This window comes from Macadamia integrifolia, chromosome 10 (genome assembly GCF_013358625.1).
Source record: "Macadamia integrifolia cultivar HAES 741 chromosome 10, SCU_Mint_v3, whole genome shotgun sequence".
NCBI lineage: Eukaryota > Viridiplantae > Streptophyta > Magnoliopsida > Proteales > Proteaceae > Macadamia > Macadamia integrifolia.
This window is the reverse complement of record NC_056566.1, coordinates 1745669-1802900: the sequence shown is the minus strand read 5'-3', so window position 1 is coordinate 1802900 and position 57232 is coordinate 1745669. Positions and strand designations below refer to the sequence as shown.

General features: G+C 40.8%; 2 protein-coding genes across 3 annotated transcripts; both read right to left on the bottom strand.

The window, feature by feature from the left end:
- Positions 1–1598: 1598 nt before the first annotated feature.
- On the bottom strand, positions 1599–37055 carry LOC122091465 (2-isopropylmalate synthase A-like). Of its 2 annotated transcripts, XM_042661435.1 has the most exons (12): positions 36320–37052; positions 33107–33320; positions 32946–33026; positions 18625–18717; positions 18434–18520; positions 9201–9301; positions 8009–8042; positions 7856–7930; positions 6445–6528; positions 6213–6347; positions 2099–2244; positions 1599–2022 (listed from the first exon to the last, which is right to left on the bottom strand). In XM_042661435.1, the coding sequence occupies exons 1-12, from the start codon at positions 36967–36969 to the stop codon at positions 1884–1886; spliced, it is 1839 nt and encodes a 612-aa protein (XP_042517369.1). In that variant the 5' UTR covers positions 36970–37052; the 3' UTR covers positions 1599–1883. The 2 variants fall into 2 exon arrangements, with proteins under 2 accessions (XP_042517369.1, XP_042517370.1); XM_042661436.1 differs by lacking the exon at positions 6445–6528 and having other exon boundaries at positions 36320–37055.
- A 3649-nt stretch (positions 37056–40704) lies between these two features.
- Positions 40705–41355, bottom strand: LOC122091552. The gene is made up of 2 exons (XM_042661564.1): positions 41348–41355; positions 40705–41278 (listed from the first exon to the last, which is right to left on the bottom strand). The coding sequence occupies exons 1-2, from the start codon at positions 41353–41355 to the stop codon at positions 40705–40707; spliced, it is 582 nt and encodes a 193-aa protein (XP_042517498.1).
- Between the last annotated feature and the right edge of the window lie 15877 nt (positions 41356–57232).

The following is a 57232-nucleotide window of genomic DNA, read 5'->3' as shown; positions in this document are numbered from 1 at the left end:
AAAAAAAAAAAAACCCCCACCCCCAATAGAGGCCAAAAAGGGTTTGAAAAGGAGAAAAGCACATATAGAGAAAGGGATGATAGGTTCCAAATGGGTAGGGAAACATATGCTCTTCCATTCAAGAGAGAAAGGCACCATTGCTGAAATATGATTTTATTTCTAATCCTAAGACTAATGTGCTGTGGGCCTGTGGCCACATTATTCCCTTTCCCATTCAAAGGTATGGCAAGTAGGTCCTTCATATTCTAAAGAGGGGTTTCACACTCAAGCTTTTCAGTACTCTTAGTTCAAACTACATGTAACCTTCACTAGTGGATATGTAGAATCCCAATCTCAAAACATGGTATGTAGCAAAAGCATACTATATTATTTTCTAGGAAAATTTGGTGATTTTACTTCAATTCTACCTACTTTTAATTCAAGGAAAAAAGTACTATGTTCAGTAGTGTGACGCTTCCGCCCAAACACAAGATAAGCGAAATAACATCAGTGGTGATTTGGGTACCAAATTGACAGGGAATCGATACCAACTGGGGGTAGTTTCCCCATTCAATACCGAATAATGTCACCCCGTTCGTCCATTTGGTACCAAACATTTGGCATGACAACATTGGTGATTTCGACCCCAAGAGCTTGTTGACGCAAGTGTTCCAACTCATTTAGTCAACCCATCAGCCCGGAATTCTCAGCTTTTTTATCCAATTCTTATAAATAAATGTCATTCGAAAGCTGATTCCAAGTACTATCCAATGGTGTAAAACTTGGACGATGTTTTAACCAAAACCAATTTTCAAATCTCTCCAAAAGTGAAATATTCACTTGGGCGCTTTCTTATATAAAATGGTGATAAAATTCTGGTGCTAGTTTTTTCTGTCAAAACACTTTTGATTTTGGAAAATCATTTGACTAGTCATAATTTAAAGGATAGTTTTCCTTCACTGGTGGCCGAATGATAGATGGTCTATATGTAACCCCATCACTCCCCACCTTTTTCCCCTGCCCTTATGTGATCATGGTGGGCCACGGTGATAGGATTCCTATTAGCCGTGGCTTTAGGAAAACTCGTCCTATCTTAAAGAGGACAACTAGATTTTTTTTCTTGAAAATGTCTTTTTTGAAAAAGATATCAAAAGAGGTTTCAAAATATCATCTCATCCTTGTCGAGGAGATTCCCAGGTGACAAAATTTAGTGTCTATGGAGGAGCGTAGGTGAGGGCTGGAGGAGGGCTTGGGAAGATCTACAAAGTCTTCCTATTTGATAGCGAATTTAGAGCCCGATCCACTACCAATCCAAAAAAGTGGCCGATCCAAGGCGATTCCAATCCAATCTGGATCCAGATTCCATTATTTTAAACCCTTCTTCCAGGCCTTTGATCAAATTAGGGCCCTCCCACATGCTGTTGAGAACACTCTGTTCGTCTGAATCTAGAGGAATTCAAAGCACATTTAGCCTAAATCTTATATATAAACTGTAATATATTCTCTTAGCTTATCTGTGCAAGACTTCAAGTTGGATCCAAAGGCTAAATTAAAGTTGGCTCCCCAGACCATCAAAGATACAGCATATACAAAAAGAGAGGAATATGAGAATGTACACATAAGAAAAAGGGGAGGACACTTACATTTCCTTTCATATTTAATACTTAAATCAAAAATCAACATAATCATCCTCTGTACCACTACTGTTGTTGGATCAAACAACAATGCTGGCAGGAAAAAAAAAAAAAAAAAAAAGGGACTTCCAAAATATTAACCCCAAATTTTTTCCTAACATTTTCATAATTCATAAAATTCTATCTCAATAGGCCTAGAAAGAAACTTTAGAAGATGTTGTGACCCACTTTGAGAGTATCAAGAAGCAACAGAAGATGAACCACTAAACCTCAAAACGACACTTGAGAACTCTCACTAGGAACTCTTGATGCAGAACTGTCACTAGTCATGAAACCCAGCATCTTATTTAGTGCACTAACATAGGCTCGGACACTGGAGACAACGATGTCCATTTCTGCCCCAGTTCCACTGGCAGAAGACAAAAAAACATGTCGGTGTAGATAAGAAAGCAATGGTCTTCAAGGGAGTCATAAGCATGCCATACCTGAAAGTACGTTGAACAGTGTCTCCACTAAAAGCATGAGTAGATGTATGGCCATCCTGTGGTTGTATTAGAACTCTTGTGTAGGCTATTGCATCAATGCCTTCTGTGACTGCGTTAATGTAGTACTCACGAAGTACTACTGGTATCTGTAAACCAGTTGGGAAAAAAATTCAAATTCACCCAAGAAATAAAATTAAAGATGTATGAGTTCTCCGACTCAAAATACCCCAAGTATGGTATCAGAAGTTATTTAATAGAAAGATTCTTCAACACACAAAACAAACCAAAATAAAAGCAAAACAAAAATGAAAATTAAATAACTAGTAAAAATTAGCCACTGATCACTCATTACTCATTAGGCATGGCTGGAGAGAAAGACCGCATGAAGAAAATAATTATAGAGCCTAGATATTCAACACTGTAACACTAAACAAAAGAACCAATTACTTGCAGTCAGCCACATGATCCTGGTCTCCATCCCACCTTATCCAAGCAAGGTTAGAAACCCAGAATGGGCCACGTGATTGGCCTCCATCGATTCCGATCCAAATCAGTTGGAATCGGCTCAGAATTGGCTTGAACCCTAGAAATTGTAATCGGAAAGAAGAAGCAAAGATTTTCCCAACTCTTTGTTTTTTTTTTTTTTAGAAAATTTGTTGATCTTGCTAAAAGATGTAATTTTCTATATTTTCTGTTATTTTATTGATAATGGGCCAAACGACCAAAATTGGGGATCCAAATGCATTTGTAAGCAATTCAAAAGAGGGCTGCGAGAATCAGCCAGATTCGGGATCAGGACCGGCTGATTCACCCTATTTGATTTCAAGCTTTAAAACCATGTACCCAAAGGCATATCTGATGTCCACTCAAGAAAGTGTTTCCTCACTACTTCAACCCTAGTTAATTTTTTTTTACTTCCCCTTGTTTTTCCTAGTTCTCAAATTTAAATCACACCAGTGACTGGTGCATTTATTGGTCATCATTGCTCATCGCCACATCATCTCAAGTTCAACTTTCCCTCATCTAGTCAAGCATAAGCATATGGTTTTAAGAGTTCAAATCAGATCAGTCAGGAATGACCTATACTCCAACCGATCATTAATTCCTAAACTATTCGTGCTACACCTAAGTTCCCCAATTTATCCATTTCCAATTCTACCCTCCTAGCCATGTTGCTTCATCTCAAAATTCGCATTCCAGCTACAAACACTTATGTCTATGTACTTTTATTGCCTAAGGCATTCAAGCAGAGCCCTGTGTACTCACCTTACCAAACCATCATTTGGGGGATAAGAACAGAGGTGTTTTCCGTTCAGCTAAACAGGTAGAGTACGGTCCTACTGGTTTAGCAGCCTGACCCATTAGTCAACCAGGCCCAGATGATCCATTCCCTAAAATCTACCCCCCCAAAAGGCCCAAATCCAAAAGGAATAAATTCTAACCCAGATCAAAGTACCAAATCCTAAATCCCATAACTGTGCTATGTGAGGAATGAAAGATTGGAGAAGGGAAGTGTAAAGAAGAGAAAGGGAAGCATGAAGAACAGTTAAACGATCCTCTTTGGATAATTCATTCAACTCATGCTGCTAGGAGAAGTGGTGTACTGCACCGTATAGATGGTGAGAGTCCAGTAACCAAAAGCATCACTTGGTTACACTCTGACTTGACTAGCATGGGGCACGCGGAATCCCTTGCACATCTACAACCTAAGATTTTTTTAGCAGAACCAAAGGGGATCCCTTGATATTTTCTCAGTCTTTACTAACTTCATTTCTCTTTCCTTTCTAGTACCTCTTTCTGATGCAGATGCCTAGGCTTGGCTGGACCGGACTGACCCATTATGGAGGCCTAAGCCAAGACAAAACCAACCCAAACCGAAATTCTGGTCTGGCCAGGGTTGGTAGTTGATATTTAGGAAAGCAAATTAGGATATTTGATTTTTCTCTATATTAGAAGCAAATACATAGGATTTCCTTTGCAATTAGTTAGTTTCTATTTTAGAGTATTTCTATCTTCAATGGCTTTCCAATTTAATGTAAGGATTTGTTCTTTATATTGCTGTAAACAATAATGGAGTTTTCAGTTTTTGGAATGAAATAATTTGAACTGGTTTAATGGCTGATGACTGTGATTGTGTGTGACCCCCCTACTTTTCTTCTACTTCTTCTTCTTCTTCTTCTTCTTCTTCTTCTTCTTCTTCTTCTTCTTTCTCTTTTCTGGTTGTATTCCCTTTCTCTGTTACTGGGCGGTAGTTGCAGTCCCAAACAAGGGGATCGATCTCCCTCGTCCTTAAACTGTTTGGACTGAGATTTAGTAGAGGGTTTTCCTTCCCTAGGCGACTCTAGTCCTAGAATCTCATCTCCACAGGGTCATTCTATCAAGAGGTTTGAGACCTGGTTCAACTCTAGTTCTGTGCCTTGCGTTGGAATCAGTTGCAGGTGAAGTTAGTTGCTGCTGGCAGAGTTCATCCCTACCACTGACTTGTGCATCTGATAGGGTGGGAAGCTTCGACATTATTCTTGAATTCGCAGGACCAGTAGAAGAGCCCTCGAAGGGGTTAGTGGGCTCGAACCAGAATTGCCTCCCGCCTCCATTATTGAGCGCAAGGTTGAAGACAACCTAAAACTAGGACTTCTGGTTGTGGGTTGGTATTCACAATTCTTTTCCAAAGTTGCCCTTACCTTTGTTTACTGCAACCACATTATCCTTTACTTCTGTTGCTGCCTAGTTTATCCCCACTAAATATTTATTAATTCCCTTTAAGTCCCATCTCCTAAATAGCTCACAAATGATCTGTTTATTTACAACTCTGCCATTCACCTTTATAACTTCTGTTTATTTACAATATTGCCACTGCATTTTGGGTTATTGAGTACTCCTATTTGGGGGGTGGGCCATTAAGCAAACCGAACAGGGTTTTCTCAAGCCCCGGTACTGCATTACTTTCTCCCTCCTTTATTCTCTTCTTTCTTCCTTTCCCCGACTTTCAAACTCTTACATCAGATCTGGTTTTCCATATTCCCTGGTCCTATTACTGTTCCTGGTCCCTCCATGTATTCAGTTATTCAAAAAAAGAAGTTGAATGTTTTTGGATCAGTAAGGGCTCATGGCCAAGATGATAGGATTGAGCAACTGCTGCTATCCAAAGTCAAGGATAGAGAAACTCCAGTCCTCTTCTCTCCTCTTCATAGGAAAACCTAGCCATTTGATTGTCTTTGCCTTACCTGTTTACCTGCCAGGTAATGGATTCTTTACCCGTATACGGCCATACCCACATTAAGGGTGAATAAATGACCCCCCAAGGTAAGTGTGAGGAGTCCTTACTCAAAGGATAAGGCCATCACCCGATCCTACCCTACCCTACCCTAACCTACCCGTTGACAGCCCTATTATTGCTCAACATTCAGCCAATGTTTGAGATTTGACCTGGTGAGGTGATTTCAATGCCTACAGAAAAAGAAATATTTTGTCGATACCAAGGTTTGAGGAATCGGAAGCAGATCAGGTGAATCTCCCGATTCAAATCGGAAACAGCAGCCTCGTGACCTTGATTCCAGCCAATTTTTAGCCCTTTTTGAATCGGTGGTGAATTATTTTTTATCTTCATTACTGTTTCCCTCTTAGTAAGTAAAATAGCTGAAAATCAATGAAACTTACCTCTTGTAGCAAGACCCCCCCCCCCCACAAAAAAAAAAGTTTATTGAAAAACTCCAAAAAACTCACAGATTTTGTAACATGTTTGCTTCTTTCGGATTCTATTAATAGGATTTTCGACCAATTCCAATTCAGCTGGATCAGAATCGGTGGGAACCAATTTCATCCCCATCCCATACTCTGAACCTTGGTCAATATGATTTCGATCAAAAGTTCGGAAATTTCGCCAATTGAACCAGATTTCGACCCCCTGGGAACATAAATATTTTCACCATTTTTGACAGATTTTGCTAGAAATTTCAAACAGTGGATTCGGTTCTACAGTTCTATAAAAATCATACTTCAAAAGTAACTGCAAGAAACTGCATCAACCTTGCTGACCTATATCAATTAGCATGGTATTTCATCAAAACAATCAAAACATATTGGAGGTGTTTGGAGATAAGAGCTATTCTCAAACCTTGACAATGAGATCAATTGCCTTATAAGCCGCATCGACTGGACCAGTCCCAATAGAACATTCAACATATTCTTCTCCATCAGCATCAATGAGTTTAACAGTTGTTGTCGAAAGACCAAGAGTACCACAAGTAACCTGTTTCATCACGATCCATTAGAATTGAATCAATTATGCTGCATAGAGCTAATAACCAGCTTTGAGAAGTATTAGCATGAAATTAATGATTATATACCTGCACATCACCAACTGACCAAATGACTTTTGGCTGGAAAACTTCATCTGATATCAAAGCTTCTATGTCACCATCAGAAAGATGCTGCAACACCAATAATTGTCGTAAGCTTTTATGTCCTTCTCAGTCCCAGGACCATCTATTCCTCGGGTTTGGATAGGATGGCCCCTGTTTCATCTATCCTCTACCCAGATGTCTGGGCCTCCTCCCCCCCTCCCAACCTCCTTGAGCATCATTTGGGCACCCCTCCCCCCCCCCTTCCCCGGAACCATTTGGACCTGGAAGACTCTATCACTTGGAACCCTTCCCCCTCCAAAAACGTTCAGCTTCTCCTCCGCTTGGAACCTCGTTAGGATTAAGGGCCAGCCGGCCCTTTGGCGTAAAATCCTTTGGTTCAAAGGCTATATCCCTCGTCACAGTTTCACTGCCTGGCAGGCACTCACTGACTGTCTTCCCACCCAGTCTTTCCTCCGCTGCCACATCAAGGTCCCTCCTGCCTGCTACCTCTGCTGGAGAGGCGATGAATCTGTGGACCACCTCTTCTTCTCTTTCCCCTTTTCCTCCTCTGTTTGGTAGAATGTCCTTTCTCGCTGCTGGCCCGTTCATAGGAGAATCCTCCCTTTCAATAGGGAATGGATTTGAATCGATATGTCCTTTCAGGGCCCCACCATCTGTAATACTATTGGTAAACTTGCTTTTTGTGCCGCCATAAACCACATTTGGATGGAGAGAAATCTTCATAGATGGACTACCAACTCCCGTTCCTTTGATGGGATTTGGAAGGCCATTTCCTTCGATGTCTCCACCAAAGTTGCCTCCATCCCGCCCTGCTCGGTTCTCGACTCCCCCCGGAACACACACATCATCCACTCATGGAGCCTTCAGATATCCTTTCTCCCCCCCTCCCCTTGAGGGAGTGTATCCCCTAGTTTTTTTCTTCTTGGGCTTGCCCCTTTGTTAGGCCTTGTGCCTCCCCCCCCTTCTTCCGCTTTGTATAGTTCTCTCTTCTTGGGTTAATATATATTTTATTCATCCAAAAAAAAAAAAAAAAATCCACATCGATATAGAAGAAAGTCTCTCATGTGTGGATTTTTTGGCTTATGCATGTGTTCGTGCATATGGGTGGGTGGGTTCGTCTCTCTGTTCCTAAAGCAAATGAAATATTATTTATTTATATTGTTTTCCAACCGTAGAAAACAAAGACTACAAACTTCGTCACAATTTTCAAAATTTCCCATGAACTTTTCCATTTTCAAAGGCCCAAAGTTAGATCTCCATTTGATAGTAAGAAATCTTGCGAAGATGTCTCTTCACACTCAAGGTTGAAGTATACTTTTCCAAACCATAAAAAGAACAGAATTTTTTTAATTAATGAGCATTACTACACAATCTGATTTCATAATAGTCTCACCTTCTTTTTCTCAGCCACTGATTTGAAGCGCCAAAACACGTCATCAAGTTGCTTATCATCTAATGAATAACCAAGCTGAAAAGCAGAAAAGGAAAATTTATATGCAACATCTGAAACAAACAAATTGAACTTATCAGCATTCAAGATAGATACCTCCCGAAGTCGAGATTTGAATGCGTGGCGTCCACTGTATTGACCAAAAATAAGTAGTGTTACTTCACATATTTACCAAAAACCATTGCTTTTTTATTATTATTATTTTTTTCCTGTTCTAGAACCAGTCCTGGAACAGTTTAACCAAATGCTAATCTAGAGCCAAAGAACATAGTTCCAGAAAAAAAAAAAAAAAGGAAAAAGATGGTTCTGCCAAGAGAATAGAGTTCCAGAACAAAAATGTTATCAAACACAGCCTAATCATTCCCAATTTGTACCTTCTAGCTCCTGGTTATAGATGCAGGAGCCAGTGATCATATATAGATAAGCGTGAGGAATTTTCTTTATTAGTTCCTATTCTAGTGGGGTTAAACTTGCTGATGGGTCCATTTCTCAGGTGGTGTACCGGGAAGGGTACCTATCATTTATCCTCTGCATTAAGAAGTCAAATTTTCAGCAAGAAACAAAAGGTTGTAGCGTTTTCTGTTTCTGACTTTAGACTACACAGCAATATTATTCGAATGCAGATTACAAGGCTGATAGGGCATTTAAGAGAAGAAATGCCCATTGCCTTAAGAAACTCATCAATTGTGGGGCCTAAACCTAGGCCATAATGTTATGAGAAACATATTTGTTACAACGACTTACCCCAATAGCTCGAGCTGTTAAGGGTGGGCTACAACAATGGTTAGCAACACATAATAGCAATGTTGATTTACTAGAAAGGGGTTTAATGATGTAATTTAATCTCGAATAAGGACAGTCCACCATTGAATACCTGATATATATAATGTATCTTTACCTGTTTACCAACGGGACAGCAAAAGAGGGATTTTGAATAGAAATAAAGTCTGAAAAAAACTTACTGCTTCATCAATTCCCCACTTTGGGGCATCGATGAGATTGGACAATCCCTTCCAACTGGATCACCTTTAGAAGAAAACTAATTCAACACAACTTAAAAGATAGCCACGTACAAATATGACAACTTTTTCTTCAACAGGAGCACCCAGGAATTAAAAAAACATAAAACTGCATCAAAAAAGAACTAAGACAATTCTAACGAGTAGAAAGTCAATATTAGAGAAAAAAGGAAATCCTAAGGCACAAACCAAAGCCAACCTAAATCCATCATAGAAGCATAAAAGAGAGGTTCTTTACAATATATACTAGTTCATGAAGTATCTCATACCTAAGTTTTCCAAGGACAATGCCAGCTTCATTAGATCGATACAACCCAATATCTTCAGGAGAAATGATCTCGTAGGTACTTCTATGTTTAAGCATTCCATCCTACAAAACAAAAATACAATAAAATAATATTTTGCGAGAAATTTTATCTTTCTTATCAAAAAAAAGATAATAAATAACAGATGCATGGGTCTACCAGTAATAACTGCAGTTACTAATGGGATAGGTGATAAAGCGACTTGCAGCCCACTGCTAAAAAACACCATACCCACCCCCAAGTCGAACAGGTGCTTTTTGTTGCACCAGATGATTAAACATGGGTATTTTGTTTAATAGCAGATTTGATTGATAAGATAAACCGCATTGGAGAAACAAGTTCGAAGAAAGACTGCAAGGATATAACTAATTCAAAAAAACACAGAATTAATTACTGTCAATGTTTTTTTTTATATGCTGCAGGGGCTTGGTTGTAATTGTATTTACAAATTATGGGCATATAGGTTATTAATATAACTTATTATTATAAGTTGTTGGGATTTGTTGTAATTACACTAGAATTTGTGTAATAGGATTTTTTTTTTTTTTTTGGTAGGAGAGTTTGTTTTATAGATTACCTTGCCATCAATAGGAATGGTATTCCCTATTCGTTTAACTCTTTTCTCCTCTCTTTTTCTTCACTCTTCTTTCTTCTTGGATCCTTCTGCTTATTCTGGTTATTGATCTCCATTGATCTGATATTGTAACATGGTATCAGAGAATTTTTGATCTACAACCTTAGGTTATCTTCTTCTCTAGCTTTAGGAGTCTTTCAAGGTTTCATGGTAATATTTGTATATATTACAGCTGCTACTGATTTTTTTGCTTGACGGGTTCCCTTGGTTAATCTAATATAAAACAAGGGATTTCTTTACCTGTTAAAGACTACGTTGCTGTCATGCTGCTATTATTTATCGTTCTTACAATGCTATTCCGAACTGACATTAGACTAATTTTTGGGTATAATCTGCTGGATGGTTTGGAAGTTTTAGACTTTCCTTTTCAATCTTGGTCCATATATCTGAATCTGGCAGCTGGAATTCTATCAAACTTGGAAGTGTTGCTTTGCTAAACAGTACACTCAATCAGCCTTTCATAGTGATCTGAAGTTCTAATCTGGAGAGCTGAATTTTCTCCATCTCCACCTATCATATGCCATACAATATCTGAGGTTCTTGCAGATTTTGATTATTTGTTGATGTTTTCACTATTTTAGTTGCTCTTTTATTAGTTTCCTTTCATATATATGTTCTCTATAATCTATAGCATCCACCAGATCAGTTTTCTATTCTCTCTATGAATTACTTTTCTAAAATATTGGTTGTTCTTCACCCAGCGGTGGTATTTTTTCTTGATTCTACTAATTGCTTCTGCTACTGTGGCTGATTGTGTTGTGTATAATATCTTCTCCAGTTCAATGGGTGACTCTTAACTGGTGACTCTTAACTTCATGTGGACTATTAAGCTGAGTGTAGCCTCTAATTACCTACTGTGGAGACAAGCAGTAAGGTTTACATCAATCCAAAGGGTAAACTGGACTATCTGATTTCCTCCTGAGCATCTGCAGACAATATAGGATATAAAGAATGAATGCGTGAGAATGATACTTTACTTGCATGGTTTATGGGACCATTTGTGCTAATGTTATGTTTCACACTACTGCTAAGGGTGTTTGGATGATTAAAAAGAGAGTTTCCCTCAAGACAAGAACATGTCCTGAGTGTATGATCTTTATGAAAAGATCTTTTCCTTTAAACAGAATGGTAAACCGTTAGGTAAAATATTATGGTGCCCTCAAGGGCATGTGGGAAGAACTGAACGTCTATCAACCCCTTTATACTAACAAGTATTGAAATCTCAATGTGAAGAATTTCAAATGGCCAAATATCTCTCTTTAGCAGCCCATTAAAAGCCTCCTTGCTAGTGAAAAAGTTTCTTTTGTGAATGAGGCATTCAGCGCATTGCCTCTCCCACTGGCCAAAGCCAAATCATCTTCCTTGTCCAAGGATAGTTCTGCATTTGTTACTCGCTGCAGTGCTCGTGGATGTGTTCGTGGTTTAGTGGGAGGTAGAGGACGAGGTGCTGGTGGTTGTTGAGGACAGTAGAGCAACCAAACTCTACAACAGTGTACACACAGTGGAAAATCCAATCATACTGTTGACAAATGATCAGTCAAGTAAGGTAGACCAGAATGAGCACAACAGATGGCAAACTCAGCAGAGATTGAAGACAATTCTAACGTGGTGTCCACTAATGACACTATTCTTGCCTCTTCATTTGGAGTTGGTCAAGCGCAGAAAGCTAGCTTGCCCACCAGGTCACAAATAGTCTTCCCATGGAATGTCATATTCATCCATATCCACTCTCTATGGAAAGGAAGGATAGATCTTCTCGACGGCCAGCATTTGGAGAGGACAAGATTCCAGATGGAGGAGGAAACAGGGCAAGCAAAGAAGAGATGCTCAATGTCTTCCGGCTTGGACCCACATAGATAGCAAACTGGGGACATAGGAATCCTTTTCTAGATAAGGAACGCTTGCGTAGGGAGGCAGTTGGTGAAGACTCTCTAAGCCGTGAAGCTTTGCCTGGGGATGTGGTGCTTGAACCAAAAATGAGCCTATGCCAGAGGGTTGAGGGCCCATGAGATCTGACTAGGTCCCAAGCAGACTTGGCACTGAAAATCCCATTTGAAGTGTGGATCCAAATAGTAGTATCATTCCTTGATTGACCAAATACAAGGGGACGAGGAAGGTTGTTCCAAATTTCGGCCAGTTGGGGAGAGGAAGAGTTCAGGACTGTCCAAGATTCTGAGGAAAGGATGTTTGCAACCATAGCTTGCCTAGGTAGCCCAAAATTGTAAATGCTACGAGCACTGAGGCCAATTGAGAGGACTCCCATAGGATGCCAGGGATCATGCCAAAGAGAGGTAGAGGAGCCATCCCCAACATGAGAGGAAATAGATCTAGCAACAACGGTTCGAAGGGAAAGGATCTTACGCCATACCCAAGAGTCAGATGGCATGTGCATAGACCAAAAGGATCCCCGCTTTAACAGATAAGAGTAGACCCAATCAACCCAAATGCTCTTCTTCTTAGAGGCCACTTTCCAAATGAGTTTTAGAATTCCCGTGAAGTTGACACCCTTGATACACCTAAGACCCAACCCCCCTTCTTTTTTGGGGAGGCAAACCGCAGCCACTTATAGGACGGAGGAATCTTGATGATTCACATCCTTTCCAGAGGAAGGCATCAAAGATGGATTCCAGCTTTGATATTATGGTTTTGGGCAACCCGTAGATTCCGGACCAATATATGTAGAATGCTTGAAGAACAGCTCTTACAAGCACTAATCGCCCCGCGAATGAAAGAAGTTTCCCTTCCTATAGTTGAAGCCGCTTCCTGATAAGATCCAACATCAGAGTACAATGATGGGCAGAGAACCGCGCAGGAATAAGAGGCAGTCCCAGATACTTGACCGGAAGGGCCCCCAGCACAAAACCAGTCTTCTAAAGAATATAGGACTTCACCACATCCGATATCCCAGACAGGAAGATATGAGATTTCCTCGGATTGATGCGCAAACCAGACATCCTAGCAAAGGAATCCAGGATATGCATAATAGCATCTAAGAAGGAGTCTACTTTGGAGAAAATCATCAGGTCATCAGCAAAACCAAGGTGGGTTAGCCTAATGGCCTTGCACTTGGGGATGGCAGATATGAGGCCCTGGTCAGAGGCAGATTGTAAGCTTCTAGAGAGAACTTCCATGGCAAGGCAAAAAATATACGGGGATAGGGGGCATCCCTGACGAAAACCCGTAGAAGAGGAGAAGTAACCCGTCGGACTTCCATTAACCAAGACAGAGAACCGGGGGTGAGCAATGTAGTGAGAGATCTAGTTGATGAAGGAACCCGGGAAACCCATCTGACTAAGGATCGAAATAATGAAGTCCTATCACAAAGAATCAAAGGCCTTGTGAATGTCAATCTCATAAGAGCAGCCGGAGAGTGACCCTTTCTGTCAAAGCCCTTAACAATCTTGTGGCAAAGAAGAATGTTGTCAGGAATGCTTCTTCCAAGGATGAAGGCAGATTGATTCTCGCTCATAAGGGAGCCAACAACAGACTTTATTCGGATGGCAAGGATCTTTGCAATGAACTTGTACAATAGATTGCAAAGAGATATCAGTCTGAAGTCATTCATAGAGTCAGCACCCTCTTTCTTAGGAATGAGGCACAGAAAAGTATGATTGATGCTCTTAACCTGATTCGGGTTGAAGGAGCTCTTGACCGCTATAATCAAGTACTATCTAATGATGTCCCAAGCATAGATGAAGAAACCCATACTAAACCCATCAGGACCCGGTGCTTTGTAAGCTTTGTGGGATAGGATAGTCTTTGTGATTTCCTCATCAGAGGGAATGGCCCAAAGCAAATGAGCCTCATTATCAAGGATGAGCTTGTTGATAGGGCCATCCGGAATGGGGGCAGCCGGAGGCAAGTCCGGGTTGAACAGTTATGAAAGGTGGTTTACAGCCACCTCTTTTATCTCATCCACCTTAGAGATTTGAATGCCATCAGAGTTGGTAAGCTTAAGGATGGAATTGTAGTTGTTCCTGGCTTTCAAAGAGCGACGGAAATAGGAAGAATTAGAGTCCCCTAATTCCAGCCAATTAATTTTGGACTTCTGCCTTAGGAAACTCTCTTCACTAGCCAATAGGGAAGCAAGCTTAGCAGATTCAAATTTCTCCTCTTCCGCCAGAGAGGTGTTCAAGTGGTTAGCCTGAATCTAAATTTGGATGGAGGTAAGCCTATTCCTACAATCAGCAACAAGGGAAGAAATGTTTCCAAAGGTATTAGTGTTCCACAGCTTAAGAGCTTCTTTGACATTTTTAAGCTTCTTGGCTAGAGCAATAAGAGGGGTTGAGTGGGCTTGGACAGGCTTGAGCCAAGCACTTTGAACGAGAGGGGAAATCTGGATGAGAGGTCCACATGTCAAAGAATTTAAATGGTTTAGGGCCAAGGAGGTAAAAGGGTGGATGAGAAGGAAAATGGGGCTATGGTCAGAAATGGCTGGAGGCTCAAAAGTAGCATGAGAATTAGAAAAAGAGGAGAGCCAGGATTCACTGACCAACATCTGGTCAAGCTTGCAAGCAATGCGGCCAAAGCCAGATCTTTTATTATTCCAATTGTAATTGATACCAGACCAACAAAGGCCATCAACAGCCAAGTCCTCAATGCAATCATTAAAGGCATCAATGTTCCCCAAATTCAAGTGCCCCCCTCCTTGCTTTTCATAAGTGAAACGGACCCGCATCGAAGTCCCCACATATACCCCAAGGTCTAGGCCCAACCTGGGTGGCAATAGAGCGAAGGTCATTCCAAAGAATTGTCCTATCCTACAATCGGTTGGAGGCATAAATGGCAGAGAAGAGGAAGGAGAAGCTTCCAGCAATGTCAGATATGGCTAAGTGGAGGATCTAAGAGGTAGAAGAAATGAGGGAAAAAGAGAGCTTGGATACATCACAGAAGAAGCAAATCTGGCCATTTGGGTGATGGGTCCATGGGAGTGGTTGGTAAGGAAGGACCATCCACGGGCAATGGAAGAAGCAACCCAAGGAAAAGCAGATTCTTTGACGTGAATTTCCAAAAGGCAACAGAAAACTGGACGAAGATCTTTGAAGAGTAAGCGGACAGCCACTTGTTTTGGAGGGGAATTGAGTCCCCTAAGGTTCCAGACCAGGCCTTGAGACATCAGGCAAAGGGAGAGGTAGGCTTCTCAAGCTCCCGGGAGGGGGGGCAGGCGCAAATAGATTTAGGCTGGGAGGACCTACGTCTCCGATAGGGCAAGGGGGAATTGGAGACGGAAGAGGCTAGGGCTAGCTTGGAAGAGAGGCGGGTGTTCACAGAAGAACCAGCAAGCTTCGGCAGAGGGACAGAGTTGTCGGGCAAAGACGAAGGCCCAAACACAGGTTTATGGATCGGGTCAGAGGAGATGGGCGTGGAGGAGCTAGAAGTTATTTGGTTGAGGTTAGTGGGTAGAGAGATGGGCAGAAGTAGGGTGGTGTGGGCTGAGCCAAAGATGTTCAAAGGAGTTGGGTCTGACGATAAGGGCAGCCCAGTTAAATGATTAACAGTAGATGGGCTGCAGCAAGATGGGCCAACATCCAAATCCAGTCTTAATGGGCCAGATAGAATTGCAAAGCTCTTCAATTCAATAGGAGAGTCAGTGGTGGGTCCCATTTCCAAGTCAACGTCAACAATAGGGGGGCTGGCGAGAGGGGCATCCATGGATAAAAGGTTTTCACCAAAAGGATTCCTATATCTTCCCCAGGATCGATAGCATGGAAGGTCTCCCCAGAGGACTCGGACTTCGAAGTTTCATCTTCAAAGGAGGATTCAGAGTCGTTTCCAGAGTCTGAGTCAGAGAAGGAAGCCGAGGACGAGGGATCCTCATCCGAGGAGTCGTCGCTTTCCATGATCGAAGGACTGTCGACAGTAGAAGGAACTTCAAAAGGCGCAAGAGAGGGGGCTTCGACAACGACAGGACGAGACAAGGAGTCAGGGTTATCTAGGTCAGACTACAGCATCGAGAAGCGGTTCTGACTATCAACAAGAAGCACGGCAGGGGCTGCCTGAGGCAGAGAAGTGTCGGCAGCGGAGGGGCAAAGAGATTTATGCCGCCTGGTACCCTCTGGCCTCTATCAGGAGGGGAGAGAAAAGGTTGTCGATCGAAAGCCAACATAACAAAGGGGTCTCGCCTCAAGGAAGGATCGCCATGAGGAATCTCAACATCTAGAGCGCAAGACGAGGGCCTCGGGAGGCAAGAGGCGGTGGCGTGCCCAAAAATGATTATGATGTTCCAGATCCTTCTAAAATTTTTATCCATTAGTCTTCTAAGTTCTATCCTATGCAATCAAAATGCGAAGTTGGGAGTTAAAATTCAATTTGGCTCCTTGTCACATGATCTCAGCTTCAAGATGGGAATCCACTCAATATTCTTGACAGCAACCTCTACGAACTGAGCTACCAAATAATTAGACATGCTGGCAAAATTAAACTCCAACTTGCAAGCTTGTTCTTTGCTTGGAAGGACTCAAATTGCTTCATGATGCCCATCCCATGGGAATCCCTGTAAGGAAGATTTTTCCATTCACCATAACAACCAATTTTAGATCTACAGAGTCTGTTTCACAATGCAACAGACATGACTTTGTTCATTGGCTGATTTTTCTAAGCCCTAGAGCATCCTAATCTCTTACCTCATCCTACAACAACATCCAAATCCTTCTCCCAACTTAATGGGGTCGGCTACATGGAGATTCCACACAAGGATGAACGCAAGGATCCATGCAAAAAGATTGACGGGTTATGGCTAATTATAGTAAGTGCCGGCTGTCAACCTGACGCACCACTACAAGTCAGCCATAGGCTTACCTCATCCTACGAAGTAATATTTAAATTCATCCTCCTGAGTGACAACCTTCCCTAAGAGTTTTCACAGGATGTATTCCTTCATAATAGCCATTGATATTGGGAGAATAAAGTGAGATATGAAGTCCCAATGATGCTTGTGAGGCTGCTTTGATTAGCATGAGTTTATTCCCAGTCAAGAGATGACCTGCCTTCTGACCATTGAGCTTCCTTTTTTTTTTCAATCACTGATACTCCACAGTTCATTTAAGAAGATACTCCCAAACAGAAGACCTAGGCATACATGCATGAAGTACCTAATTAACAATGTGAATCACAAGATAATTCTTAAAAGTTCAAAACACCATAAACTCAATTAATAGCACTTTTGGAGAAGTTAACTGAAAGAACCAAGACTGCCTCAGAACATCGGAAATGAATCTTTAAGATAGTTGTACAAAAAATTAAGTTTATAATCCACAAATTGATCAAACACAACTACCAAATAGGGTCTCAAAGACTATTTTTTTTGGTAGAAGGGTCTCAAAGACTCACATTCACAAACACCTACTTGGCTACTTCACTGTATTGATGATCATAACTCCTAATGCTTACATGACCAAAATGAAAAGAACAGACAAGAAAGTGTCCATCAGGCATCCCACAAGACCTGAGAATGCATACTCTGTAAAGATTTCACTGATGAAGGATCCGAGTTCCCTGGTAAACAACCACAATAACTGAACTTGATGAAGCCTTCCGGAGAAAGGCTCCAAACATAGAACAATGAAGAGTCAAATATGAGACCCCAAGAACTCAGGAACTCAAGTCAAACTAATCAAAACACCAAAAAAGCTTCTAGACAAAAGATCAAACTCATCCTACTACCAAACAATGACCAGATGACTCAACAGTCAAAGCTACAAAAATACTCGTTTCCAAAATTGAATATTTCAGATTAACCACTTTTTTTTTTGGGGGGGGGGGGTGTGGAGCAACCTACACTACTCAGCCAAACAAACTTATGCTGCCCATGTACTTTTTAGGCCTCTTTTGTCTCAAGTGGGTCCCATAACCTAGGGACATCACATGTGGAGCCCATCCAAATCATTACAATGCAATATCAGGATCTGGGCTTCAAAAGTCTGCAGTTATGTCTTCTCTTGTAGAATTCCAGCTGTGCTTGATCCTCATCATAGATCTCTCCCTCCCTCCCCTCACTCCTCACTCAGTAGCAGTTTTCTTTTTTTTCATTAAGCAGCTGCAGCATGCAACAGTACCTGTGTCTTGGAAGGAAAACATTTAAAAATGTATTATTATTATTTCCTTCTTGTAATGTTTTGGCATCCACAGTGTAAAGACCCAATATGTATGTCGAATGTGGTGAAATTCATAATTCTAACCCCTTCACCCTCCACAAGGTTAAAGAAGACTTTTTGATGGATTTCGCAGCCAGTTCTGCCACCAACTGGGCCGCAGTGGAGGACTTTGGCAAAGGCAGCATCCATTAAATAAGATGGAATAAATCCATTCCATGTGATCAACTGACAAAACAACCATAATACCCTATTTTGCGTATTTTCAAAATAAGATGAAAATAAGAAACACAAATTATTCAAGAATATTTTATCAGAATATAAATTCAGATGACATATAAACCAAGGACAAGGTGCAGATAATTAGTAAATAAGGTACAAGAAATACTGGTCAGTAAACAAAATCATCAAAACCAGAGAATGAACAGTGGTATAAACAAATACAGTGATACAATACACTACAACAGACCAACCTGATGGATGCCACTTTCATGGGCAAATGCATTAGCACCAACAATGGCCTTGTGTGGCTGAACAGGAAGCCCAGTATACTCCATGACCTGCATGACAGAATTATAAACTAAGAAACTCGCAAAGAGAATGCATTCAACAACGAGGCAACACAAACTAATATAAGTTACAAAAGAGATCCAAAAGTAAATACCATTTTGCTTGCCATAAAAATGTGTTTGGTGTTAATCCCAGTGTAAAGCCCTCCCAGTAGCTCCTTTCCACGGCATTTTATGGTCATTACAACCTAGGAATGAAAAAGAAGTCAAGAAACCTCCAACCAACATAAGCAAGAAGGATTTCTGGAATGGCATCCTCAACTCAAAATTAAGACGTGGTAAGATCAAGAAGGTTCAGTTTTGTCTTGCCCCATCACCAAACAGTCAAAAAGATTGGCATATGCGATTTATGTAAATTAGCAGTTTTTTTTTTTCCTAGTCCAGTAATTAATGCCCAAGTTTCGTTGAGTCCCAATTCCAATAGGCCCTCCATGCCTCATTAGCCCATACTGCTCCTGAAAGAATACCAATGGTTAAAACAATAATAAACTCCAATAATCAATGCAATCAATAACTGTGAAATCTAGAAAAAAAAAAAAAAAAAAAAAAAGTATTTCATAAAATATTGTTTCTTTCATTCATGCATTGGATCTCACCAAAGGAAAACTATTATATTGAAACCATAAACATGATAACTGAACTGTTAAAAGGGGGCAAAATTAAAGAATACAAATCCAATCTCAGTGTATAACAGTGGGAAGACAAAAATGAAATCACTTTTAAAAATACGAAGATCCTTGAGTGATGGGAAAATGCACAGCACAGGTTCACAAATTTCAGTACGTGAGCAGGTTTCAAGACCAACCAATAGAGATAAATATATTTTAAAAAAAAAAAACCCTTAAAAAGAGAGAAGGCACAGGTACATGTTAAGGAGTTGGATCCACCCATGGTTTTGGCCGACATTGATACTGTAGAAAACCAAAGATCTGCAACCCATAACTTGAGAGGAGAGAGATGGCAAGGGAAAGGAGCAGCCGATTTGTATCCTGGCAGTCTTTCTCCATCATATATTTATAATAAGTAGATCCAAGTGCAATCATAGGTGGAATAAGGAAAGCCAATCCTAGTCTAACTCTAATTTAGGAAACTAGAGATCTAGTCTAACTACGAAATTAAACAACCTAATCTAACTTGGAAAGCAACTAAGACAACCATGTCAAGATGGGGACACTCCCCCCTATTGTAGACACATATTCCAACACTCCCCCTGAAGTTGGAGTATACAAGTATCAAAAGAAGCTCCAGCTTGGACTAACAAGAATGGAAATCAAATGTAACACCAGTCTTGAATAGTAGTTGTTGACTCCATTGAAAAACCAGCAGCAATATCAACTCAAGCACATCAACATCAGCAGCATCAGTATATAAAAAATGTTGGGTCAAACCATCAGCAACAAACAAAATGAACAGTAGATAATCATCAACATATGCAGTACTTGATCTTCAAGTGGAGGAGACTCGATCTTCTAATGCGGATCATGGTTCCAAAAGCTGGAATCGAATCGCTTACAGTCCCACAATTAACAACTAAACCAGCTTTCACAGAAGTAGGGGCATTCTTGTAAATTCATGAGCAACTAAAGCACTTAATAGAGAGGGAAATAGATAATAGGGTCAAACTGAAATAGAAAATTAGAAGAGGAGGGGTTTTCTAGGATTACAAAGAGAAGAGGAATAATATGCCAATATGCCATAACTATAAAAAATAGGGGCTTAGTTGTAATAACAGGGATTAATTCTTTAAAGCAATAGAAGAAACTGCCTTCTTCTTCCCGTTAGAAACCATAGCCCAGCAGGTAGACCAGCAAGCTTCGACAGAGAGAACTTCACCAAATCTTGTCGGCTGATCGTGAAACTTCAGGCGAAAGCTGAGCACCCAGTGCTCTCTTGAATCCAGCAGGTAAGCACCTCAAACAGGAAGCAAGAGGAGCTGTGTTGTTCCTGCAACTCAGGTCTGGCGGTAACAGGGGAACCAGATTTGAACCTCTGGTTAGAACTTCTACTAGATGTCATGTATAGTGTCAAAATTGTCCAAGGTGAGTCGTTTCTATGAGGAGACTGAACCCTTAAAGCCTCAAACTGAATCGATGAGTATCAAAAGAGATGAATCATCAATCTCAAGAACTAGGGCGAGAAGTGTCGCCCAGAGCAGAGTTTTCTCATATCAGGAAAATAAACATCCAGGATCCACGACGCAGTACTTTAAGTTCATAAAGCAATGAAATGATTCTATGATCACATAGATAATAATAATCAAAATACACACAACTGGTGAAGTCTAATGATATTTACCATATTTACCAAAAAGAATGCTTTCACAACAGAATCAGAATTATAGTTATGCCACTAGGGCTACATCTGATAAGTACAAAAAGGAATCAAAATAGAAGATGATACTCTCATCCTCAGCATGCTCCGAATGCACAGTCATCACATACACAACCGTCCTCGTGCGTAGCTAGCTCCTCATCATTAAGGTCACCTCCGTAGAGAGCCGGCTCCTCAGCCACAAACTCCGGATGGTTCCCTGAATCAACATCTAAAAAAGGGGCAACAACGGGGGTTCTACGACTCTATCGGAGTGAGAATTTTTTTCAGCCGGTAATTATTTATTTTAATTTTCAAAAAATTAGAAAAATAGATTAATAATTGAAAATTAATTCAAAAATAGGGAAAATATTCTATTTTGATTTAAAAAATAAAATAAAAATAAGAGATTAATATCAAAGTGTTTTGAAGCATATATGATGCTTGTTATGTTATACCATATTTGATTTTATTGTATTATGTCATTAAAATATTTTTTTAAATTGATTAAAAATAATTTTATGTAAGAAAAAAATTAAAACAATGTCATGTTCTAATATTTCTGCAAATTTATGTTCTAAACATGTTTATTAACCTTAAAACAAGCTATCCACCAAGTTTCAGGTCAAAATATAACCGTTTGACCACCGAAACAGTCAACCGAATCCAAAAAAAATACACCAACTCAGCGATTCTGAACCCACAGAAACATCGAAACGAAACGAGATTTCGAACCCTAATAGCACCATCCATCGACATTCAAATGTTGTTGCAACCAATTATAGGTGTTGGCTCTCACATTTGGGAGAGATTTTGAAGCCTCTCTCAAGAGTTTGATTCACCCAAGGATAGGAAACTTTAGACCAAAACCTTAGCCCAAACAAAATACATATGAAGGTTGTCTTCAACCTCCATTTACATCAGAGTAAAATAACCAGCGGTAGGGAGAAAGCTTGTGGGTGATTGATCTCTCTCGAGGGGACTTCAATTGACTTGAAACTATATGGGGAGGTCAATAGGGAGGCGGCCTACTGATTGCACAATAATCATTCAAAGATGATGCCAAGAAGATCAAAATATTCTTAGCAACACTACCAGGTGGTAGTTTCAGGTCCAGTTGTGATTGGAAGCTTGGTCTTCTCAATAGGAAGGATTTCAGCAACCATTGCTGAGGATTTTTAATTGCCTAAGAGAGTATATGTTCGATCAAGCAATAAAAAAAGAGTTCTCAAAGATAAGGGCTCCACTGACGATTGCCTTTTAGTTTTTTCCACAAAGTACCACTTCCAACTCATAGACCCCTACTATTATACGAGTCATGAGAGTCCAAAAGCCATTGGAGAGAGCAACAACTCCTATAATCGTGGAATCACCCGCCCCTATTTTTTCTCTCCATCCCGTTATAATATCTTTGACTAACTCTTTGGGATAGGGATGAAGCAACGTGGCCACATCACTAACATCTCCCACTTGGCCATGTTAACCGAATTCACATTTTTTGCTCCCATTTCCAGGAACACCCATCATGACTTTTCCTCTTCCATTCCCATTTCCAAGAACAATCACAAAAATTTCATTGTCACGACAACGAACATTCAGTTCCTCTTCCAGACTTAGACAGCTCTAAGTCCTATATGTATTCTAAAGATTTATTTCAAATTCCAGACTCAGATTGTTCCAAGTCCCATAAAATTTACATGCTTAATGTAACCTTCTGCATGAACTCCCTTTATGAGGGGATCGGCTACCATATCTCTTATAGGTATATAGGTTACTTTAATTTCATCTTTTTCTACTATATCTCGAATATAGTGGTACTGTTTTCTCTATGTTTTCCCTTCAAGCTATTTACACCACTGTGTATCTAGCTTGTTATGGCCTGATTATCATAGAATATTTCCACTGGTCCATTTACAAGATCTAGCCCAAAGTCCATTAAGAACCGTCTTATCCAGACTACATGAGTACTTGCCATACTACAAGCAATTTACTCATTTTTTTGTGTAAGCCTACCAACACACCCTTGTTTCTTGCTATCCCAAGAAACTGTCGCACCTCCATATATAAACACATGACCAGAGGTGGATTTACAATCATTTCTATCACCACCAAAATCAGCATCGTAGTATCCAATAACCTCAAGCTTTTCTGTTTGGAGACACAATTTCAAGTGTTTAGTTCCTATGACGTACTTCATAATCACTTTCATTGCTTCTCAATGGGCAGGGCCAGGATTACTTGGTATCTACTTACCAAACTGACTGGATAGGCCAAATCCGGTCGAGTGCACAACATGGCATACATCAAACTACTGCAACCTAAGCATAAGGTACATTCAATTTTTCCTGCCCTTCATAAGTACATTGACTTTTCAATAAAGTCTTTCCTAATACAATTGGAGTTGATGAATTGCAATTCTGCATCCTGAATCTCTTCAACACAGTGTTCAAGTATTTTCTTGATTCAAAAACAACGTACGTTTTGTTCTATCTCTAAGGATTTGAATTCCTAGGATATAGGATGCTTCCCTCATATCCTTCATTTCAAACCTATTACTAAGTTCATACTTGGTTCTGTTTAACATATCCAAGTCATTTCTAGCTAACAATGCATCATCAACATACAATGAGAGTATAGTAAAACTCCTCCCACTCTTCAAAATATATACACAATTGCCTAATTTAGTTGCCACGAATCATAACTTAAGAATTATTTTGTGGAATACTAGATACTACTGATGTGAGGACTATTTTAATGCGTACAAAGACTTTTTAAGTCTACATACTTTTATCTTCCTGTCCCATTACCTGAAAACCTTCAAATTGCCGCATGTATATGGTTTCCACCAATTTTCCATTGAGAAAGACGGTTTTTACGTCCATCTGGAACAATTCTAAGTCCAAATGTGTAACAAGTGCCAAGATCAATCTAATAGAGGCAAATTTTGCTACCGACGAATAATTTTCCTGGTTATCTATTCCTCCCTTTTGTGTATGTCCTTCTGCAACTAACCAGGCCTTGAATTTATCAACAGGCCCATCTATTCCATACTTTTTCTGAAGTCCCCATTTGCAACCTATGGCATTTCTACCTTAGGGTAGGTCACAAAGTTTCCATACTTGATTCTTTATGATAGAATCAATTTCCTTCGCATGGCATTCAACCATTCATCTGATTCTCGTGATTTTATCGCTTCGATATAGGTACAAGATCGACTACTTCCACATCCATGTCAACTATATAACAAGATGGCTTACTTAGATAAAGGTAGTACTTAGCTAAATAAGTTGGTGATGCTCTTGTTCTTTGACTCCCCTTACCCTAGGTTCTTAGTCTTGTTCCTGATGATCAACTTGATCTTCAAGAACTTGGATTCCTTGATAAAAAATTCTTGGTTCCATTCGAGGGTCAACATCATAGTCATCATCAATGGCATGCAAGGATTTTGTATCTTTCTAATGTGGTTCCTTTTTTAGTTTCTCTAGAAATTACGAGTCACAACTCTCAATTACCCCTTTCAAGGGTGATAGAACCTATATCTTTTTTATCCTTTGGGATATCCTATAAACTTGCATATAATCGTGTTCTAGAATCCAACTTTTTTCTATATGGCTCAGGTATTAGTACATGTGCTATTGATCCCCATTTCCTTAGATTTTCTAACTTTGGTTTCCTACATATCCACAGTTCATAAGGAGTAGTCTCAACAAATTTAGTGAGAAACTGTTCAAGATATAATTTTTTGTGAGAATGGCTTCTCCCCCAGAACTCCTTGGAGAGAAAGGAATGTGATAATATGCAACGTACTAGATTAAGTAGCGTTCTATTATGTCTTTTAGTCACACCATTCTGTTGTGGTGTGAAAGACAGTCTTTTGTTTAATAATTCCATGTTCCTCATAAAAATTTTCAAACTGAGCAGAGTTGTACTCTACCTCGATCAATTGTTAGAACCTTAATATTCTTTTCCAACTGATTTTTTACTTCAGTTCTATAGTGTCTGAAACATTCAAAGGCCTCAGATTTCCTCATAGTAAATAAATATACCCATATTTGGATAAATCATCAGTAAATATGATAAAATAGTCTTACCACTATGGGTACTCACATTGAATGGCCCACAAATTTCAAAGTGTACTACTCGGATAAATTCCTTTGCTCTCCCTCCCACTGGAAAAGGTTTCCCAGTCATCTTACTAGAGAGATAATATTCGCATCCATCATATTTTACTTTAGACAATGTAGGAATTAACCCCAATTTAATTATTTGTTGCATTTTCTTAATTCCAAGGTGTCCTAGTCTCATGTGCCATATTTATGAATCAACAAGTTTTGCACAATCAATATAATTCAATGAACTAGACGCATTTTCATTAATATCAATGGTTACATTGAGAATATTTTCAATAGTAGAAAGTAAAAAACAAAACCTACTCAGGGACAAACCGTCCTGAAGCAAAAGAATAACTATGTCGTTCAATGGTGAACTCAGTGCCTGTGAGGTGCAAATCAAGACCCTTTTTGACAAGGGCCGGTACAAAAACCAAATTCTGATGCATGTCGGAAACATAAATTACATCCTTCTGATGGAAATAAGCCTTCCCAAGATACAGCACATAGTCTGTAACACCTCAAACTTCACTTTACAAGTTGTTGCCCATAAAGATCTTGTGTCACCAGGTGCAAGAGGTTTCATCTCTTGTTGAACTCGCTTAGTCCTTGCAATATGACATGTCGCACCTGGATCGATCCACCACCCCTCATACTGTCCCCCAAATAAATTGCACTCAGATGTGCCAATATACTTTTTTCGCTAAGTGTTTAATGGTAGTGCAGGTGTAGGATTTCCTTTGTTCTTTTTCTAAGGGCAGGTAGCCCTAAAATGGCCGAAATTCCCACAGTCATAAGATGCTCCAGGTGGAACCTTTTGAAAATTCCTAAACTTTATTTTACCCTTCCCCTTGAATTTATTAGGCAAGTGTTAGGGCGGAGCTGATTGGTACCCGGGACGGAACCAGTGCTAATGTGCTAGTGATTCCACTTGTTCAAGCTCTAGTTGAGTTGGGTTGGACTAGGTTATATGCAATTCACCCATAGATTTGTTTTCATCGTGTACTCTTGATAATATTGCAACTATTGGGGAAGCTTGTCAAAAGTGAGATTGTTCCTCAAGAATCTCAATGCAGTTTGTGTCATTGCCCAAGAAGGGGGCAAACTATTAATGATTGTGGATATTTGGTAGTTATCTGACACTTATCCAACATCGGCCAAAAGCTGAGGGCGGGTTTCAGTCTTCATATCATACTTGGCCTTTATAGCATCCACTAATGATTTCCTCATTTTGTGGTTGTTAAAAACCTTCATAAGATGGTTTTCTATCTTCAAGATGATCATGCTTCGGGCTCTTTTGTCATCTTTGGCCATTTTTCCGCCGCTTTAATTTCTGCAAGGATGGCTTTTATCCCCAACCACTAATTTCATTTTCAGAACATAATTAATCCTCTCATATATCAATATATGCATGATTTTTATGCTTCATAGTTCAACCCTTTCAGTCTCTCAAGGTTGTTGATTTCATGAGACAAAATATTTTTTGGCCATGATGATGTTCTGAAAAAATAAATAAATAAATTTCTTTTTATTTTTTTATGTTAATCACACGCGCGCGCGCACACACACACACAGACACACACACACACACACACACACACACACACATATATATTAAATGAATCCAACACTTCTTTCCGCATCAAAAACCGATTCCATATGGCTTCAAATGAGCCACAATGGTTTTAATTTTATATATTAAAATATGTCAATAAGTCCGATCCAAAGCAAGTAATGTAGCATATATACCAAAAATATGTACTGGCTCAATGCAAAGGAAAAATAAATTACAACTCATAAGAAACGTTATTTATCAAATGATTCAATAGAAGCAAGTAAAAAAAAAGGAGGTGCGAGTAAGCTGGCCCGGATACCTTGGTTAACAAAAAAAAAAAAAAAAAGAATAATCAGTAATCTATGTACTTCAGTTCAGTTTCAGCATGCAATATATAATTAATAAACAATAAGGTTACTCATGATTATCAACCCAAAATTAAACTAAGATATTACTGTTGTAAAGTCAAATAAAAAAATATAAAAAAAAAAATTACAGGCAACAATACCAGAATATGTATTAAACAATGGATGATGTATAACTTTTATGTATTGAGGCAATCCTAACTGATAAAAAAAACCAGCATTAGGTGGGTTTAACCATAGTGTCATCTATTATGAACTGATGTGACACTGGATATGTGCACTTCACGTGATGGTGTATGTGAAGTAATAAACAAGTTATGCTAAGAAAATAATATATATAATCAAATCATTCTATGTCCTTAGAGAGTTCTAGATATGTAAGTTTATAATCCAAAAAAAATATGCAGTCCTGAAATCTTCTAGTAATTGTTAAAAGAATAAAACAAAAGCTTTGAGTATTAGACACTTACTGTCACTCACAAACTCACAGTCGTGGGACAGCAATCAATGATAAAACAAAAATTTCATGGAGCCCTTTGCACTATTGTGGAAGATTATTGAAAACAATGCCCACAATATATCCAATATGTGACAATGCTGAAGTTGTAACACTACAGCACCAAAGAAGCATGGGAAAAAAAAAAAAACCTAGAGTCAACAAGAACACTGGAACTCAAATCTGTTCACCGACTCTTTTGAAATTGATGAACCAAGATTACTACGAGTGGATTTTCCAAAGGTATCCTAATCGGAAAGATATGATGAAGTTGCAGTAGCAGCTGATCAAACTGGGAACTGTGAAGAAACTCGAAGCTCCAACTGCTACATTGTTTGATTTTGGCAAATAAAAAAAATATGAAGTTGTAGCGGTGGTTCATAAAAGAAACAAATGTTGTAGCAGCTCAGTGATTCCGACGGGGGGGAGAGAAAGATGTGAAATCCCAATAAAAGTTTTTGGTCTCACGATCGAGTTTGACGTAGATCGTGACTTTCCAAAAACAAGATGATGTTTCTTCTCACTTCTCACTGTCACTCTTTTCCACTGAAGTACGGAGAGGATAGGATTAACCTGCTTTGATAACACTGTTTGATCTAGCAAAAAAAAGAAAAAAAAAAAAAGTTCCACTAACGATTGCTTTTAAAATTTTTCCATGAAGTACCACTTCCAACTCATAGACCTCTATTATTATAGGAGTCAAGAGAGACCAAGAGCCGTTGGAGAGAGCAATGACTCCTTCTGCAATCATGGAATCACCCACCCTTATTTTTTTCTCTCCATCCAGTTATAATATCTTTGACTAATTCTTCAGGACAAGGATGAGGCAACATGGCCACATCACTAAGAGTATACCCTTCACCTAAAGTTTCAGACCCATTGGGTTGATCTAGAAGGAGATAAATCAAATTGAGTGGAGCTGTAAAGTTGGCCACAATTGAGCATCAATAGAAATTAAATATTCACCATAGTTCTTCGTCCAGCGACATCAGCAAGCAGCGAAGGTTTTACTCTCTTTTTGCATGTTTTGTATTTTAGGCCTTAAGCATTATCGGGGCGTCATACCTCTCCAACAACAACTACCTAGTGTAGTTGGTGAGCTATGGTGTGCAAAATTCTCTTGCTCACTAGGAGGTCTCAAGTTCAAATCTCATGGTTGTCTTTTTTTTGGAGAATTTTGTTGAAGATTTCCTGCTTTTCACTCACTTAAAGCACTGAGGACATGGAGGGGATTTCCAAATCAAATTAGAAGATTGTCCAAAAGCAAGAAAAATCATGGGAGGGGTTTCTTGCGCAAGAAGAGAAAAAAAAAAAAAAGGGAGAAATAAATCTTGTACAAATCTTCTCTCTCCTCCACATCATCACCAGAAGATTGTCCAAATCACACAAAGCAAGAAGGAGAATCCTCCAAGGGAAAGAAAAAAAAAATGGGCCAACAAGGGTTGTGTGCAAGATTTGAAGAGAGGGAGAAAAAGAAGAGAAAAATAAATAAAAAAAAAAGGAAAAAAATTATAGGAAATTTCTCCAAGTTTATTTCTCTCTTCTCTCTCCTCCACCTTAGCACATTTGGTCTCAAAATATCTCACCTACCAATTGTGGGTTTTCCCCTTTAGGAAAGAGAAATTTGTTACCCTACCTCTCTATTCCGTATAAATACAACTCATGTAAGAGGAGGGCAAACACTTCATTCTTCTTTTAGGGTTTTTTTTAGTTGCTCTCTCTCTCTCTCTCTCTCTCTCTCTCTCTCTCTCTCTCTCTAGTTTTAGTTCTTCTTTTTTTTGCTTTAATCACTTTTGTAATAGCTTTTTATTTCAATTAATGCAAGCACTCTTTTATTTTTATTCAACTTTTTATGTTTATGATTTATGCAATTGAGTTGTAATTTTTAAGTTATAGTTCTAGGCTTAGATCTAGATGACAAGATCACAAGCCGTGGAGCATCTCTTTTTCAAGTTCAGTTTTTTTTTTCAAGATTTGTTTTCTCCAGGCCTAGAAATTTTAGATTTGGATCATTCCAGATCTGATTTTTAGGGTTGGCAATATCTCAAATCACCCAAGCTTTCAAGTTCAAGCATTGATTCAAGTAGGTAGTTCTTCAATAGTCTTCTCTTCCCCCTCTCATTCCCTATTCTGACTACCCTTTCTTTCTTAATTTAGGATTTTAATTTCAGTCGTTACATTATTGCTTTCCCTTTCCCCCAAGGTTCATGGCTAGTGTATGTGTTGGCTTTCCCCTCCTAGCCATAGAACCATCATTTTATTGTTTTTATTTTAATTGCCTCCCGTTCCCTAAAGCCAAGTAGAGTAACCCTTATAAGAGTGACTCTCTAGTCAAGTAGGGAAGCTCATATGATGATGCATCCCTCGGGCTAAGTAGAGAAACCTACTTGTGAGCCTCTCTCTAGCTTATCCCCTTTCTTTTCTTTATTTTTATTTCAGCATTTTTTTTCCTTTATTGCTTTTTAATTGCGTGGGTTGTTTATTTCAATTATATATTTATTTAATTTTAATTGCGTGGCTTGCTTATTTAAATTCTTAGATGACGAGTGGTTAGGACGTTATTTTAGATACATATGTTTAGGACGGTAGTTAGAATTGGATCACAACCATTAATCGGTTCACTTTCGCATTATTAAAAGAAGCCAAAAATAAAGTGGCTGCTCTCCTTGTGTTCGACCCGTAGTTACACTGATCCGTATGCTTGTGGTTACATTTTAAATCCTAACAAAAACCTCAGTTGTTCTTTTTTGAACTAGGGTTTCCTTCTTCAAACTAAAAACCTAAAACGGCTCTCAAAATGGCAAATCAATGAGAGAATCAGCAACTACTGGCAAACGGTTCTGATAGCATGTAAAAAAAACCAAAGATCTGTAACCAGTAACTTGAGAGAAAAGAGATGAGGAAGAAGAAGAGAGACAGCAAGGGAGAGGAGCAGCCGATGAGTATCCTGGAAGTCTCCCTCCTTCATATATTTATAATAATCAGATCCAAGTACAATCATAGGTGGAATAGGAAAGACAATCCTAGTCTAACTTTAATTTAGGAAACTAGAGATCTAGTCTAACAAGGAAATTAATCAACTTAATCTAACTTAGAAAGTAACTAAAATAACCATGTCACGATGGGCACTCTCCCCTATCGTGGACACATATTCCAACAAATACTGATACCAGAACGGTGCACAGCACGGACACAGAGGTATAATTGTAAAAAATACCTCATAGTGTATCAGTATCTTTGACAGAAAATCTGTCTGATACAGACCGATACCATCCCCGTATCCAATTCCGATATCAATCTACCAATACTACCTAAAACCATGGATATAACTGGCATCGAAAATCAAGGCATGAGACATGTTCAAAAAATGAGTATGAGAACAGTAAGCTGTGTACTATGTCAAGGGGTGAGTATGTGTCAGGAGGGGGTAATCTTCTTCACAGCTATGTCCAGGTGCCAACTTTTGAGTCTTTACAGCAATGTCCAAGTACCAACTTTTGAGTGCATGACATACATATTACATACACATACATGTTCTCCATATTAACATGGGTGCTCCAGGGATAAATGAAGTGTCCAGGTAACAGGCAGGAATCACACAAAAAGTGATCAAGTTCAAGGTGGACCCCATATTTGCTCCAGTAGGACTTCATCAAGGTAGCCACTAGAAGAGCATATATGCTGGGTGGCTGCTGAAGTACATATCTCTCATGGCCTGAGAGAGCTACAAAATATCCTATCATAGGTGCAGCAGGGGTACTTTGGGAATTCTGAGTCCAATTCTGCCAGCCATGACAATTTCAATATTGAGTAATGTTCTGACTTTTGGAGGTTCCAATTCTCAAGTTCAGTCTTGATAGAGATTTGCACATCTTATTCGCTCCATTATTTAGGCCAGATTACACGTTTCAACGGTGTCTAAGGACTGTCAATGAGTTGGCCAAGCAGGAATCATGTGATGTACAATCATTCACTGGTCTACAGAATCGCTCAAGGAAGAACCAGAACCAGCACTAATCTGGTTCAAATTTGGTCCAGCCAGCTCAAGCCAATCAAGCCAACCTGGATAGCTTCTAGAAGAACAAAACTTCTTCCTATCGATTTCTGTTTTGACCTCTATTTTGTCTCTTTCTAAGACTTAGCCAGCAAGCAAGGAGTGTGGATCGACTACAGTATTCTAAAAGATTGTTTTGTTTCCTGTTTATGTGTTCTTCTTAGTGACCAAGTATTTATTTTCAGTTTAGGAAGATATTTGTCTAGAAGTTTTCCTTTTTGTGTTTCTTCGTGGCCAAGGAAGACATAGTTTCCTTTTTCCTGTAATTACTTTTTGTGTAGCTTTCCTATTTGGAGACATAGGCCACAACTATAAATTGGCCATCGATTGTAAGCTTCCAAATAATTGATTGATGAATCTGAGAGCTCTTGCTTGCAAGTTTGTGTCTTAGAAAAACTGGTTCAACAGTCGAGATAGCTGCGGGTGAGAGCCTAAGGCTGAGACAGCCTATCGGCCCTATCCTACCCACACCTATCCCATCGATCTCCCTTTGTTCTCTCTTCTCTCTTTTCTGTTTTCCTTTATTTTCTGAGTATTAAAGCTGCTTTCTGAGATCTATTGGAGCTGTGTTCTATAAGCTATCACTTCTAGTTTCTGTTTGAAGACCTGAAGACACAAGAACAGATGTACTGATCTTTGTTTTGGAGGGTTTTCTGGGCAGGGATCGAGCAACCAGATCTTCCCAACCCTTGATCAGTTTAAGTAAGATTTTGGTGTTTTGTTAGGCCACCCAAAAGGGTCACTCGACCAGGATTTCAGGACCAATCAAGGTCTGTACTGGGAGTTATTCAATTTCTCCTGTTTCAGCCCTAATTGTGTCCTAAATTCAAGAAGTGTCCTATCTCAGGGATCCACTATCAGTTCCAGCAGATCCTTTGGGGTTTTATTGGACGTCTTAGGACTTACCTTCGTTCCTAATTACAGCCCCATCTAGCCAGTTGTTGTGAGTCACAAATTGTCTTCTATTGACCTAATTTTTTTGGAGTTATTCTAAGTTACATTTTCTTGTTGGATCTGAATCTATTTCTTAGCTATTGTTTGGAGTATATTTTTGTTCTCTACTGGGGTTGATTACACATCTGTAATCAGCTTGACATTATCATGTAGAGTCCGTTGTGTTATGTGGTTCCATTACTTTGTAAAAAAGTTTAATGCTTTGCCTCTTTTGGAGGCTTGTCAAACCTCCTTATTTTGATTTTTTTATAATTTTTCTTTAATTTTTAGTAGCCAAAAGAAAAATTCATAGTCCCCCCTCCCAATTACACATGGCATACCATGCCTTGGAATGTAATACATAGTTCGAGGGGATAACAGATTAACAGGTAAGACAAAAAAGATTCTGTCTCCATTTTTTTTCCAGTTGGTAGCAAAAGAAAATCAGACCAAGAATTATAAGAAAAAAGACATTACTTGATTTGTAAAAAAAAAATGCACAATTTGGAACAGATGAAATGGGAGAAAGGCCAGTAATTATGGGACTGGGGCACTAAATCAGAGCAACAATTGTATGAAAAGATACACTGGTACCTCTTCCAACGAAGCATTTCCTGCTCTTTCTCCAATGCCATTGACAGTTACTTCCAATTGCCTTGCACCTGCATATGCTCCCTGGATTTAGATTTGTAAGAAATTAGTACACCTTAGTATCAGCATGGCATGCCATAACTACAGAAAAAGTGACATCATACAGCTACAGTGTTGGAACTGGCTTGGCCAAGATCATTTTGGCAGTGAGTGGAAATGACCACATTTTCTATTCCAGGGGTGTTGGATTTGATATCAGCAATCAATTGCCCAAATTCAACTGGCAAAAGGATTCCTACTGTATCAGGGATGTTGAGGGTTGTTGCCCCAGCCTTAATGACTTCCCCCAGAATCTGATAAAGGAACTCCTTTTGAGACCTGCCAAACATGGAGCACTAATTTACAAATCAAGAGGAGAGGTAGTAAATGGTGGTCAAAATTCCTAGTTAGCAGTTTCTTTTTTTATCAATAACCAAATGAATTTATTCATGTACAAAACCAGTGCAGAAGGTGGTGACAGACAACAACAACAACTCAGCCTTATCCCAACCAAATGGAGTCGGCTACATGGATCCGTGCAAAGATAAAATAAGAATAGTAATAGTAAAAGGAAAGGAACACACAACAACGAAATGTACAAAATGTAAAACACTTAGCAAAGTGCTATGAAGTTGTCATTGTTGTCAACACCGTCTTTTGGGTCAACACTGGAAGAGCAAGAATGGCCAGTTGTGAAGAAGATCCGAAGTTTCAGAAAAATGGAGAAGTGCAGCCTAGGTTTCGAGTTGGCTCAAAAAAAAAAAAAGGTCAAAAAATACCAGGTTTCACCCTGGTTTAGGTCGAAGCCTGTGAAATCTCAGTTTCGGCCAGAGTTGCAAACAGCCTCAAAGCCAAGATTTAGAACCTTGCTCATGGACCACCCAAATGCATATTAGCTAAAGCAGAAAGAAAATGACAATTTTGGTAAATAGAACAAAGGTTGCAAGGGGGACTGGCAAACTTTTAATAAACCAGAAATTTTGAAGTGCTGCTTGGTAGACAAGGATATGAGGGGGATTAGTATTTATAGAGTGAGGGAAGACTTCGAAGTAACTCATAACAAAGGACAAAGAAGATCTCAAAATAGTCACAATACTGCAAATCATACCATTTCTAACCTCCAAGGATTGACCAACAAGTGGCCTTCTGGTCCAAAGTATTTAAAGGATTACAATTCTTTACTTCAAAATCTGAAGAAAAATAAAAACCTACACACATGCTTGTCCCCTTGGGAAACATACTATTCAATACATGACCTACCTCAATGGCATCTTACACTACCTATTCAACGGAAAAAAAAGCAAGTTCATGGGGGTGAAAAGCCCTCACTTCATCAGCAGGAACCATTGATGTCTTACACGGTCATTTTATATGTTAATATTTTCCAGTACTAAAGCTTGAACATCAACCATCGGCACCAGAGCACTATGGTCAGATTCATTAGGTCCAAACAAAATGAGAGGCTTGTCCACAGCATTTTGAACCCTTCAGAATCGGAAAGTTGAAAGCCTTGTACAGCTGGAACCAACCCTGATGGAGATGACACTGCAAGGCACTAGGTCTCCTCTTCCATCTGATGGATCGAGGTCTTCATTATCTTCATTGCGAAACAACTAGCAAACCTAAAGCATGCCTCATATTTTCAAAAGCCAATTCAATCAGCAGGCATGCTGTTGAACCGAAGGATGAGAACTGTCATTCTCAAAATCCCCAAGATAAAGGGCGTACCTAACGCACGAGACTCCGCCACTGCAGGGTCTAGGCAGGGTCTAGGCAGGGTCATAATATAAGCAGCCTTACCCCTGCTTTGTAGAGAGGCTGTTTCCTGACTCAAACTGACAACCACTTAGTCACGATGGAGCAACCTTACTGTTGCACCTCTACCCCCTGAGATCACCTTCAATATCGGAGAAGCCCCCTAGGAGTTGGAAGATGGGGAGAGCACATCCACCCACCCCACCCCACCCCACCCAACCTTAAGGCTGAAGGGGCAGGCCCAAATGCCCTCAACAACCCCCAGGTTTACTATATTTGGGGATATACAGATTTCCAAATTTCAAATATTGCACACACTCACATATATGAACATTTAAATTCTAATTCTATCTTTAGTAAATAAAGCCTAACAGCGCCTGTTAAAATTTTTTAAGGATTTCTGAAAGCATGGGCAGCAGTGTCAGGAACCAATACTTCAGCAACGACACCCAGTTCAAATTTCAGACCGCTCCGGTCAATATTCTTTTAATTGTAAGATTTCTCCTTTATCTGTTTTCTGGGAGTTTCTGCGATTTCTAATACGTTTTTGTTATGGAATTCCCTTACTCAAATTCTATTCGGACTTTCCTTCTGCTATTGTACTACCGGTGTGGTTGAGTTTGGACTTTCCTAGTTCGAGTAGGAACCTATCTTCTTAGTTCTATTTGGATTAGGAATTCTGGTTTCTATATTATCGAAACGTTTTTAGTGGCCTGCAGAACCATCTTGATTTGAGTAGAATGATGTAACATGTATCAAATCAACTCATGATTTGATTTGTCAGAACCATGGAGGGGACTAATTTCCTTTGACAAGATTTTACCATGAGGAATGATTATTATAGTTTTCAGCCCAATCAACACCAGGGATGCCTGTTGGATCTTCCAATGATGGATAATATTTGAATACAGTGATTAATTAACTTCCATTAGCTGTCCTTACTGTTAGTGTCTGATGGGGCTCAACTAGTGTATGGGCATTAGATTTGGCGAGCCTGTACAAGATTGCTTAAATTGCTTGATTTAACACATTCCATCAGCTCTGGATCAAGTACCTAACATTTGGTATCATAGCCAGCCCATAGTTGTCAACGCAACACCTGGGCATCTAGACCTCCTCCAACGCCTTGGGTCGCCTAGACACCATGAAAACTATAAGCTTACCACCACATCATGGGTTTGAAACACGGAAAGGGCTACCTAGGAGAGAGCTACCTAGAGTAGAGTGAAAACCATCAAAAAATGGTTACCTAGAGCTAAGTGGAGCTGCTAGGAGAAGGCTACTTATCGCCAGAGTGACAATTACCTAGATGGGAGCCGCCAAGGACTATGGTTACGGAAACATAGTGGTCTGTTATGTGCTTGATCAAGTTCAATCTAGGGTATGGGTGCTATAATGAGTCAGCCTAGTATAATGAAGGTTAAAAAAAGCTTGATTTAACAAGTTCCATGCTCTGGATCTTTTAGCATATCGGTCAAGACCCAACAGAATTAACTAGAGCAACATAGTGATACACCAGAATATATAAAAGATTCCTCATTTAGCTAAAACAATAACAATCAACCAAGAAAAATAAAATTTACCTTCCAGCATCTTCTGGACTGAACTCAACATCCTCACATCCCAAACTCCTGGCATAACTAACCATCTCCTTGGCTATCTGAATCACCTCCTCCTTAGATTTCCTCAACTTATGCTCCAAGTGAATATCACTAGTCGCAATAAACGTATGAATCCTGGGCCCCTTTGCATACTTAACAGCTTCCCAAGCCGCATTAATGTCGTCGCGATTACACCTCGCAAGGCCACAGATAACAGGAACATGACCATCATCATCAATGGTGTTCCCAACTTCTTTAGCGATCATCTTGACAGCTTCAAGGTCCTCTTTGGAGGAAGCAGGGAAACCTGCTTCAATTATGTCGACACCAAGCTTAGCGAGCTGGCGAGCAATGTCGAGCTTCTCTTCCCTGGTTAGAGTGGCGCCCGGGGATTGCTCTCCATCGCGAAGAGTAGTGTCGAAAATACGAACGTAATGAGGGTCTGAGATTCGATTGGGGATGTATTCGGGACGGCGTGAGAGAGAACATTTGAGGGTGGTCGGGAAAGGTGTGGACTGCAGAGGAGGATGGGCTGAGGTTTTGGAGAAGAACAGAGAACGATTAGGGTTTATAGGGTTGAAGCTTTTGGTGGTGATTGTGGAGATTCCAGGTTTTACACACAGAGACGCCATCACTGGTAACCAGAGGAGAGAATGGGGGCGAGCGAGATCAGTTTTGAAAAGAAAACGGAACGGTCTCGGTAATTCAATACGGTTTTGGAATGGTATGGCAGGCCAGAAATGAAAACTGTTTGTTTCGGTTTCTATTTGATATTTTTGCTATTTTTTACCTTTTACGGGATATATCATATGTGTAATCGGTAATTCGATATTCAATAAGGGTGTCAACCAATATAGTTTTGATATTTGATATCGTTTATCAATGGGGTTCGTAGCCTAGTGGTGAAAATACCCTCAACCCATCTGCTTGTCATACAGGGGTTTGTCCTGGGGGTTATGATCACTACCACGGAGCACCCTTTTTCATTACCAAAAAATACATTTTGTCATACCATAATTATACTAAATCTCTTTCGTTTTGATTTGGTACGATAGTTCGATATAATTTTGATACGAGTATTCCATATATGTATCAAATTGACAACCTCACCTAAACTTTAAATAGGGTGGATCTCCTTTTAACCTTTTTTTTTAATAGGAAATAGACTTATTTATTCAAGCGTGTCAAGCACAAGGTAACCAAATTACGACCTTCAGATAACCAAGGAGTAGAGTCCAACTAAGTTGTCTCACATGCACAAGACAATGTCTTCTGAGCCAAGGAGTCAACCACGCTGTTAATCTCCTTGGAGATATGGTGGAATGAACAATTCCTAAAGAAAGAGACTAAGTGCTTAATGTCATGAACAATATTCAACACATCAAAAGGTGGGGGAGAAGCACTAGTGGTAAGGGGAGTAACTAACCCTTTATGGTCCGATTCCACCTCCAAGTCATCGATACCTTCTGCAATGCAATAAAGAAGACCAGATCTAAGGGCCAAGGCTTCTCCTTGAAGCACAGAGGAGAAGGAAGTTGGAATGGACACCGCTACCATGGGATTTCCTTCACAGTTACGAATCACACAACCGAGGCCACCTTTCGTACTAGTCAAAGATGCATCTGAGTTCAGCTTAACATAGCAATGCTTTGGAGGGAACCAACATTCTTCGATTCTGACATTGTGATGAGGAGTTTTAGAATCGTTTTGTTGAGTAGATCTAAGGGCCTCATTAAACTCATGAAAGTGGAAATCGGCCAGTTGAATAACTTCCAACGGAGTGCTATCCTTACCATTAAATAACATATCATTTCAAGCCATCCAAAGAGACCAACATATGAAGGATGCAAGGCCAGAAGTATCCTTACGCTGTTGCTTAGAAGAGGCATTCATATCTCCCCATGAATCTATGAGCTGATGAAGTGTAGGATTCTGAGAAGGGGGAGAATAAGAGAGTCAACTCCCGAACTAAACTACTCTTGCAAAAGGGCAATCCAAGAGAACATGATCAACCATTTCAGATTGCTCACCACACCTCTGACAAGCTGGATCAATAGGAGCTCTCCGCTTTCTTAACCCTTCTCTAGTTGCAAGTCCCCCAGCACATGCACACCATAGGTAGTTACGTATCTTAGGGAGAGAATGGCATGACCATATATGGGACCAAACAGATTTTGGGATATCTCTAGAAGAGATGGTCGAAGACGATGCCGATGCTTCCCTTTCTTTGTCCTCCAGCTAGTTACATAATAGATGGTAACCCAATTTTGCTGAGTAGATCCCACTTTTAGCTCCACCCCAAACTCTTCTATCCAGCTGAGGGAAAATGCTCAAATTGATCTTCAAGATTTCAATTCTATCATCTGGATGAAACAAATTCTCCAAAGCTCTCATATTCCAAGTTCTATTGGGATGGTCAATTAACTATGAAACCAACATATCCGAATTTGTTAGAGGGTAGCAATGTTTTAACTTGAAATTCGGAGTAGATGGGATCCATTTTTCATCAAACACTCTAATGCTCCTTCCATCCCCCACAATCCATAACAGTCCGTCTAATAACACATTTCGTCCTTCTATGATTCCACGCCATGCCCACAATGGATTGGAACCCAACTGAGCATTAAAGAAGTCGGTGTTGCGCTAGTAGATTTGCCTCATCATGGTAGCCTAGTAGGAATTAGGATATTGCCATAATCTTCAAGCAAGTTTCCCTAACAGAACATTATTCTGAATGGCGGGATCTGTGAAGCCTAAACCCCCATGAGCCTTCAATCTGCAAAGCCGTTTCCATGAAATCCAACATATTTTGTTCTTCTCCTCTGATTGGCCCCAAAAGAAATGAGTGGCAGCACTACGAAGTTTGGAATGAAGTGAAGCTAGCAACTTGAAATAAGATGCTACAAAAGTGCTCATTGATAGTGCCACAGATTTGAGCATAACTTCACAGCCAGGGTGAGAGAGCATCTTCTGCTTCCAACCTTGCATTCTCCCCAAGGTTTTGTCATTAATCTCTAGGAAAAGTGTTGCCTTAGAGGCTCCAAATTCTTTAGGGAGGCCTAGATAATTCCTTGGTCCATCAGTGTAAGGCATCTTAAGAATGCGTGAAAACCAACGTTTGAAGCGAGGGTGGGTGTTAGGACTGAACATGAGAGTGGATTTATGACTATAATCTGTTGACCGCTAGCCTTGCAATATATGTGAAGGCAATCTGTTAAATTCTAAATTTCCTGGAAATTAACTTTGAAGAAAAGCAAGCTATCATCAGCAAAAGAGAAGGTGAGTAATAGGGATAGAGCGGTTGCTCACCTTTATGCCATAAATGAGACCCTGAGATTCAGCCCTGCATAGATATGAGCTTAAGGCTTGAGAGCAAAGCACAAATATAGCTGGAGAAAGGGGATCTCCCTGTCTGATTCCCTTGGTAGGTGTAATCGTCCCACGAACTGGCCCATTAATGAGTAGGCCATATGAAACCGAAGTTATATATACCATAACCAATGACACCCACCTAGTGCTGAACCCCAAACTAAGAAGCACACTCTCCACAAATGGCCATTCCAAGCGATCATAGGCTTTCATCATATCAAGCTTGAGAGCCATGATGCTTTTCTTTCCCTTCTTCTTCTTTCAGATATAATGGAATGCCTCATAAGCTAAAAGTATGTTATCATACGACCAGGGGTAAATGCAGATTGGGTGGGTGAAATGAGATCATGCAGAATGCTCTTCAGCCGATTCGCAAAGATCTTTGTAATGATTTTAATCACCACATTACAAAGGCTGATAGGATGGTATTGATCACCTTTTCTAGTTGGTCCACCTTAGGGATTAGGCAAATGTTGGTAATATTGGATAGAGGTGGGAGGCTGCCAGTGAGAAAGAAATCCACAACAAAATTATAAATATCAACTTGAACTATATCCCAAAATTTTTGGAAGAAAGATGGTGGTAACCCATCAGGACCCGGCAATTTGAGTGGAGACATTGCCATAAGAGCTATCCTTACCTCTTTCAAATCAGGCATTTTACAAAGGATTTCATTCATGTGGTCATCCATAACAGGGAAAATAGATTGACAAACTTCATGGAGAGCATCCTCATCCACCCCTTCAAAGCTAAAAATTGTTTGATATCAATTAATCACCTCCTTAAATATTTCACCTTCAGATTGTGACCATCCTGTTCTGATTTCGCCTTAGAAGTGTGGTAGTATGGAAGAAACGGGTATTTTAGTCACCACTTTTAAGCCACAAGACTCTCGATTTTTGTTGCCATATTTGCTCTTCCCGTTGAAATTCAACCTCTAGCAGCCTCTCCAACTCCGTTTCTCTATTCTAGGAATCTATTGAAGGAAAAGCTTGCAATTATTCCAATTCAAGAAGGTATTTCCTAATTTTCAGTTGAACATTCCCAAATATCTCTTTGTTCCATTTGGAGAATACCACACTATAATTCTTGGTCTTGAGAAGAAGATCTGCTCCTGTAGTTCCAGTAGAAGGAATTGACCATGCTTTGGCTACAATATTCTTGCAGTCGAGATGAGAAAACCATATCCTTTCGAAATTCCTTGAAAATTTGCTTCCCTCTGTATCCACCACAAGGGGAAGGTGATCCAAGCCGATTATAAACCAAACAGTAACTACAGCATCTTCAAATATATTGCGCCAAGCTTCATTTGATGAACCTCTATCCAGCTTGACCCGAATATTGGCATCACCCTTACAACGATTATTCCATGTGAAAGCAGGTCCATGTGCCCCTATATCCAGTAGTTGGCACGCATTCAAAAAGCCCCTGAAATGAGCAATATCTCGGGCCCTTGTAAAATTTCCACCGCGCTTCTCGTACCATGCCAAATAAGAGTTGAAATCTCCCAGACAAACCCAATTATCCTGTCTTTGAGCACTAAACGAGATAATTGTATCCCAAACAAGTTGTCTACAAGATTTGATAGGATCACCATAAACACAAGTCAAAAAGAAAGGGGGGTTTATGTTTTGAGATTACCTTGGCATCAATAATGTGATGATCAGCATATAATATAGAAACATCTATGTTGTTATCTCAAAATAAAGAAATACCACCACTTGAATGTAATGGGTCAACAGAGAAGTGTGAGTTCAACTAAATTCGTCGTCCAATCTGGTCAAGCTTCTTGCCTTGGCACCTTGTCTCCATTAAAAACACTAGATCAGGACGAACATTTTGGGAAAGATGCTACAGAGAACGAACTGTCAGGGTCTTCCCCAATCCCTGACAATTCCATGAAATTATCTTCATGATTTCTCTTGGGGTTGATTTCCCCCAAAAGAGAAATCAACCAAAGTGGTTTGAAATTTAATTGAATTAGACTCAAAATTGTACATGTACCATCTCTCAATATGGTCAGAGACTCGAAATGACAAATACCATCTCTCAATATGGCAGAGTAGATTATCTTGTGACATTTGAAAAGTAACAAACTGGAATTGACATATACCATCTCTCAATATGACAGAGTAGATATCTTGTGACATTTGAAAAGTAACAAACCTTTGTAACTATAATAATCACAACCTATTATTGTGTCTTCTCAAATATATCGTTAATTTGCATAAATTTCTCAAAGTAATTATGTGAAATGAAAATTTTTCCTTTCATTGAAAGAAGTGTTATTCTTCTACCCCCCCCCCCCCAAAAAAAAAAAAAGAGAGGAAGTTATACCAAAAGATCAAAAAGAAAAAGTTGCAATTTTTTTTTATCGACTATAGAAACCATAGCATGATCGTGGATGGAACCTACCAAAGGAGGAAGCATACCACCGTCATTTCTACCGAAACGGTGGTAGTATACCCAAAACTACATAACTATACCTATGTAGAACATAGGATTTTATGTTTGTAATTACCTAGGTATTATAAAAATCAAGAAACAATAGATGTAAATGGCACAACCTTTGAAGAATACTCACAATTGAGAAGAACAAAAGAAAGCACTCCATGAGGGGCAGGGGGCTCACAAAGTACTACAATTAGCCTTAAAAAACTTGATTTTCTAAACATGGGCAATACCCTTTTTTGATAGATTGAGACTTTCCTAGAACCTCTTTAGATTAATTAGAAATAAACACCACTCAAAGTCGATTTTGAGTGAGATATGACCAATATGAGAGTAAACAAATGAATGTTTCAAACCGAATCAAGAAGCACCAAAGAAACTGAACTCCAAAGGGCCAAGACCACAACCACAACTATGCACACCTTCTAAATGGTGACAAAGGTGTCTATAGATTTTTTGCTTTTGATTTTGATTAAAGTAATCCACTGCCACGGTCTCCACTTAAAAACTCAGATACACAAATGGGGAATCGAACCTGAGACCGTGTGTTTATCCACACAATCCCCAATTTGCTTTAATCATCTGGGCAACCTACGGATGGGTCACATCACCTAATTCAACTCTCTTGGTTACCAACTCTCTTGGGTTACCTATTAGTCCAACAATCCGATGCTATTGGGCTGGAATCATGACATCTAGGCCCAAATTATGACTAAAGAAATGAAAACAGTTTAGTGTATATCTACCATAAAATACTAAAGAGGGTACCAAAAAAAGGACATGCATGCCTATTGATTTAATTGGTATAGTATGCATAATCAGTTCAAGAACATACCAGTTAATGAGTTTTAACTGATTCAAAATGAAATCACACTGTTCAATAAAGAGTTTTATTTTGTAAAACAACAATTAAACCGATAAATAAATAATTTATTGGTTTTATTTTACATGGCTCCATTTGATTTTAGTAAACGATTCCAATTTGTAATTCACATTGTTTTTTTTGGTAAAGTTATAATTAAAATGGTGGACCAACAAAATAAAAGCTTATTCTGACTCATAATGGCATTGTTCATGGGGATCACCTACAATTTTATTATTATTATTATTATTTTTGGGAAATCTACTTAGACACCTCTTGTACCACGGCCTGAATGCTTGACACCCTCAAAGTTTGAATGTATTACTTGAACCAACCCTGCATTTGAAAATTTCTTACAACTAATCTCTGTCCATTAGTCGATCACCTTTAGTGATGACATTGTGGCTTGAGAAACTCCTGAAAGCCATACTATTAGGGGTGAAACAGGGCTGGGCTAGGCCAAGTTTCTTAAAACCTCAAGTAACCCTAGGTCTCAAAACTCAACCAAAGCCCAACCCAACCCTGTCGGGTTCACGATTAAGTCCATCTCTATCAGGCATAGGGTTGGACCAGGTTGGCTCAAGTTGACCTTGAGTCGTCTTGCATTTTTTTTTTTCCTTGCAAAGGGTCACAAATGCTAAGCTTATACTTACCTAGGGGAGGGGATGCAGGGAGATTTTAAGACTATGGACGGACTTTGTCCACCCTTAATCTATAAATTTGCAGCAAACAAAGTTGTTAATTTGGTTATAAAATAGACATTTTAATCGCTTAGCATCACCACATCATCCAAGAAATTGGATAAGTCAAATTTTGGCTCAATTCTCTATGATTGCTACTATATCTAAAGTTATATCAATACATGACGAGAGACACAAAGATAGTCTATGTAAACAAAAGGGGGGAAATAGTTTGGTCATTTGGTCATCTTAGCTCAATAGGTAAGAATACATGGCTTGTGTAATACATGATGTCGATTGAAGTCATACCAACAGCTTGTGTAACACATGATGTGGGCCTAAGGGAAGAGGAACACTATTACTAAACACAATAATAGATCAGAGTTACAATTGGGCCTGGTTGGGCAGGTACTGTCACACCCCGTTCACACAGAATCGGACCGGTGACCAAGTTAACACCGGTTAACCCAAACCTACCAGGATCATCTGATACAGTATCCCACCACAGTATACACACAACTAAGAAAGTATTCATCAGTTCAGCGGAAGGCTTAATTTACCTGTAAATATTCTCATTGTACTTGATACCCAAATTGTAATACATAGTTAAGTACATGTGGGCTCGTAGGCATGATATTTACACAAAAGAATACAATTTACATATCAAGTACACAAAAGGGATCATCAAAAACACAAAGGGTATAGCTCAGCTCGGTATCAAAAGTAGAGTTCAGCTCAGTATCAAAAGGTAGAGCTCAGCTCGGTATCAGAAGAAGAGCTCAGCTCGGTATCAAAGCTACGCTCCCGCAGCACAGCCCTCGCACGAGCAATCCGTACCGTGCTCTAATTCCTCGGGGACCCACCAATCCTCTTCAGGGAATTCAACTGTGGGGCCCGACCCGTGATCTTTAGATTGATGACCTGCAAAATCATCTAAAAGAGGTGCACACGTGGGATGAGCTCACTAGCTCAGTAAGTGAAAAGAAGGACCACACAGCAGTCCACACAACAAATCACAACCATATGCACTATGTGCTATACAATTCATTTTTAATCACATCCACCTAAACAACATTACTAATTCCTTGGTTTAGTGCTAACCGTAGTGCACGTATACTCCGGGTACGAGCCGCGAACTCCATCCCATGATATGCCCATAGGGCTGTTGGAGAAGGCCCACCGTGAATACTCGAAAAAGTAAAACATGCCGACCACTGGCTCTCAACATAAAGTAAATGATAGAAATAAAGGTGTTGACTCCAGTAATTTAAAAGCAGTACGATTGGCCCTCTTGAATATACCACCGGGGTTGCCGACTGTCCTATTGACCAACCGGGCGTATGTCTAACCGCCACAGTGACCTGACAACCGCGACCACTGCTTCCCCCCAAATGGTAACCCAACACCTCAACCCCTATTGGGAAGGGTCGTAGCACGGGAAGATGATAATCCTACACCGCATGCTCCTATATAACATAGTATGATTGCATAGTGCCTCCGCGTCCCATTCCACGGGCCACCAATGTACTAGTTTCCAAGCCAACTATGGCATCTAGTCTACTAATGCATTATGCACAATGATGTCATCACATATTCACATCATCATTTGACATTAAGAAAAATAAACACAACACACAAGTCATAATAATATGAGGATGGCTAAGTTACACATAATTCGCATGATGACATGACTAGTCTAGATACAATTAAATGAATGCCAAATAAGCCTTAACATAAGGCCAAACGTCCTCTCCCCACTTACCTATAGTGTACAAGGACTCATGCTCGGTACGGGTGAGATCCGGTGCGAGAAGCGTACGTTTTGGTGAACCTAACATAAGTGAATGGGGTTAGCATTTCACCATTTTGGGATCAAAATTAACACGATCCAATGATAAAATCATGTTTAGAATCCTAAAAGAAGGTCGCACGTCCGTTTTGGTTCCATTCAGACGTAAAAATCACGTTGGGAGCCTCTCGGGTAGGTCGGATAGCCCACCTGTTATGACCCACCAGTCAGACCCAATGGTCATGACCGATGGGCAGGTCGGCCCGCCGGTTGGGCCTGAGGGTCCTACTAAGATCGGCGGGCAGGTTGGCCCGTTGGTCGGCCCACCGGTTGGCCTGTCGATTGGCCCCGAGGGTCTACCCTCTCAGGCGGGTGCCCTCAGGCGGGCCATTTGGCCCACCGGTCTTGGCGGGAAAATGCCATTTTTGCCTGAAACCTTCCCCAACCTTTGGGGAATCAAATGGGGCTCTTCCCAACCCATTCTCCACACATTCAAGGTCTCATAAGATAGTTCTAACCTAGATCTAGGTTAGATTTAAGGAATGGAGAGCCGTCTTACCTTCTTTGCTCAAGAACTCCTTCAAAACCCCAAAATCACTTCAACTCACCAATGTTTTTGCCAACCTTGTAAACACTTCTTCAAATCCTTCAAAATCAACATATAGATCATCTATTAAACCTTAGATTCATCATCTCAAGGGGGATTTATAAGACCTCAAGAAACTCTACCCAAATCAAGGGTTTTACTTGGGTATGGTGAAAGTTTAAGGAACCTAGCCTTTGCTCACCTCTAAACGTAGATCTCGTATTGGAGATCACTCTTTCGGCGTCGGAATGGGAAGATCAAACCTCGGCGCCGTTGAAATCCATCTCTTCTTCCTCTTACTTCTCTTTTCCTCTTCTTTCCCTTCTTTTCTCTCTCCTCTTTACTTTTCTCACCAAACGTCCGGGTGTCATAAATGAGAAAATGGAAAACCCATAAATGCTATTTATACTTTCTAAAATAATTAAGTAACCACATGGGTGGGTCACTCAGGTGGGCGGATGCACCCACCTGTGACCGCCCACCTGAGGGCCAAAAATTGGCTAACAAGTGGGATTTTGATGGAATTCGACTCTCGGCATAAGGTATAATATACGTATAAGCTTTAAGATACGGCTACATACCTGCTTTATCTGTACATGGCCTTATGATATGTGCATGTACACGGCTTGGGTACACCCGTCTCCTCTGGCAATGGCTGGGACTTGTTTGGCTAGCTTGTGTTTAACGTCACCCTTGCCATCATGGTCCATAAGGAACCCGCCTTAATCCTCTCCGGTTCGGGTCCTGCATGGTTAAACCGGGTCAACCGTGTAATCATACCTGGTTTAAGAAGTAGGGTATTACATTTACCCCCCCCCTTCTGAAAATTTCATCCTCGAAATTGGCGTACCTGGTTGTTCAAAAAGAGGAGGGTACTTGGCTTGGATTTCATCCTCTTTCTCCCAAGATGCTTCTTCAAGTGAATGATTAGCCTATCGCACCTTTACGTAGGAAATGGAGCGGTTGCGAAGGGTTTTCACCTTTCGGTCCAAAATTTCAGTTGGCTGCTCTATATAGGTCATATCAGCTTCTAGATATTCTGGTTCCACGGGCAATACATGAGATGGATCATGCACGTATCGCTTCAGCATGGATACATGAAACACGTTATGAACATCCCCGAGTGAAGGTGGCAGAGCAAGCATGTAGGCCACTGAGCCAACCCGAGCTAAGATCTCAAATGGGCCAATGTATCTTGGGCTCAACTTCCCCTTTCTGTGAAATCTTTGCAACCCCTTAGTAGGAGAGATCTTGAGAAACACCTTTTCTCCTGGCTGAAATTCAATGTCTTTTCTGCCGGTGTCTGCATAGCTCTTTTGACGAGACTGAGCTGCTTTAATCCATTCTCGAATAACATTAACCTTGTCACAAGTCATCTGTATCATTTCAGGTCCTAAAATTCGGCGTTCACCTACCTCATCCCAATACAGAAGAGTTCTGCATTTCCTGCCATATAATGCCTCATACGGAGCCATCCCAATTGTAGCTTGGTAACTGTTGTTATAGGCAAACTCCATGAGGGGTATATATTCTTCCCACCTACCACACATTTCTATTGCACATGCCCTGAGCATGTCTTCTAATATCTGTATGGTTCGCTCTGACTGACCATCAGTCTGTGGGTGGAAAGCAGTACTCAAATTCAATTGTGATCCCAAGGCACACTGGAAGCTTTTCCAAAATCTGAAAGTGAACCTTGGGTCCCTATCTGATACAATGCTCACTGGCACTCCATGCAAGCGCACTATGTTATCCATGTAAAGTTGTGCTAATTTGGCCATAGAGAACTTGGACTTGATGGGAATGAAATGAGCAGTCTTAGTAAGCCAATCAACGATCACCCATATCGCGTCCATCCCCTTAGGTGTACACGGTAGTCCGGTGATGAAGTCCATTGTAATCCTATCCCATTTCCATTCTGGTACTGGGAGTGGTTGAAGAGTACCATAAGGTCGATGCCTCTCAGCTTTTACTTTCTGGCATGTAAGACAAGTCGCTACATATAGAGCTATTGTGACTTTTATGCTTGACCACCAGTAATTTTGTTTGAGGTCTTTATACATCTTTACACTTCCTGGGTGGAGTGAGTACTCGGAGCTATGTGCTTCTCACACTATCTTATCTTGTATATCTAAATCATCGGGTACATACAATCTGCCTCGAAACATCAATGCCCCATCACTGGCTAAAACAAAATCTGCGTCGTTCATTGTTTGATCTTGAACCTTAACTCTGATCCGCTGTAATTCAGGATCCAAAGGTTGTTTCATTATTACCTCTTGCCTAATAGTCAGATGCACCTGTAGAGCCGCCAAGGATACAGTCAACCATTTAAGGTTTTCTGGTTGACGTTCAAACTCTAAGGTTGCTCCTTCATATAAGAGAGCTTCATCCATTAGTGTCGCCTCCTATACAAGTGGTGGGCTGACTGCTAAGTATGAGAGTGATACAGTCTGTGCCTTCCGACTCAACGCATCTACCACTACATTAGCCTTGTCGGGATGATATTGAATGTCGCAGTCATAATCCTTCATGAGCTCAAGCCATCTCCTCTGCCTCATGTTCAAATCCTTCTGGGTGAAAAAGTACTTAAGGCTTTTGTGATCACTATATATCTCGCACTTCTCCTCATATAAGTAATGTCGCCAAATCTTAAGGGCAAAAATAATTATGGCTAGTTCCAAGTCATGAGTGGGATAGTTCTTCTCATACTCCTTTAGTTATCAGGAAGCATACGCTATCACCTTTCCGCATTGCATGAGAACACAACCCAACCTAACTTTGGAAGCATCAGTGTAGACTGTCATTCCACCTGTGCCTTCAGGGATGGTCAACAGAGGGGCCGACACCAACCTCTTCTTCAATTCCTGGAAACTCTTCTCACATTCCTCTACCCAGTCGAATTTCACACCCTTTTTGGTTAATTTAGTCATTGGTGCTGAGATTCGAGCAAAATTTTCAATGAAGCACTGATAATATCCAGCCAAACCCAAGAAGCTTCCAATTTCAGTGACATTTTTAGGGCTTTCCCACTCTACTACTGCTTTCACCTTATCAGGATCCACCTCGATTCCGGCCTTAGACACTACGTGCCCCAAGAATCCAACTTGCTCAAGCCAAAATTTACATTTGCTGTATTTGGCAAATAATCGTTGTTCTCTCAACCTCTGTAACACCATTCTCAAATGTTGAGTGTGCTCATCTTCTGTCTTGGAGTAGATCAAGATGTCATCAATAAAAATAATTACCCATTTATCGAGGACATCGTGAAATACTCGATTCATTAAATCCATGAAGGCTGCCGGTGCATTGGTTAACCCAAAAGATAACACTAGGAACTCATAGTGATCATACCGAGTCCTAAATGCTATCTTGGGTATGTCGCTGCTCTTTATCTTGAGCTGATAATAGCCTGATCTAAGGTCTATCTTTGAAAATACCCTTGCACCCTGCAGTTGGTCAAACAAATCATCAATGCGTGGCAATGGGTACCGGTTCTTAATGGTTAGCTTATTCAATTCCCAGTAATCAATGCACATACGCAAGCTGCCATCTTTCTTCTTCACAAACAATACTGGGGCACCCCAAGGTGAAACACTTGGGCGACTAAATCCCTTTTCCAATAATTTCTGCAACTGCATCTGCAACTCCTTCAATTCGGCTGGTGCCATCCTGTATGGAGCTTTAGACACTGGAGCTGCTCCAGGAACCAAGTCTATGGCAAACTCCAACTCTCTATCAGGCGGTAAATGCATCAGATCATCTGGAAAGACATCGGGAAACTCTTTAACCACCTTTACCTCTTCTAGAGGTGTAATCCTTGCATCAACATCAAGTACCGATGCTAAGTAGCCCTGACATCCACTCTCCAACAATTTTACCGCTTGAAGGGCGGAGACGAGGACCTTTCTCACCCGTTTCATTTTATCTCCTCGGTATACCAATTCTCTTCCTTCGCCATCTGTCACCCTAATCAGATTTCCAGCACACATCACATTAGCTCGATGAGCCGACAACCAATCTATGCCCAGTATAACATCGAAATTCTATATATTGAACTTAATGAGTTGTGCCTCCAATTTCTTCCGACTGATCTCCACTGGGCATGGCCCATACACCTCCTTCAACTGTGTAACTTTACTAGTAGGCATACTAACAATTATCCCATGATCTAGGGTCCTGGGTGGCATGCCAATTTTCTTAGCAAATCTCTTAGATACGAATAAATGTGTAGCTCCTGAATCGAATAAAACATAGGCTGGTATGCCCGATATAGATAGGACACCTAGTGTAACAATGCACATAATTTCAGCAGGTCATCAATATTTAACATAAGGAAATTCTTAAATTTAAAATGTACCTGCTACCACTTCTGTGCTGGCCTCAGCTTCCTCAGCTGATAGGGCATACATACTTCCCTGCGGTTGGTTCCCCCGATTTAAGGGAGGTCGGTACGCAGAGGGCTGACTGGAGGGCAAGGCTGGTTTGACCCGACAGTCTTTTGCATAGTGCCCATAGGAATGGCAGTAAAAGCAACGGATCTGAGACATCGAAACTGGGGTGGGGCTCCTCTGCACTTGACCCGTTGAAGATGGAGGTCGGGGCAGCCTTAGAACTGTAGTTACCGCACTAGTGTTTGGGCGGAAGGATGTAGAGCCCAAACCACCAGCCGGTCGAGGAAGGTAGCCAGATGGCCTATAAGGTTGCCTATATGTAGGCCCAGAACTGTACGACCCACGGTATGCCTTGGAGGAGTTGCCCATATCCGGAAATGGATTTGTTCTCTTCCACAGTCTAGGTGTGAGGGACTGTTCTCCCTTCTGCTTATCCTCCATGGTCTTGGCCTTCTGCACAATCTGGCCATAGTCGGTCAAATCTAAGACCTCAACTACAGACCCAATGGATGCCTTTAGGCTCTTCAGAAATCTTGCAGCCTTCTCTTCAGCTGTCCTCATATACCTAGGGGCAAAATGGAACAAGCTCTCAAACTATTGTTGGTACTCAAGGATAGTCTTACCTCCTTAAGGCCATAAATTCCGTCTCCTTGCGGTCTCTGAAGCTGCGTGGGTAATGATTGTCCAAGAACAACTCCTTGAATTGTTCCCAGGTGGGTCCCGGATGGGCAACCAACAATATGGGCTTAGAGGCTTGCCACCAAGAGTTGGCCTCCTTCTTGAGTTGCAACCCCGCACAAATGAGTTTTCGTGCATCTGTGCACTCAATCACCTCAAATATTTTCTCCAGCTCCTGGATCCACTGGTCCGGCTCCAGAGGATCACTCCCCACCTTAGAGAATACAGGTGGCAAGTTTCTCTTGAATGACTCCACTACCTTTGACGTATTATTCGTCGGTGGGTAATTGGGAGCATAAGCTGGATAGTAAGGGTATAGAGGGGGCACCACATACGGAGGAATACTGAATGGCGGAATTGGAGGTGTACCTCCCACTTGTGGCCCCGTACCAGACCCTACAGGTGGGTCCTGTGGAGTAAGTATCCGTGGAGGTTGACCTGTTTGCGAAAGGTCCAATTGTTGCTGCATAGCAGTCATAAATGTTTGCTGTTACTGAAGCATTTGTTGCTGGAAAGCCTGTTGTGACTGCTGAATTATGGTAGCAACATCCCCCGGAGTAATAACCGGTGGAGGGTTCGGAAGTGCAGTCATAGGTGGGTCCTCTTGTGCCTCACCCTGACCAAGGGTCTCTGGAGGTTGTGGAAGTGAGGTTTGCCCGACAGAGCGGGACCTTCTAGGATTTGGTGGTCGACCGACCGGACGAGGACCACGCGAGGTACCTCATGCATTGCTACCGGATCTAGTACATACCATCGTATCCCTGTACCTAGAACATATCATACACCACATTGGTTAAACACCATAGAATTGATATCGGCACATAATTATAAGCCAACACGTAGGGTATTATAGTGTATGATAGTTTGCAACTAGCCATAACTTAATTCCAAAAATACAGGGCTAGTGCTTTAGCAAGTATGACAATGGTCTCACTTGACCATAACATATAATAATAATAATAATAATAATCCTTTTTTTTCAAGTTTTCTCTCAACCGGCGGGCTGGTTGGGCCACCGATCAGCCCGTCGGTCCAAATCTTCAACCGGTGGGCTGGTTGGCCCGTCGATAGGCCCACCGGTCCTGCCCGAGAGGGAAAAATGAACAGGGCTTTTAAGCCCCTGTTCCTCTTGTTTCTCCCATCTTTCTCTCTCTCTCACTCTCTCTTTCTCAGGTGATTTTGGAGAGCTTCGTTACGCTTCCACTCGCGATCTCACTCAACGATCCGGCGGTTTGGGAAGATTTCAACCCCTCTACTTACAAGTAAGTTTCTTCCTCATTTTCTTCTCAAAACTTGCATTTTGGGGGTAGAACTCATGAGTAGTCTTCAATCTCAATTCCTTTCCGTGTTTTCTTCCATAGAACAGTGATTTCATGTGAATGTGATGTTCTCTCTGTGATTTGTTTCTAGTTTTAGGATTTACTTCTCACTTTTTGAGAGAAAACCCCAACCGTGCCCTAGTTTTCTCAAATTTGGGAATTTCTTCAATTTCTGCTCTTTTCTTCCCAATTAATAACTCAAATGCAATGCCTTATGTTTGATTTGTACTTAACATGCTGTAGAGATCATAGAAAGTCCCTTATGTTTGAAATCCCATTTCTTCTCATGAGAATCCATCTTTTGTGTTGGGTTTCCTTGATTCTCTTTACATCCTTTCGTATTTGTGGACCTCAATAGCATATTAGCATATGTTTTTGCATATTCTTGATTGCACTATGATGGCATTTCAATCTTAGACCTGTAGCTTCAAGCTTTCCTCTATTGTGAGTCTTTTGAACTTTTTCTTAGATTGGACTTGCACCTTGAGAATTGGGGTTTTTTTTTTCCCTTCCTTAGTTGTCATGCTTTATATGCCTCTTGTCACTTTTCTATTTTGCCATAACTTCTGTCTTGTCACTTACCATGCATTTCATCCATAGACTCCCTATCATTCTTCGCTTGTCACATTTTTTGTTTTGTGAGAATTGGGTTTTGGGGCTTCCTCTTACTGCTCACCCATCTATATTATTCCCTTTGTTACTCTTTTTTTCCTTACTCACCCTTCTTTCCTCTTTTTTTGCCAGGATGTCTTCTCGCAAAGGCAAAGAACCCGCATCCTCTGGCACTCGGCGTAAGACCACCGCTTCTAAACAGAAGAGTGCAGGGACTAGTTCTCCAGTCCCTCACACAAGGCGACCCAGACCTGCCCATTTTGATCCTTCCGACCACGATGAGGAACTCTTCCGCTGTTCAGAGGCAGCAACCAACTGGCAGGCCTTCCTGAAGAGGTCTGTAATGATGGAGAAGACTATGGTAGTTGACGACTTCCACAAGATTCAGCTTCAGGAGAGGTTCACAGCACTGGGTTGCAGTCTATCCTCCATATAGATCGTCCGTGCTACGAGCAGTTGGTTTGTAGATTCTACTGCAACCTAGAGGTTTCCTACCAGTATGGAGAGTATGTGATAATTAGTATGGTGAAGGGGGTGGACATTCAGCTAACCGTGGACACCCTGGCTAGTATTTTGGGTATCTCTTTAGCTGGGCACCGTTTCTACAGTCCTTCCAGGAGTAAGCCCATGGGCCCGTTTATGAGTTTGGAGACGCCGGACCACATCTATGAGACCATCTGTGGCAGCAGTGAGCATCCGGATTCCGAGACATCATTTTACCCAGAGGCTTGTGTGTTTGCCCATTTGGTCCAGTTCAACTTGCTCCCCAGAAGAGGTCACCGGAACCAGGTGGGCTTCATGGTAGCCTTCTTAGCCTTCTGCATCTATAAGGCTTTAGAGGGGGGTGATGAGCACTTGTGCTTGCCTTACGTCAACCTCAAGACCATGGAGCACCATACTTATCACCCTGAGGATGGAGGGTTTCCTATGGCAAGATCCTCACTAGGATCTTTGAGTTCTTCGGAGTGGACTTGAGTGGTGAGGAGGGGAAGACTCCAGCGGACAAGTTTGACAGGGGAAATCTATTGAGGACGGGCCTCCACACTCTTATGGATGTACCTCAGAGAGCAGGAGCTCAGAGAGGTAGGGATAGGAGGGCTGCCCCTAGGGAGGATGTTCCTATGGAGGAGGAGTCTAGTGAGGAGGATGAGGACTATGTTCCTCAGGGTGGGGAGGATGATTTTGTGGACGAGGACATCCCTGAGGAGGTGCCTCAGGAGTCGAGAGGTGCTGATCCTGGCTTCACTAGAGCTGCAGGCCCACACCATAGAGCCCCACCACCTGAGAGTGGTGCATATGATTTTGAGGGCCTGATGACTACTATGAGGTCTTTGAAGGACGGGCAATATCAGCTGTTGAGAAGACTGGATGAGAGTGTATCTAGGAAGGAACGTATCCTGGAGAGGCAGGCTACTTTGGAGAAATTCCTTTCTCAGACTGGGCCAGGACTTGGATACAATGGCCAATGCCATCTTAGCAAAATTTGGCCGACTTCGGAGGGATATACAGCTGGTGAACTCGAGGTTTTACTACTACGACCATCGACTCAACGTTAACTCCAGACCTCAGGTGAACGGAGTAGCAGTATTAGACGATGACGATGACGATGATCAGTGAGGACTTAGCTCGTCCACACTAGCTTCTCACCTGTTTCATTTTGTTGATCATATGATATATATATTTTTTCTTTTCTCATTCTTTGTACTTTCTCGGTAACTGGACTTATTTGTGGGGTGATGTGTTTTGATGGTGGTTTATGGTGAATGTGCATGTTTGAATACTTGTGTAGTTTAGTTGTGGTGTCTTTTGTTAATTATGATTATTGATATATATATATATATATATATCTGTTGTTTATCAGGTATTTGTGTAAAAATTTTTGGAAATCTTGTTTTGCGCCGTTATGCTGTCGAAATTTCATCAAACTCGTACTCGATGGGTTATGACATCAATTAATTAACCTTTTATTTTCTCTCACGCATGCCATGAATGCAATATCTAAATGCAACCATTTTTATTACTTTCTTTCTTCGGCTTTTATCTCTTTAAAGTATTTTCGTTAACCCAATCTCATTTCCTATTATAAATTCTATTGGGTCCAATGGTATACTGTGAGTGGAATAGAGCATCACGCTCTGACACCCCGTTCACAAAGAATCGGACCGATGACCGGGTTAACACCGATTAACCCAAACCTGCCAGGATCATCTGATACAGTATCCCACCACAGCATACACACAACTAAGAAAGTGTTCATCAATTCAGCGGAAGGCTTAATTTACCTGTAAATATTCCCATTATACTTGATACCCAAATTGTAATACATAGTTAAGTACATGTGGGCCCGCATGCATGATATTTACACAAAAGAATACAATTTACGTATCAAGTACACAAAAGGGATCATCAAAAACACAAAGGGTATAGCTCAGCTCGGTATCAAAAGTAGAGCTCAGCTTGGTATCAAAAGGTAGAGCTCAGCTTGGTATCAGAAGAAGAGCTCAGCTCGGTATCAAAGCTGCGGTCCTGCAGCACAACCCTCGCACGAGCAATCCGTGCCGTGCTCTAATTCCTCGGGGACCCACCAATCCTCCTCAGGGAATTCAACTGTGGGGCCCGACCCGTGCTCTTCAGGTTGATGACTTGCAAAATCATCTAAAAGAGGTGCACACGTGGGATGAGCTCACTAGCTCAGTAAGTGAAAAGAAGGACCACACAGCAGTCCACACAATAAATCACAACCATATGCACTATATGCTATGCAATTCATTTTTAATCATATCCACCTAAACAACATTACTAAGTCCTTGGTTTAGTGCTACTACAACCACAATGCACGTATACTCTGGGTACGAGCCGCGAACTCCATCCCGCGATACGCCCATAGGGCTGTCGGAGAAGGCCCATCGTGAGTACTCGAAAAAGTAAAACATGCCAACCACTGGCTCTCAACATAAAGTAAATGATAGAAATAAAGGTGCTGACTTCAGCAATTTAAAAGCAGTATGATTGACCCTCTTGAATATACCACTGGGGTTGCCGACTGTTTTATTGACCAGCTGGACGTATGTCTAACCGCCACAGTGACCCGACAACTACGACCACTGCTTCCCCCCCAATGGTAACCCAACACCTCAACCCCTGTTGGGAAGGGTCGTAGCACGGGAAGATGATAATCCTACACCGCACTCGTTTTCAAGTCGACTACGGCATCTAGTCTACTAATGCATTATGCACAATGATGTCATCACATATTCACATCATCATTTGACATTAAGAAAATAAATACAACACACAAGTCATAATAATATGAGGATGGCTAAGTTACACATAATTCGCATGATGACATGACTAGTCTATATACAATTAAATAAATGCCAAACAAGCCTTAACATAAGGCCAAATGTCCTCTCCCCACTTACCTGTAGTGTACAAGGACTCACGCTTGGTACGGGTGAGATCCGGTGCGAGAAGCATACGTTTTGGTGAACTTAACATAAGTGAATGGGGTTAGCATTTCACCATTTTGGGATCAAAATTAACACGATCCAATGACAAAATCATGTTTAGAATCCTAAAAGAAGGTCGCACATCCGTTTTGGTTCCATTCGGACGTAAAAATCACGTTAGGAGCCTCTCGTGTGGGTCGGACAGCCCAACTGTCATGACCCACCAGTCAGACCCACCGGTCACCGGTCATGACCGGTGGGCAGGTCGACCTGCTGATTTGGCCCAAGGGTCTTGCGAAGACCGACGGGCAGGTTGGCCCACCGGTCGGCCCACCGATTGGGCCTGTCGGTTGGCCCCGAGGGTTTGCCCTCTCAGGCGGGTGCCCTCAGGCGGGCCATTTGGCCCACCAGTCTTGGCCCACCGGTCTTGGCGAGAAAATGCCATTTTTGCCTGAAACCTTTCCCAACCTTTGGGGAATCAAATTGGATTCTTCCCAACCCATTCTCCACACATTCAAGGTCTCATAAGATAGTTCTAACCTAGATCTAGGTTAGATTTAAGGAATAGAGAGCCATCTTACCTTCTTTGCTCAAGAACTCCTTCAAAATCCCAAAATCACTTCAACTCACCAATGCTTTTGCCAACCTTGTAAATACTTCTTCAAATCCTTCAAAATCAACACATAGATCATCTATTAAACCTTAG

Coding starts and splice junctions, on each gene's coding strand:
- LOC122091465 (XM_042661435.1), bottom strand. CDS start 36,969: ATGGCGTCTCTGTGTGTAAAACCTGGAATCTCCACAATCACCACCAAA. Junction 33,027..33,106: donor CCAGTTCCAACACTGTAGCT/GTATGATGTCAC, acceptor ATCTAAATCCAG/GGAGCATATGCAGGTGCAAG. Junction 6,529..7,855: donor CAGTGGCTGAGAAAAAGAAG/GTGAGACTATTA, acceptor TTGGTGTTGCAG/CATCTTTCTGATGGTGACAT.